The following is a 71,811-nucleotide window of genomic DNA, read 5'->3' as shown; positions in this document are numbered from 1 at the left end:
TCTGACTCTGACCAGAGCTTCTGATCTGACTCTGACCAGAGCAACTGGTTCAAGATGTTGCTGTGTATGTATTAATAATACAATTGCAATGCCTTTTATAGATCCTTTTTGGTTCTGACTTCAGGAATTTAGAGCAAAAAGCCAGACCATCCCATGAACAAAACTGGAGTATAAGATGCCCTCTCGTGCCAGGCAATCCCTCAGGTGCCAATCAAGTATGGCTGAATGCAAGGCAAGAGGTTCAGGCCTCTGGGTTCTATTTCTCACCTGCTTTCAATCAAGAACATGAAGTTTACTGAGGAAAGGATTCTGCAGCCAGTCACTTTCGGTCATCCTTTCACCCCAAGGGAGCAAGGTAAGCACAGTGCTGGTAAAATGCATCCAAAAGAATCAACTCATTCACAATAAATACAACAATGGCTTCAGCAAGACCAAATCATCAACAAAAAAAATGACACTTCTGGGTTTAATCTCTGACTGTCTAACTAGAAGCATAGAATTGGTTCAGTTGGAAACAGAACTTTAAGATCCTCAAGTCCAACCAAGGCTGGTGCTAAACCATGCCCCTTAGTGCCACATCTCTGCATCTTTTAAAGGCCTTCAGGGATGGGGATTCAGCCAACCCCCTGGGGAGCCTGCTCCAGTGTTTAACAACCCTTTCAATGAAGAAGTCTCTTCTAAGATCCAGCCTCAACCTAAACTTCCCCTGGTGCAACTTGAGGCCATTTCCTCTTGTCCTATCATTTGTTACCAGGGAGAAGGACCTCACTACAACCTCATTTTGGGTAGCTGCACAGAGCAATAAGGTCTCCCCTCAGCTGCTTCTTCTCCAGGATAAGCACTCCAGGTCCCTCAGCCATTCTACACAAGACCTGATCTCCAGACCCTTCACCACACTCATTGCCCATCTCTGGACCTGCTCCAGCACCTCAGTGTCTTTCTCTGGACAGTTTTAATATTCCTGTGAGCAGTTACCAAGGCAGAGACATACATGAAAGTCTTGTGCAGAAGGGAACTGAAACTCCAGTTGGCAGGGTTACAATGGGTTAACTGCTATTTTCATTCCTTTTAGTCTGTGTGTGTGGTGGCAAAATGCCTGCAGAACAAATCCTTATACAGAGCCTTTCAGTCAAAAAAATAATGCAGTGACCCACCACAAAGAGCAAACTGTGCTTTCACCCTCGTGAATCATTTCAGGCTGGCACAGGATGTCTTTGCAGCAAGGCTTTGGAGCAGCAGTCACCAGTTACACCCCCCATGGATCACCCCCAGTCTCCTTCAGCAGCTGCTATGTGACCCTCAAGCAGCAGTGCTCATGGACACCAAAAATGGAGAAATCATTGAGGAGCCTAAAAAGGTGATTTTAGGCTGGATGTTAGGAAGAAGTTTTTCCCAGATTGAGAGAAAGAGTGATGGAATAGAATAGACCAGGTTGGAAAAGAACTTCCAGATCACCAAGTCCAACCTACACCCAACACCACCTAAGCAACTAAACCATGGCACCAAGCACCCCATCCAGTCTCTTCCTAAACATCCAGTGATGGTGACTCTACCACCTCCCTGGGCAGCACATCCCAATGGCCAATCTCTCTTTCTATGAAGAACTTCTTCCTAACATCCAGCCTAAACCTCCCCTGGCACAGCTTGAGAGTGAGTCCTCTTGTTCTGGTGCTGGTTGCCTGGGTTGGACTCGATGATCTCATAGGTCTTTTCCAACCTGGTTAATTCTATTCTCTTCTTTTCAGCAACTGAGGGAGTCTTGTTTATTAAGTTTGCACATTTAACAACATCCTTATCCTGGGCTGCACTAAAAGAAGTGTGGTCACCAGGTTGAGTGAGATAGATTCTGCCTCTTTACTCCACTCTGGTAAGACCTCACCTGCAGGGCTGTGTCCAGCACTGGAGTCCTCAGCACAGGAGAGACATGGATCTGTTGGAGTGATTCCAGAGGAGGGCCACAAAGATGGTCAGAGGGCCGAAACATCCCTCCTATGAGGGCAGGCTAAGGAAGTTGGGATTGTTCAGCCTGGAGAAGAGTAATTAGAGCAGACTGCCAGTACTTTAAGGGGTCCTACAGGAAAGCTGGAAAGGAAGTTTTCACAAGGACATATAGTGATAGGATAAGGACTAATGGCTTTAAACGGAAAGAAGGTAGCTTTGGATCAGACACAAGGGGGAAATGCTTCACTAGGAGAGTGTTGACACGCTAGAACAGGTTGTGCAGAGAGACTGCAGAGGCCCCATCCCTGTTTAAGGCCAGGTTAGACAGGTCTTTGAGCAACCTGGTCTAGTAGAAGGTGTCCAGACCAATGGCAGGGATGTTTGAACTCAATAACCTCTATTCCCTTCCAACCCAAACCATTCTGTGATTCTATGAAGCTGACTTTAGCACTGGTGCTCCCAAGGACCGCTCTCCTGCCCAGGTGCTGGCATACTGAGGGCAGCTGGTTCAGGGGAGACACACAGCTGAGAACCACTCACTTGCCTGTTTTCTTCTGGGCTGCTCCTTTGTTTGTTTAATCCCCTGAGCCAGGTCACCTAAGGATCAAAAGCAAAGAGTTAAAACCAAAAGCAGGAGAGCAGGACCAGCATCATCACCTTGAACGGCAGCTGTGTGCTTGCAGAGTTGACAGCGACTGAAAAGCAGCACTTAAAGAACACTAATACACACTCAGAGACCCTTAAAGATGGCCCAAGGCCAGTACAGAAGAGTAAACAGCGATTTCACAGGGGGAGTTAATAGCAAGGAGGAACAAAGCTGTGATGCAAAGAAGCCTTGCTGCCTGCAGTTGATTTCCCTACCACAGGCAATGAGGACTCCAGCAACAGGAGGACTAAATGCCTCATCCAGTCTCTTCTTAAACACCTCCAGTGATGGTGACTCCACCACCTCCCTGGGCAGCACATCCCAATGGCCAATCTCTCTTGCTGGGAAGAATTTCTTCCTAACATCCAGCCTGAACCTCCCCTGGCACAGCTTGAGACTGTGTCCTCTTGTTCTGGTGCTGGTTGCCTGGGACAAGAGACCAACCCCCACCTGGCTACAACCTCCCTTCAGGTAGTTGTAGACAGCAAGAAGGTCTCCCCTGAGCCTCCTCCTCTCCAGGCTAAGCAACCCCAGCTCCCTCAGCCTCTCCTCACAGGGCTGTGCTCCAGACCCCTCCCCAGCTTTGTTGCTGCTCTCTGGACACCTTCCAGCAACTCAACAGCTTTCCTAAACTGAGGGGCCCATTACATCCAACCCTCTTAAATTCTTGCACTGCACAGAGCGAGGCAGGAGCAGCTCATAGGGCATAGTACCTCCTGCTGCTGCCAGGCAACTGTCCTCTGTTGCATTGGGATGAAGCCTCCGGGCTGCAGCTGAATCAAGTGGGCAGCACTGCAGTGGTGAAAGGAACATCCGAGTCAGGACTGGACCTGTTCATCTGGCAGCAGTCACCACCTCCACATCCCTCTGTGAGGCAGAAACAGAGGGAACATGACCTGAGAAAGGCAAAGGCAGCACGTGAGCACTCCGCACCGAACACAGCCTGCTGTGCTGCAGTGCTGCAGAGTCCAATGGAGAGCCACAAGGATGCTTAGGGGACTCGAGCAGCTCTCCTGTGAGGAGAGGCTGAGAGCCCTGGGGCTGTTTGGTGTGGAGAGAGGGCTGAGAGGGGACCTGATCAACGTGTATTACTACCTGAGGAGTGGGTGTCAGGTAGAGGGGCCCAAGCTCTTCTTGGTGTTGTGCAGTGATAGGGAACAATGGATACAAGCTTGAACACAGAAGGTTTCACCTCAGTGTGAGGAGAAACTTCTTTACAGTGAGGGTGGTGGAGCCCTGGAGCAGGCTGCCCAGAGAGGCTGTGGATTCTCCTCTGGACACATTCAAACCCCACCTGGTTGCATTCCTGTGCAGACTGCCCTGGGTGATGCTGCTTTGGCAGGGCAGTTGGACTCAATGATCGCTGGAGGCCCCTTCCAACCTCTAATGTCCTGTGACACTGTGACTGCTCCTCTGAAGGGAACCTACACCTCAGCACCAGAAGCACCATTTCAGAGACCAAGCAGCAGCAGCCATGGCTGCCCCTGCTGCAGCATTTAGAAAGCATCATCTCCATCCAAACTCTGCTGTGCACCGGGGAATGCACAGACTAAATCAGACACCGTGATGGATGAGGGGATGTCAAGACCTGACAGAGACTTCCTCAGGCTTCTAAATGATTTAATGAAGCAAGCAAGCACGAAGAGCCTGCATTTGCAGTCTGTACAGAACCATCTGTGGGGAAGCAGTGCTGGTAGGAAGAGGGACAGGGACTCTGCTCCATGCAAGATCCAAAATCAAGATGAGGGAGAGAAATCACATCTTCCCCATGGGTGAGGACCAGAGGCTTAGCATGACTAACAGGCATCTTTTAGAAGTGAAGTACCCCTCAATATGTGGAAAAGCACCTAGAGTACAAGACATAAGGCAGACTATAAGACATAAGTGGGCTACAAAGTGTCTGACACTGAGCTCTCCTGATTTCAGCAGCACTGCCATACTTGGATGCTTCTTTTTAGAAGCTGAAGTGGAAAGTGAAGTGGCTAAGTATGGCTGAGGTGCAGCAAGATGCAAGTTTCCAAAGTTCCTGTCAGCCTCTCTCTTAAAGTACAAGTTCTTATTAAAACATGGACACAAAAAATGCTGCTCTGTGGTGAAACAAACCTCTGATACAGAATCATAGAATCAGCCAGGATGGAAAAGAGCTTTGAGATCATGGAGTCCAACCTGTCACCCAACACCTCATGACTGCTAAACCATGGCTCCAAGTGCCCCATCCAATCCCCTCTTGAACACTTCCAGGGACAGGGACTCCACCACCTCCCTGGGCAGCACATTCCAATGGCCAATCTCTCTTTCTGGAAACAACTTTCTCCTCACCTCCAGCCTAAACCTCCCCTGGCACAGCTTGAGACTGTGTCCTCTTGTTCTGATGCTGGTTGACTGGGAGAAGAGACTAACCCCCACCTGGCTACAGCCTCCCTTCAGGGAGTTGTAGAGAGCAAGAAGGTCTCCCCTGAGCCTCCTCTTCTGCAGGCTAAGCAACCCCAGCTCCCTCAGCCTCTCCTCACAGGGCTGTGCTCCAGACCCCTCCCCAGCTTTCTTGCCCTTCTCTGGAGATGTTCAAGTGTCTCAATGTCCTGCTTAAACTCAGGGGCCCAGAACTGGACACAGGACTCATGTACTGAAGTATCAGCCAGCCCTTCTTGATGGCTAGACACATTCAACAGTTCTCTGTGCATGCAGATGTCCCCAAGGAGTACCTCTTAGTCTCCTTCAGCAACCAGGCAGACTACTGTAAACTGAGTGGGTTTGATTGCTTCAACTTCCAGGAATTCTCCACCAAGCCTTTCTGACAGCTGTGACTCAGAGTGAAAGGCAGAAGTAGTGACAGGTCTGGATGTCTGGAGAATAAAACCAGAGAGCACACACCTGCACGTGACATCAACTTCATACATAGTGAGTTGACTACCAAAAGGGGAGGGGGGGGAAGTGACAGCAGGCAAAGAAACAAAATCATAGGCTGCAGGAAGCCAACCATCAGGAGCATCACCTAGAGAATAACAGCCTCAAATTGCTGGTAGAAAACTTAAAGGTGTTTCAATTAATTCCTCCCATTCCCAAGAAAGCAATTATGTCGACACTGGAAGTAGCCAAGATCTGGTTTGAAACATCAAGCTGCCAATATTTCCATCCCCCCCCCCCATTACAAAACCATTAAGGAGAATTAAACTGTAACAGCACTAAATGATTGCCAGCACATCAGCCACACCAGAGGGAGAGCAAAGCTGCTGTGACAACAGCAGCCTCGCCTCACCCAGCTGCAGCAGAACGCTGCTTAGGATAAAAAGCCAGCTCCTGAGCACCACTCAAGGAGAGCAGCTCAGAAGGGAATGGTTATGGACAGCTTTAACACAGTCTAAAGGCTCTTCAGAGGGCATCTGGACAGCCAGAAGCACAGGTTGATGAGTGGCTAAAATGAGATTACTTAAACTTCCTGCAGCTGGGTCAGGGCAATCCCAAGCACTGATACAGGCTGGGCAGGGACTGGCTGGAGAGCAGCCCTGGAGAAAAGGACCTGGGGGTGCTGGGGGATGAGAAGCTCAACAGGAGCCAGCAGTGAGCACTTGCAGCCCAGAAAGCCAACCAGACCCAGAGAAGCATAGCCAGCAGGGTGAGGGAGGTGATTCTCCCCCTCTACTCCACTCTGGTGAGACCCCACCTGGAGCACTGTGTCCAGTTCTGGAGCCTCTGTTACAGGAAGGATCTGGAGGTGCTGGAAGGTGTCCAGAGAAGGGCCACGAGGATGAGCAGAGGGCTGGAGCTGCTCTGCTATGAGGACAGACCGAGGGAGTTGGAGCTGTTCAGTCTGGAGAAGAGAAGGCTCCCAGGAGAGCTTATTGTGGCCTTCCAGTATCTGAAGGGGGCTACAAGAAAGCTGGGGAGGGACTTTTGAGGGTGTCAGGGAGTGATAGGACTGGGGGGGATGGAGCAGAACTAGAAATGGGTAGATTCAGATTGGATGTTAGGAAGAAGTTGTTCCCCATGAGGGTGGTGAGAGCCTGGCACAGGTTGCCCAGGGAGGTGGTGGAAGCCTCATCCCTGGAGGTGTTTGCAGCCAGGCTGGATGTGGCTGTGAGCAACCTGCTGCAGTGTGAGGTGTCCCTGCCCATGGCAGGGGAGTTGCAGTGGATGATCCTTGAAGTCCCTTCCAACCCTAACAATTCTCTGATTCTACAAAACCCAGGGGAATTCAGGTCACACTGTGCCTCCTGAGGAAGTGACAAAGATCACCTGCCTGCATTGTCCCCTTCCTTAACTGACCCAACTTGTCCTACCCCTTCTCCTCACAGCATCTGCTTATAGAGATGCATGGAGCAGCCTAAAAACTATACCCCAGGGCTAGGAGGGAAGAAGTTTACCATCTCCATGTCAGAATCATAGAATAATTTGGTTGGAAAAGACCTTTAATATCATCCAGTCCAACCATTCTCCAACTCTACTAAGGCCAGTGCTAAACCATGTCCCTCAGCACCACATCTCTGCCTCTTTGAAACACTTCCAGGGACAGGGATTCAACCACCTCCCTGGGCAGCCTCTTCCAGTGTCTAAGAACCCTTCCAGTGAAGTTTCTTCTAGTGTCCAACCCAAACTCAGAATCATAGAACGAATAAGGTTGGAAAAGGCCTCAGAGATCACCAAGCCCAACCTATCAGCCAACACCTCCTGACTAACTAAACCATGGCTCCAAGTGCCACATCCAATCCTCTTACCCAAACCTGAACCCAAACTACTACTCCAAGCCCCTGGACAGCTGCAACAGAGGCAATGTTTGACAACCAGGTGGAAAACCTCCAGGTTTCACTGCAGGCACACCCAAGTGTTGCACAATGACCAAAGACAAGAACCTCCAAGTGGTGAAGAGCTTCCCTCCCTTCTGCTCCTGGGACTTTTACTCTTCATGGTTCTGAGCACTCTCAGATTGTCAGAGAGTATTGCCCAGGGCTGAGCCAGTTGTTTTCTGGCATTCATCTAACCAAAAGAGGCATTTCTTTGCCACAAATATCACTCTTTTGCTTTAAATTCAGTTTCTCAGCTGCAATTTGATTGATGTAACAGTAAAGTCCCAATGGCTCAGTTAAAAGCAGACAGATATATTGGTGTGTTGGGGTTTCCACCCCCCCTTGGCATATGTAGCCCATGGAAGAAATAAAGAGAATAATTTAATAATGGCCAAAGCATTTGTTTGTATTCAACACCAGAGGAATTCATCAGACTAAAGTAAGCTTTAACTAAGTCAGTCTGAGGATGCAGACCGAAAGCAAGCTAAATTAACTCCAGTGGGAAATAACTTCACATGCAGGATGCTTTTAAAAAGCCAATAAAGCTCTTGAAATGCTTTAAATACAACCACAGAACAGCTGCAAGGTAGCTAGATCAGTTTAAGAGGGGAGGTTTGCTCTGCCCTGGCAATTGCTAATGGGAAGACAAGCACCATTGCAGGGTACAAACTGTAACACCCTCCCTAGCCCAGCACACATGGTGGCTTAGCAGTCCTCCCAACACCAGTACAAACACCTGGAGTACTGTGTCCAGTTGTGGGCACATCAATACAAGAGATGTAGAGGTGCTGGAGCCAGTGCAGAGGAGGGCAAGCATGCTGTGGAGGAAGCTGGCCTGGAGAATAAATCTGATGAAGAGCAACTGAAGGAGCTGGGGATGGTTAGTGTGGAAAAGAGGAGGCTGAGGGGAGACCTCCTGGCTCTCTACAACTACCTGAAAGGAGGTTGTGGAGAGGTTGGTGCTGGTCTCTTCTCACAGGTAATTAGTGATAGAACAAGAGGGAATGGCCTCAAGCTGCCACTGGGGAGGTTTAGACTAGACATTAGGAAACACTTTTTCCCAGCAAGAGTGGTCAGGGATTGGAATGTGCTGCCCAGGGAGGTGGTGGAGTCCCCAAGCCTGGATGTGTTTAAAAGCCATCTAGATCTGGTGCTCGGGGACTTGGTGGAATGACAGACCTGGTGGAGTGGTGAAATGGCTGGGCTGCATGATCTCAGAGGTCCTCTCAGGCCTGGATGATTCTGTGATTCAATGTTGGGAAATTATTAGAAAGAACAAAATGTTACTGTGGCAAACCAGGAGTGTGTGCAGCCCAATTCAGAACACATCCCTGCAGGGACACATGACATGGGAACATGCATGGAGGACTCCATTTCACTCCATGGGTCTCTCTCTCCTGCATATCTGCACTCAGTATCTCTGACATTCTCTTAAGTAGAAGATTGGAGCCCTAACTGGAGAGCATATTATCACTTGAACATGCTTTCAGAAGTTGCAACTGAGGGAACAAACAAGATAATGAGATTATTTAGCTCACAAGTAGATAATCACCAGGTATGATGCATCTCTGTATTTCAAGGGAAATGGTTCTATAGCTCAGATGAAATTCTGCCTCAGATTCATCCCAACAAATTGAAACATCCAAACCCTGTACTCTGAGCAGCTCAGGCTAACCAGGCAACTGGGAGCAGCTCAATAAAGACATGATACAAAAGTCTATCATAAAACTGAACACAGCCCTCTGTTCCTTCTGCTCTTGCACAGGTAGAGCAGGTCCTGTCTGCCTAGTTCTGCTTCCAGCTCCTTAGATGAGGTGCCATAGAATAGAATAGAATAGAATAGACCAGACCAGGTTGGAAGAGACCTTCAAGATCATCCAGTCCAACCTATCACCCAACACCATCTAATCAACTAAACCATGGCACCAAGTGCCTCATCCAGTCCCCTCCTAAACCCCTCCAGTGATGGTGACTCCACCACCTCCCTGGGCAGCACATTCCAATGGCCAATCTCTCTTTCTGGGAAGAACTTCTTCCTAACATCCAGCCTGAACCTCCCCTGGAGGTGGCCCAGGTCCTCTCACAAACTGCAGCAGGTTTTCTCAAGGAACCATGAATTGGAAAGCACTAACAAAAGGCAATAAGGGCTATTGCTAAACTCATCCTGTTGTCATCATTAGGGGAGTCAACTTTCCTGTTCTGTGCTAATTACATTAATTAGAAGCTCAGAAATAGGAACATTAACCAAAGTGTATCAGCAGCATCCAAGGGAGAGATGGAGACAGCCAGAAGGGATTTCTGACTATTCATTGCCTATGAATCACAGAACCACAGAATTATTGAGGCTGGAAGAGACCTCTGAGTTCATCAAGCCCAGCCTATGACCCAACACCACCACATGGACCAGACCATGGCACTAAGTGCCACATCCAACCTTTCCTTAAACACCTCCAGGGATGGGGATTTCATCACCTCCCTGGGCAGCACATCCCAGTGTCTAGTTGCCCTTTCCATGAGGAACTGCTTCCTAACATCCAACCTAATCCTCCCCTGGTGCAGCTTCAGGCCTTGCCCTCTGGTCTTGTCACAAGTTGCCTGGAAGAGCCTGACCCCCACCTGACTACAACTTCCCTTCAGGCAGTGGTAGAATGTGACAAGGTCCCCCCTGAGTCTCCTCTTCTCCAGGCTGAACACCCCCAGCTCCCTCAGCCTCTCCCCATCAGACTCCCTCCAGTCCCTTCCCCAGTCTGGTTGCTCTCCTCTGGACTGCTCAAGCACCTCAAGATCTTTCTTGCAATGAGGGGCCAGAGCTGCACACAGTGCTTGAGGTGAGGCCTCACCAGTGCCCAGTACAGGGCAGGACATCCCTGGCGCTGTTGGCCACACTATTCCTGATACCAGCCAAGATGCCACTGGCCTTCCGTGCCCCCTGGGCACACTGCTGGCTCATACTCAGCCAGCTGTCACCCAGCTGTTATTTTGGAACCCCTTAGAGCAGTCCTTCAAGTTAGGCCAAGACATACAGGTTTAATCCTTTTGCTCCCTCTAGCAAGGTACAAAGAACTTTGTCCAGCAGCTCTCCACTGAGGCCAAACCAGCAAGTTTGTCCTGTTCTGCTACTGCAGCAACGTTGATCTTCTGCAGCTCCTGGCAGAAGACAAGGCTCACACAGCTCTGCTCCCCATCCAAAGCCAGGATATTCAGTGCTGATGAAGATGAAATTTACATTCTCTGACCTGGTTCTGTTCACAGGTGCTACAGGCATAAATGTGTCTTGTTCAGCCAGGATCACACCAATTTATGCCACAGTAAGTGATGTCCCCTGGGACAAAACAACTTCCTCTGACCTGCAATTACCACAATGACACCTGCCAGAGTAAGCCCACCCCTGGTTGATGCCTTCCATGATAACCAGCACTGGATATTTGTAAGCCTACCAAAAAGGTCCTTGTTTATCCTAGATGAAATCCAGAATCCAAGTCTGGCAGTGCTGTAGGCACAGTGCACTCAATATGATTTGACTGGCTTGCACCACGTTGCCTTGGAGACCAGCAGACAAAAATGAAAGACAAACCACCCACAGCCCTTCTCCTTGGAGGAAAGATCCCCCTCCTCTACCAGCCAGAGTATTCCCCAAGCCAGCTCCACAAGGAAAGATCAGACTCTACCTGAAAATTCTGCTGTCTTACCTGGAAATAAAAGATTGATTGGACCGAGACCTCCATTGCCTTTCACAACAGCTATGGACTGAGATCAGACTGCACCCAGAAGGTGCATGATGGGGCATAATTATGTGCTGCAGTGCTAACATGCATCCATGCATGCATGCATTCATCCATCCATCAAACCAACAGCACCACAGGGCTCTACTCTCCCCTGCTCCCACCCAGCTAAAAGGACAGCACAGAGAAGGCTGCACCTTGTAGAACAGAACAGGTTGGGAAAAACCTTCCAGATCATCAAGTCCAACCTATCATGCAACACCATGCAAAGGACCTCAGAGATCATCAAGCCCAACCTATTACCTCTTACCTCCTGACAACTAACCATGGCTTCAAGTGCCACATCCAAACCTTTCTTGAACACCTCCAGTGATGACGACTCCACCACCTCCCTGGGCAGCACATTCCAGTGGCCAATTACTCTTTCTGGGAAGAACTTTCTCCTCACCTCCAGCCTAAACTTCTCCTGGTGCAGCTTGAGACTGTGTCCTCTTGTTCTGGTGCTGTTGTACTTCTACCAGACAACAGGAGTCAGAAGCTTTTGCTTCAAAGTACTCATTCACAAACACTTTGTCAACAACCAGAGAAAGGCTTCAAGGAGATGCAGCTGTAGAAGGGTACTTACCTGGCTAGACTCCCTCCTTCATCACCCATCTGGACCATGCATTAATTACCCACTGCTACAGTAGCCAGCAGGATGAAAAGAATCATTTCAACTTCCCAAGTCAAGGAATCAAGTTGATCTAAAAATATTTTAATGGAGCAAGTTTGGCTGCAGAACCAGTGCAACATAAAGAGGACACCCGTTGGATAACCGACTTTACTGCTTGGTCTTAAACAGAGTTAAGCTACAGATGCAACGGATTCACCACAAGTCGTTTGGTTAAGTTGAATACTGCGGGTAGGATCATGCTGTGGGCAGTGGTGGCTGTACAGTACCACTGCTCAAGGTGGCTGAGTTAGTTCTGCTGCTAAGTAGAATGCAAGTTTACAGAGGAACAAAACCATTTAGCACAGGCTGCTGTATTCTGCTTCATGCTCAGGCAGAGCGCTGACGTCTTCGACAGAGGAACAGTACTTTAGCATTATGTTAATAATGCCTCAACAGAACAGGAACTTCAGTGCCAGGTTTACGTCGTGACACGGTGCTTAACAAACAGCTTTCTCTGCTGTGGGGGCAGGGTGAGACTGCTACACAGGACCCAGAAGCATCCAAGCGCTGCTCAGTGCGTACCGAGCCAACCGCGCCGACAGGAATGTTTTACCTTCCGCTGGAATTGTTGTCCTAGAAGTTTGTGTCCCAAACATCGTGCAATGTGAAAAAAAACCCCAAACAAGGATGTTGAACCCTTGCCTTGAAGGTGAAGCTAAAGCCCTGCATGTTATTTACAAACTTGAACCAGCAAAACCACTCCAGGAACAGAAACCGAATCGTGACGTGAGCACTTGTGACCCGAGGAAGACGAGACAGCTTGGTTACTGCACTGATGTGAACCAGAATGGTAAGGGAGCTGTAAACAAACCTGAACCAAATTAGGTTAATGCATCTATTCTTCACTCCAGGATATTTCAGCAAACAGTGATTTTTTGTTTAAAGCTAAGGACACTATCAGAGGTTTTGTTTAAAGCCAAACCTGATGAAAATCTGGAAGCCAGCGAATCGTCTCTGTTCCTTAATAGCTTTCATGAACTTCGCTGCACACCGCAGCAACACCTCCACAACCTCCTGTTTTACCTAACCCTGCTGCAACTTTAACCAGCTGGTGGCAAAGTTGAAGCAAAAGCCATCAACACTTGAAAAATCCCTGCTCAGAGTGGTTTGACTTTCCCGGTGCTGGGGCTGTGCTAGGCTGCTGGCACTGCTCTACGCAGAACACAGCGCACCGAAGCATTCGTCTTTGATTTCGTTACGAAGAACTTCCTGCACGTGCAAGAGGCTTTGCAAACAGGCAGAGAAGTATCTGCAGGCAAATCAGCTTTGAATCTGTCAGTCACAGCACTGCCCTCCTCATTCTTCCTCCCTCCAATCCTGCAAACTAACAGCACTGCCCAAGTGGCTGACGTGAAACTGGTAACATTAACTTAACTTACATGGAGCCTGGCTCTACAACAACAACAAAGGAACTCTGTCCCTGCCACATCCTTTTTGCCTTTTACTCTTTAACCTTTCCCCTGCCTTTTGTGACAAACTCATACAAGCATCAAGGGAGCTGTGTTGCTTTCTTCTGCTGTATTTTTTAACAGGCTTAGTAAGAGTTGCACAAGACAACACTGAACAAAGCTTTGTTTCACTTCAGGAAGATTTTATGTTACCAACTCATTTCATTAGCTAAAGGTGATAAAAAATAAATCCAGAGTAACACACACACACACAAAATACCCCCAAACCCTCAACCCTGTAGTTCAACTGCTTTTTCAAGTATGTTTCTCCCCTCATGAAAGAGCTGCATTAGCCATAGCACTGATTAAAGCCCATCTCACAATCATTAGTATTTAGACCCGAGGTCCAGAGCTCCTGGAGTTGGGCTCAGCTGGATCTCCAGCTGAGTTGACACCAGGCTGGAAGCAGGAAGCCGATGGGTCCACAGGCGTGCATTACGCTCCTCAACTCCCTGATTCTGACTACATCCTGCTGTCAGGCTCCCACCACATCCTCAGAACAGGGGAAATGGCACAGGAGCCACAAAGTGATCTTGGACAAGTACCACTGTTGACTGATGGCCCAGGTGCAAATCTGGTTGGTGCTGACAGAGATGCGCTTTGCAGACTGGAGAATCTTGCCCGCATCGTTTCTATGCTGCACAGCATAAAATCCACCTCAGTATTTCAATCAGTCTGGAAGTCACATCTTGAGCTATTGCAATTATGGAAGCCAATGAAAAGTCAATGAGAGGTGTTCCACAAGAGTTGGTCCCAGCATTAAACACTAATACACATGAAAAAGAAAAGGGGACAAACTTCCAAGTCGCTCTTAGTGGCGGTGAAAGGCCAAACTTTTCTTCCTTCCTCCTATAAATTCACCTCCCATTAACGCAAGAGGAAAAGTGCAGCTTTGCAGCATTGTTTGTTCACATCAAGTTTCTCCTCCAGGACACATTTTGCAGCTGACAACACATGGTCTATAAAGTTGCAAAGTGCACAAGCTGAAGGCACGAGAGTACAAAACACGTAGGAAAACAGATCCCAAGATACCGAGTAACAAAGGAAACCAAAACCAAACAAAAAGAGAGGAAAGGAAAGGAAAGGAAAACCAAACATCTGGAATTCAAAACTCCCTGACAGAAGGTACATTTACATGGGACCAACTCTTAAGAGGTGACCATTTTTGCCACTAACAAAGAAATACTGCAAAATAAGGAAACTTTATTCTTATTCTTTTAAGGTAAAGGCTCCAGAAAATACCTCCAAGTTTAAAAACTACTACACCAAGGTGTGTTAAACTAGTCTTAAGAATGTCCTTAATATTAAGAAAAAAGAGTGCAAAAAGGATTCTTCCATTCTAATGCTTTTGGAAGCTGCTGATTTGGGCTGCCCCTTCTTCCCACTGTGAAAGGATCGCTTGTCAAGGTGCATTCCTCACACGCACGCGCGCACACACACACAACAAATCACAGAGCATTTTTAACTTGATAGGCTAGACCAAGGAGTCACTGTCTTTCAAAGTCATCCCAACTGTAGCAGCAACTGACATTAGAGAAAAGAAGAAAAGTCCACAACTCTTCTTTGAGGCAGAGTTCGTGTCAGAGCTTCAGTATCAGCAGTTGCCAAAGGAGGCTCCGGATACTGCCTGTGCTCCTCCAGTGTCTGTTCTGGCTAGAAATCAAAGCTGATCCAGCATGTTCACTATCTGTAACCCCTGGAGCTTGCACAAGCTGATGAGCCATCTGAAATCACAGAAAAAAAGCCCAAAGTTCACCAAAATTCTCTCACATTAAACTTTCACCTTTGCCCCCTCCCCTTCTCCCAAGCACCCACTGGTAGTTTGAGGCTGTGCCTAGAAAAAACTTACACAGATCTTGAACAGAAAGTGGTAGAATGTAAACACTGATTGAGCCAGCTTGGAAAAGACCTCAGAGATCATTGAGTCCAACCCATCACCCAACACTATCTAATCAACTAAACCATGGCTCCAAGTGCCACATCCAATCCCTTTTAGAACACCTCCAGTGATGGTGACTCCACCACCTCCCTGGGCAGCACATCCCAATGGCCAATCTCTCTTTCTGGGAAGAATTTCTTCCTAACATCCAGCCCAAACCTCCCCTGGCACAGCTTGAGATTGAGTCCTCTTGTTGTGGTGCTGGTTGCCTGGGAGAAGAGACCAACCTCCACCTGGCTACAACCTCCCTTCAGGGAGTTGGAGAGAGCAAGAAGGTCTCCCCTGAGCCTCCTCTTCTCCAGGCTAAGCAACCCCAGCTCCCTCAGCCTCTCCTCACAGGGCTGTGCTCCAGACCCCTCCCCAGCTTTCTTGCCCTTCTCTGAACACCTTCCAGCAGCTCAGCATCTTTCTTGAATTGAGGGGCCCAGAACTGTGGCCTAACCAGTGCTGAGAACAGGAGCAGAAATAAATCACTGTTGGATGTAAAAGGGCAAATAATGCTAAGGTCTAAGTAATCCCTTTGGCCTGGGGTTGTACATAGTTAGCTGTGTACATGAACTTTCTCTCTTTTCACTTCCTTCACTCTGGCAGATCCTAGCTGGCTTTTGCTTGGCTGTGGCTGACCTTGGCTGAGATGCTTTGTTTGTACTAACAAACCACTCTCTGTTCTTTCTCTTGTCCTGTGTACAGAGGGAAGGGAGGGAGCAGGGAGGTGGAAGCTCTTGGTAGCCCCCTGGTTTTTGTTCAGGGGGGGTTCTTGTGTTTATTAATTGCACATATATGTAAATATTGTATATTTGATATGTATTTATTGCATTTAGACTGTAGTTTTGCTTGTAAATACACCTTCATTTGCTTTCCCACTGAGCTGGTCTGGCAATTTTATGTTGGGGGGAATTTCAACCCACCACACCCCCAAAGCCCAGCATTGCCTGCAGGAGCTGATACACCATGGAAGTGTCCATCACTTCCCCTCAAGGTGTTCACCATAAACCAGTGTGACAGATTATGGCAGCAAATAAAGCAGACACCCTAGTGGAAAGCAGAGGAGGGAATTTGGTGGGAAGAATGCAATAAGATGAAGTGAAGTCAATAACAGAACCAGAACAGGTACCATTCCCCTGTCACCGAGGATATTTGATGACAATCAGGACCTTGCACCTCAATCCTAACCTGGAATGCATGGGATGAGATTCTCTCCCAGCCAAATAATTGTTCAGCACAGAAGATGGGACCTGGGAGTGAGTGTACCTGAAGTAGGGCTGTCTGAAGGAGAGCAAACAACTGCCAACAGAGATATCACTCCTGTCACTTTCCCCCAGCTCCCTAACAGACACTGGGGGAAATGATGGGAGTAAAGAGCCTCATACTTGAACATGCAGCAAAAGACTTCACCCCAAATGAAGAGAACTTCCCTGCTGCATGACTCACAGTTGTAGACAAATACAGCTCCACACAGGTGGATCCCAGGTTGTGCTAGAGAGGTAATTGCAGGTTCCAAGATGAAAAGCAAGTCCCCTTCAAACTCTCTGTTCTGCCAACAGACAGAAACATGCCTCACCAGCAGGTGATTTGTATCCGAGGTGGAATGGGTCATCATTTCACTAACTGCCCTCTTATGGGCAGTAAGAAAGACCTGGATGTGCTGGAAGGTATCCCAAGAAGGGCCATGAGGATGGTCAGAGGGCTGGAGACAGACTGGGAGAGTTGGGGTTGGTCAGTCTGAAGAAGACTCCAAGGAGACCTTACTGTGGCCTTCCAGTATCTGAAGGGAGCTACAATAAAGCTGGGGAGGGACTCTTTAGGGTATCAGGGAGTGATAGGACAGGGGGGAATGGGAAAAAACACTAGAAATGGGTAGATTCAGATTGGATGTAAGGAAGAAGTTGTTCCCCATGAGGGTGGTGAGAGACTGGCACAGGTTGCCCAGGGAGGTGGTGGAAGCCTCATCCCTGGAGGCTTTTAAGGCCAGGCTGGATGTGGCTGTGAGCAACCTGCTGTAGTGTGAGGTGTCCCTGCCCATGGCAGGGGGGGTGGAACTGGATGATCCTTGAGGTGGCTTCCAGTCCTGACAATTCTATGATTCTATAATACTGACCAAGCAGCAACTTGGGACTACATTCTTTTTCCTGGACCTTAGCTTCCACTTAGACCAAGGGGAAGTATCCTGCCCTTGGTACGTGGGGTATCTTGCTGTCTTACAGTTACAGCCAGGCTCTAGATGCAGGAAGTCTGTACTATTTACAATAGAATAAACCAGGTTGGAAGAGACCTTCAAGATCATCGTGTCCAACCTATCATCCAACACCACCTAATCAACTAAACCATGCAACCAAGCACCCTACCAAGTCTCCTCCTGAACATCTCCAGTGATGGTGACTCCACCACCTCCCCAGGCAGCCCATTCCAATGGGCAATCACTCTCTCTGTGTAAAACTTCCTCCTAACCTCCAGCCTAAACCTCCCCTAGCACAGCCTGAGACTGTGTCCTCTGGTGCTGGTTTTTTGGTTATTTGTTTGAATAGGAAGGGTTACACTGGCAGCCAGTTAGCTCTGTGTGGAGATGCACCACAGCATCCCTGAGAAGCCAGAAGCCCAGCCTGACCCACCCAGGATGGGATGGGTTAGATGCATACTTACTGTATGTTAACTCTTCTCCAGCTCTCTTGCGTGACTGGTCACCTCTGGGGGGGGAAATAGAAGATAAAAGAGATTGTCATGATTCTCTGAACTAGTTTAAGATGCTCCTGCTCATCACAGGAAGGTTAAACTAGATGAGCTTTAAACCAACCCAAAATATTCTAGGATTCTTTTCCCTTTAAATGAAAACCAACAGTGAAATATCATAGCAGCAGCAGCAGCTTCCCACAGGCTTCAGGAACCAAATGCAAGCCTGCTAGCAATAACACACGACTGCAGGAGGCTTAATTTGATAAAGGAGAGATGGCAGCTGTATTTTATAGGTGGAATTAGCTCATCCTTTTGTCAAACACACCAGCTTTAATCTCACAGGATCATTTTTTGCACAAAATTAAGATGAGGAAAACTCTTCCTGTGCAGTGGGGCCTTCAGTCATGCATAAAATGGTTTTCTTTAATCCAAGCTCCTCAACCAAACTTTAGCTCAACAGATCCAGTTCCATAACAAAAGGTATTTCTCATTACATGATAAAGCAGGCTCCAAGCAAGCTTGAGCTGACAGAGTACAGAAGTTATATGAACTGGTGTTCATACAGCTCCAGCTGTTTAAATCTTGAGGATTTAAAGCTCAAGATTTAAATAGCTGAAGTTATATGAACGCCAGCTGACATCACTGATCCTGACAGCTCACAATCAAATCCCCACCAATCTGGATCCATTCCTCCCCTACCCCTACACCCCCCTTTTATTCTTACAGAATACACAATTAACCAGGTTGGAAAAGACCTTTGAGATCATCCAGTCCAACCCATCACCCAACACCACCTAACCAACTCAACCAGGGCACCAAGTGCCTCATCCAGGCTCATTTATTTATTTAGAGGGATGTAGGGGAGCTGCATTAGAGCATTCTGGAGTGCAGTTACACACCCAGGGATGGAAGTGCAGCTGGGCTGACATGTTCCTCCACTATTCCCCTCTCCACCCTAACCCTCTCATACAGGGCTCTGTGTCCAGCCCAACTCCTCCAGTGTTTCCTACTATGGTCTTTCTGCCTGAGTTTCTAGTGGTCACATAGCTACACATAGCCATATACACCTAAGGACAAAGTGTTGCTTGCTACTGAAGCAAAACTTTTCTTCCCTTCCATAATTTTCCTCTCCCACAGCAGCAAGAGAGAAGAGGATGGAGAATGCAGCAATGACTGGGACCTTGCAAAAACACAAGCCCAAAGAGGTTTCTAAAGCCAAAGCATCTGTGGCATAAGAAACCCTCAAGGCTATCAGCACCTCCACCACTTTATCAGAACTTGAAGCTCTTATCTTGACCAAGCACATTTTTCAACCAGGGCATTCACCAGGTGCCCAAAGGGAACAGACTTCATGTTGACTTTTCTTGTGCACACAAACCCTCACACCTGGAGAATGTGGCTGCCTCACCAAAGTTTCTGGTGATGATAGATGTGTGTCCTGGTTAGAGGCAGAGCAGAACCAATCCTGTTCAGTGATTTCAAGTTTTCAGCTGAGTGCCTGCTGTGTGACAGCATTTTCTGAAGTCAGCAGGATGCTGTCACAGGCAGCATCTGCTTCCTGCAGCAACAATGCTGCTGTGCATGGTTACTGCAAAGGGCTGGGGTGCAGAAAGGCTCCTGCTCATATTTGCTGCTATGAACATCTTGTGTGACATCTTTGGGGTGCAGAAAGTAAAAAGAAAGGCACAGGACAAGGGACACTAAAGTGACCAATGAGGGATTCCATCCCCTGGACATCACATTCAGTATAAAGCTGAGGGATTGTGAGGAACAAGCTTCTGCTTCATTGGCCAGTGTCTGAGGAGGACTCTCAATTCTGCCTTCAATCCCTATCCATCTACTCCTGAAGAATCCAGTTCCAGAATCCAGCTCCTGAATCCATTTCCCATCTGCTGCAGGTGACAGGGACATCACTGCCATCAAGGGCACTGGGTTGGAGATTGGGTTTGTATCCATCTGTATGTATTTTATCATTATTCTCATAAACAGTGTTCTAGCTTTCTTTTCCAGCACAAGTCTCTCTTGCTTACTCCCTTTCTCTTCCCCTTTGTGTAGGGAGATAGGTTAATGGAGAGCAGCTCTCCTTTGTCTAGTGGCCAGCCCAGCCCTAGCCCTTGACAATATGCTATTCATACTGCTAGATAAGGAAGAGAGATTGCAGTCTGTTGTGAGTACAGTAGGTATAATTTCACATTTATCTGCTGGAAGGTGGGAGAAATTGGAGGTTTTTTCCCTCCTATTCATATAAAGTGTTCCTCCCTGAAACCACTCTTCAGTTGATGGACCCACTGTGTATGCCTTGATTAAGGTCTTTCACAAGTGAAATACTGCCAGGCAAGCGGCTTGTGTTCCCCTCTTCTGCAACAACTACATTTAATAGTGTTGAGAAGCTATTTCAACTAGAATCTGGCATGTCATCAATGCTGCTGAAGACACCTGACTGGGCTGTGCTCCTCAAGGCTGTTGTTGGAGAAAATGCAGCAGCTGAGCCATCACCATTTCCTGGCACAATTAGAGGACAGACACTTCATACTAACCCAGAAGAGAACAGACTGGACACACTGCTTGCTAAGAGGGAAAAACAACCCTCTTGTACATACAAATCTACACATCTGTGTGCAGGAATATACCCTCAGAACAATCCTGATTACTTGTAAGTAAATATAAGCTATGTTTATAGCAGATTAGATCTTGAACTACATTTCCAGGCAAGATGCATTGCAGATACCCACTGCAAAATGCCACGGAGCAAACAGATTGCCTGCACTTTGGCTTCCTTTTACCTCTGTCCTTTTACACAGTGACAGACTTAACACTTTATGTAACCTCCATGTTTACCAGCCTGCACTCACTCCTCAACAGCACAGACCTATAAAATATGCTGTGCAAAACACATTCATCAGACACTGAATATCAACAGTGAGTTGCTCCACTGCAAAGCTTTGCTCTGCATTTTTATTTGGGAAACTGAAGGAAAGCTAAATGGAAACAGCAGCTGCACAACAGCACAGGCTAGGGTGGACCTGTTTTCTAAACCCACAAGGCACACAAACACTCCTCACATGTCCAGAGCATCCCATGCTGCAGAAAGCTTCAAAAGGAAGAGGAACTCTTAGAAATTAGCCTCTGCAAGCACTACATGACACTGAAACCTTCACCTGGTTCTTCCTTGTATGACTCTCCTCAAGCTCTAAATCTTTTGTTTTCACAGAGAACAGAAACAATTTCCCATGCATCTGCATTGTTCCAGTGCTAGAGGATTACTTTTCTGCCTCGTTTCTAAAATACTGAGCATCCCAACAAGTCTCTCTTGTTAGAGAGCACCACAGAAGCATCCAGCAGCCTTAGCATCAGTCAGTATCCTGCCTACTACCCTCCCTAGCCTTTTAGAGAGTTTCCTTCTCACAGGACCAGCCAGAGCCTGTCTGATGTGCAGTTACTTAAGGGACAATCTTTTGGAAACCCATTGTGTTTGTGGCTGTGGTCTGTTACTACTTGAAGCTTCAGGTTTAATTCTCTGTGCAGTGGAAAGCCAGTGAACTGCAGCTGTAAGCAGAACTGTTACAAGCCACCTACAGCACTGGTGGGTTGGAAGCTAGGCAAAATTAAAGTGTTCCTATTGTGTTGTTGTTTTGCTCTGTGCACCTGACAGCATTACAAACCTACTCAGTTTGAAAGTGAACTGAAAAAAAATTAATGTATCTGTTATGGCTTTGGTTTTGATGCCTTCAAACTCATGCAAACTTCTGTTCCTCACAGAAATCCTTGCAAGGAGTGAGCCTGGAACACCATTTGCATTTGGGTCAGTAGTAGAGACTCACAGCTTGCTAGCTTACCAGGCTTTGAAGAGAGGTTATCACCTTCAAGGAAAACTACTTGAGTGTGCAATCCAGGAGCACATCTAACACTAAACATACACACATCCAGTCAGTGTTCAGACTACAGGACCAGATTCTCATTGTTGCACAGGTAACAAGAAAGATGAAAACCTATCCTCCTTTTGTAGAAAGAAACCTGCCAAGATGAGAGCTTTCCCAGTCTGACCCTGGTTTGTCAGACTGGTGCAAAAGCAGTGGTGAAAGTACCATGCCTCTGTCTAGGCAGTTAAAGAGAAGGGCAGAGAACAGGCACAGCCCAGGTTGAGCAATACAGGCTATGAGCATTTTCCACTGCCTCTCTTGCTGCTTTTTCCCCCTGCCCCAAACCCTCGGAAGAGAACTGCCTACTTTAAAATAAATATCTTGCCTGTCTCTGGAAGTGGCATAAGGAGAAGTTATCAACTGACACTTCCAAAAAGCATCATGAAAAAGGGGCAGCTTATAGAAGATAAATGGCCAAACTCAAGGCTGAATAAAAACATGATCCTGCCTTTGAAGTACTACCAAAAGAGAGGGAGGCAGGTGCTGGGAGCAACTTCTGCCACCAAAATAGTCCAAGATTCTGATCATTGACTCCTTGGTCCCATCTGCAGGGTTGGTGATGTGCAAAACAGGGAGAGAATAAGGCCATGTTTCAAGGACACTGAGTTGGGAAGGTGCTTTATTAACTCTTAAATGAGTTCTTCAATGTTTGCAGGTGCATCCATTTTTACCATTTCAGTAGTGTCCAGCACAATTACAGCTGAAGGCTAATAATGATTACCTAGTAAATCCATTCTGCATAAGCTCTCTTTGAAGTTTCTGATCTTGAGCAGCATATTCCTGAAGCTCAGACTCCACAGCAGGGGGTAGAATATTTGGGATGAATTTAGAAAATAAAGCTGGTGCCATCTGTACCCATTCTGTAGGAAAAGGGAAATCAATCAATGAAGCTCATGGAAGAGATGTTTTGGGAACATTTTACTCCCAGACAAATGTCACTTTTCTCTATTTTAAATACATTTCAGGATCTTGATTTTACTTTTCTTTTTAATAACCCCTAAAACCTGCCCACAAAACAAGCCCCCAAGCCCCACAGAAACCAAGTAGGACAAATAATCAGAGTGTTAACATCAGAGATTTGTCAGGGTTGGAAGGGACCTGCAGGATCACCTAGCTCCAACCCCTCTGCCCTGGGCAGGGACACCTCACAGTAGGTCAGGTTGCTCAGAGCCAAATCAGATGTTTGCAGGTTGATAATGGAATTGCTATTTCTTTTTTGGTCAACCATCTCATCCCTGAATTGAAATTCAGTTCTTGCTGCATCTCACAGGGCCTGCTGAGTCAGAATTAAGATTAGAATTAACCAGGTTGGCAAAGAACTTTGAGATCATTGAGACCAACCTATCACCCAACACCATCTAATCAACTAAATCATGGCACCAAGTGCCTCAGCCAGGCTCTTCTTAAACACCTCCAGGGATGGTGACTCCACCACCTCCCTGGGCAGCACACCCCAATGGCCAATCTCTCTTTCTGGGAAGAATTTCTTCCTAACATCCAGCCTAAACCTCCCCTGGTGCAGCCTGAGACTGTGTCCTCTTGTTCTGGTGCTGGTTGCCTGGGAGAAGAGACCAACCCCCACCTGGCTACAACCTCCCTTCAGGTAGTTGTGGACAGCAATAAGGTCCCTCCTGAGGCTCCTCTTCTCCAGGCTAAGCAAGGCCAGGACTGGGCCAGGCACTTGGTGCCATGGTTTAGTTGATTAAATGGTGTTGGCTGATAGGTGACTCGAAGAGACACAGAACCACTTAGGTTGGAAAAGACCTTTAAGATCAACTCTAACTTTAACCCAACACTGCCAAGCATATCAGTACATCATGTCCACATCTACAAGTCCTTTAAATAACTCCAGAGATGGTAACTCCACCACCTCCTTTGGCAGCCTGTTCCAATGCTTGACAACCCTTTCAGTGAAGAAATTCTTTCCTACTGTCTGCCTCTGGCACAATTTGAGGCTGTTTCTTCTAGCCCTACCACATTTTACTTGGGAGAAGACACTGACACTTTCCTACAGCCTCCTTACAGGAGCAGTAATTTAACTAAGCTCTTCCCCTTGTCTCCAGAGTAGAGGGCAGGGTTGGATTCATTTGTGGAGGTTTGGTTGGTTTATTTTGGTTGGTTTTCTTCTCTCTGTTTAGTTTTCACAGTATCACAGTATAACTAAGGTTGGAAGAGACCCCAAGGATCATCAAGTCCAACCTGTCCCAACAGACCTCACAACTAGACCATGGCACCAAGTGCCACGTCCAATCTCCCCTTGAACACCTCCAGGGATGGCGACTCCACCACCTCCCTGGGCAGCACATCCCAATGACGAATGACTCGCTCAGTGAAGAACTTTTTCCTCACCTCGAGTCTAAACCTCCCCTGGCACAGCTTGAGACTGTGTCCCCTTGTTCTGGTGCTGGTTGCCTGGGAGAAGAGACCAACCCCTTCCTGGCTACAACCACCTTTCAGGTAGTTGTAGAGAGCAAGGAGGTCTCCCCTGATCCTTCTCTTCTCCAGGCTAAACAATCCCAGCTCCCTCAGCCTCTCCTCCCAGGGCTGTGCTCAAGGCCTCTCCCCAGCCTTGTTGCCCTTCTCTGGACACCTTCAAGTATCTCAATGTCCTTCTTAAACTGAGGGGCCCAGAACTGGACACAGTACTCAAGGTGTGGCCTAACCAATGCAGAGTCCAGGGGCACAATGACCTCCCTGCTCCTGCTGGCCACACTATTCCTAATGCAGGCCAGGATGCCATTGGCCCTCTTGGCCACCTGGGCACACTGCTGGCTCATGCTTAGGCGGCTGTCAATCAGCAGCCCCAGGTCCCTCTCTTTTTTTGGTGGTTTTGGGCTTTCCTTTGGTTGCTTGGTTGTTGGATTGTTTTTTTGGATGGAGCATTTTTTGGGGGTGGTTGGTGGCTTTTGGTTGGGGCTTTTTTGGGGGGGGGGGGGTTGTTGGGGTTTTTCAGATGGATCTTTTTATTGGGGAGGGGGATGAGGGTTTTGTGCTTGTTTGGTTGGGGAGTTTTGTTTGGGTTTTTGGGAGGGGTTGGGGGGTTTTTTGTTGTTTGGTTGGTGGGGTTTTTCATTGGTTTGGGGTTTTTTATTTGGTGTTTTTTTTGGTTGGTTGGGTTTGGGATTTTTTGTGGGTGTGTGGCTTTGCTTTGGTTTGGTTGGGGTTTTTTGTGGTGGTTTTTCTTGTTTGTTGGGTTTTTTGTGGGGGTGGGTTTGGTTTGGCTGGGGTTTCTTGTGGTTGTGTTTGGGGCTATGTTTCTGTGAGTGGTTTTGGTTTGGTTGGGGTTTCTTGTGGTGGTTTTGTTTGTTTGGGGGGGGTTGTGTGTGGTTTTGGTTTGGTTGGGTTTTTTGTGGTGGATGTGTTTGGGGCTATTTTTGTGTGGGTGGGGTTGGTTGGGGATTTTTGTTTTGGGGGGAGTTGTGTGGGGTTGGGTTTTGGTTTGGGGTGGCTTTTGGTTGGGTTTTGGGGGGTGTTGTGTGGGTAGTTCGTTTTGGGGTAGGTTTGGTTTTTGGGGGGTTTGTGTGTGTGGTTTTGTTTTGGGGTGGGTTTGGTTTGGTTTTTGGGGGGTTTGTGTGTGTGGTTTTGTTTTGGGGTGGGTTTGGTTTGGTTTTTGGGGGGTTTGTGTGGGTGGTTTTGTTTTGGGGTGGGTTTGGTTTGGTTTTTGGGGGGTGTTGTGTGGGTGGTTTTGGTTTGTGTGTTTTTTTTAGTGGTGGTGTTTTCTTTTGTTTGAACAGATTTGGCATTCACATGGCACCTTGGGCAAGCCAGAGAAATGGGCGACAAGAAGAATGAGAGCTTCTGCCTAGCAGAACTAAGCCATTATGATTTGTTTGTCAAACATGCATTAGACAGACACTAAGGGCACAGGCACTGAGGAAAACTTAGCACATGAGAGCACCCCAGAAAGCTTTTTCTGTCTTACCTGGTCGTAGTGTATAGAGGCCTTTCACAATATTTGCCATGGTTGAAGGAGTTATTTGAAACGGCGTTGACTGAGCTTCCAAAAGTAAAGCTGGAATGAAAGGCAGAGCATTAGCTATTGCCCTAAGCAAGCAATACAGGCTCTTACACATTTTTGCATCAAGGAAGTACAGTAGTTGTGCTTTTTGTTGTTGCTGTTGTTATCTGAAGTCCTCATAAAGGAAACAGCCAGCTACGTGCTTGCAACTTAATTCCCAGGAGGAATACAGCATCACCTTCAAACAGAAGTGTTCTGCTCAACTGATGAATAATGGAAAGGTGAAGTGACTTGCTTTGCATCCATTCTCAGACAGGCAGCAGGAGCTCTAAGGAAAAACCAAACAAGCAATGGCTCTATGCATTCAGATGCAGAACTGAAGCAAACAATGTATTTTAAGAACCACTCTCATACTGTGTGTGCTCCACATCTGGAGACGCAATCATAGAATGGCCTGGCTTAGAAGGGACCTCCAAAGGTCATCCAATCCAACCCCCTCTGAAGTCAGCAGAGGCATCCTCAACTAGATCAGGTTGCCCAGTGTCCTGTCAAGCCTCACCTTCAATATCTCCAGGAATTCCACCTCCCTGGCAACCTGTTCCAGTGTTCCACTACCCTCATGCTAAAGAACTTGTTCCTAACATCCAACCTAAATCTGCTCTGCTCTAGTTTGAAGCCATTGCCCCTTGTCTTGTCACTGCAGGCCTTTGCAAACAGTCTCTCTCCATCCTTCCTGTAGCCCCCTTCAGGTTCTGGAAGGCTGCTATGAGGTCTCCCTGAAGCCTCCTCTTCTCCAGGCTGAACACCCCCAGCTCCCTCAGCCTGTCCTTGTAGCAGAGGTGCTCCAACCCCCGATCATTCTTGTGGCCCTCCTCTGGACCTGCTCCATCAGATCCTGTAGCATTGCTGTCCATAAAACTAAGACCAGGTCCAAAGGCTATGGATTAAGGACCAAGTAGTGTAAAAACCAAAAACATCCAAACAACTAAAGAGAGTAGACAGCAAATAGAAGTGGTCTGTTCTTTTCAACACAAGTCAGCCTTTCAGTTTTAGTCTCTGCCATGATCAACACATTGCAGTGACTGCATCTTCCTCTTGTGGAAAAACCTGGCAACAGCAGAATTACTGCTGAGATTACAACAGCCAGGCCTTGAGCCTGCCTTCCACATACTTGGGGTTTGTGCACCCACCTGAACAACAGAAACAAGCAAACAGAAAACCAACTGCTGCTTTTCAGCTTTCATGCCTCTACAAAGAAGCTGAGCAGCGCACACACACATCCCCCCCTTTCAGTACCCATTATGTGGAGGAGACAAGTCTCCCTACAGGGTGGATCTCTGGTGCTTGCATTTTAGAGGCTCTGGTTTTTGCTTCTCCAGTTCTGCCTTCAGCATCTGCCACTTCAGTACTGACCATGAGATGAAAACATCTTTGGGTGCATGCTCTCCTCTCTGTGGAACTGTTGAAGGGGCTCATGTGGAGGACAGACTGAAGGAGTTGGGGATGTTCAGTCTGGAGAAGAGAAGGCTCCGAGGTGACCTAATTGTGGCCTTCCAGTATCTGAAGGGGGCTACAAGAAGGCTGGGGAGGGACTTCTCAGGAAATCAGGCAGTGATAGGACTAGGGGGAATGGAATGAAGCTGGAGGTGGGGAGATTCAGGCTGGAGGTGAGGAGGAAGTTCTTCCCCATGAGAGTGGTGAAGCCCTGGAATGGGTTGTCCAGGGAGGTGGTTGGGGCCCCATCCCTGGAGGTGTTTAAGCCCAGGCTGGATGAGGCTCTGGCCAGCCTGATCTAGTGTGGGGTGTCCCTGCCCATGGCAGGGGGGTTGGAACTTGTGGTCCCTTCCAACCCTGACTGATACTATGATACTATTTTCCCTAAGCTTTGTGCAATCAAACAGTATTGAACAGCATTTGACTCTTACAGATTAATTTCTTTTACAAAACCAAATAACAATCTTGGAAGTGCTTGCTCCTTTCAGCTGAAGCCCTGAGGAGGTGAGAGTGATTTGTTTTGTAATGACATTATTTACAGCCTCTTTCCTGAGGATTTTTTTTCAAAGAGCCTCTTGGCAGCCAGGAAAGCTGCAAACAGTAGAAAGGGGAGAATGCCTTACAAAAGAAGATATGCAGGCAACAAAGCACAATCCATCCAGTGTGGGCATGAATTAGCATCATAGAATTGTTAAGGTTGGAAGGGACCTCAAGGATCAGCCAGTTCCAACCCCCCTGCCAAGGACAGGGACACCTCACACTATAGCAGGTTGCTCACAGCCACATCCAGCCTGGCTGCAAAAACCTCCACAGTATCACAGTATAACTAAGGTTGGAAGAGACCCCAAGGATCATCAAGTCCAACCTGTCTCCACAGACCTCATGACTAGGCCTCCAGGGAATCCTCATCCCTCCAGGGATCCCCTCCAGGGATGAGGATTCTACCACCTCCTTGGGCAACCTGTGCCAGTCTCTCACCACCCTCATGGACAAACTTTTTCCTAACATCCAATCTGAATCTACCCACTTCCAGGTTTTTTTCATCCCCCCCAGTCCTATCCCTCCCTGACACCCTCAAAAGTCCCTCCCCAGATTTCTTGTAGCCCCCTTCAGATCCTGGAAGGCCACAGTTAGGTCTCCTGGGAGCCTTCTCTTCTCCAGACTGAACAGCCCCAACTCCCTCAGTCTGTCCTCATAGCAGAGCAGCTCCAGCCCTCTGCTCATCCTTGTGGCCCTTCTCTGGACACCTTCCAGCATCTCCAGATCCTTCTTCTAATAAGGGCTCCAGAACACAGTACCAGAGGTGGGATCTCAGAGTGGAATGGAGTTCAGATTGCAGCTACTTCAGCACAACCTTTACCAAGAGATTTGTAGGATCCTGGGAATTCTAAACTTGATCCCCATATGTAGACACCAACTTCTATTCCAGTGCTATGTATAGCACATTATTTAAACCAGAATAAGCCTAAAAATGAACACTGACTTAAAGATGACAAAGTCCAGAGTGAAAAAACTACCTGGGCATTTTAATGGATGCTAAGAAGTATTTCATAACACAGCTTCTTGATTTTACTCCTGATAAGCTGAAAACAGGGTTAGCCAGTAGAACCCAAGTTATAACTAGCAAAAGCAATTAAAAAATATCTCAGCAGCTACTTCATATAATGCAAGAAGCAAAATGAGCAGCCACTTGCTGCTGTGGATTATTAACCATCATTAGAAAGGGATTTTGAGTAAAGTCAGTGGAAGAATTTGCCTGGAGATTAATCCTACAGAAATACCTTCTTCAGCACTTGATTGCAGCTTCAGAAAGCACATTTACCCCCTTTGATGTCTGCAAGTATTCACACCACATGCTATAATGCAAGTTTCTATCAGTTCTGACTGCCAGTAAATATATGCACAAAGGTACTGCATTCAACAACAACATAACTAACACAGGTTTGTTTCCTGTGTCTCAAAGGAAACTAACAGAACAGAGTCAGAACTCTCAGAACAGAGTCAGAACTCTCCAGGTTGGAAGAGACCTTTGAGATCGAGTCCAACCTATCACCCAACACCATCTAATAACAACCATGGCACCAAGTGCCTCATCCAGTCATGGGGACTCCACCACCTCCCTGGTGAATAATGAATACATTATTTATTGAGAATAATGCCCAGAGAAGGGCCAAGAGGCTCATGAAGGGCCTGGAGCACATGCCCTGCAAGCAGCATCTGAGGGAGCTGGGGGTGTTCAGCCTGGAGGAGGCTGCTCTCTACAACTACCTGAAGGGAGGTTGGAGGGAGAAGGGGCCTGGCCTCCTCTCCTTGATGACAAGCAACAGGACCAGAGGGAATGGTTACAAGCTGCACCAGGGGACATTCAGGCTGGATATCAGGAAATATTTCTTCACTGAAAGGGTTCTCAAACGTTGGAAAGGTCTGTCCAGGGCACTGGTGGAGTCACCATCCCTGGGGATGTTTAAGCAGCATGTGGACCTGGTGCTTGAGGGGAATGGTTTAGTGTTGACTCTTCAGTGCTGGGTCAAAGGTTGGACTGGATGAGCTTGGAAGTCTCTTCCAACCAGACATATTCTGTGATTCTTCATTAAATTATGCTGTATGAAGTAATCCAGTCTACACCTCTTCCAAAAGCTAGCTACTGGCACCTGAAGAACAATGAGTACTGCTGGGAGAGGTGGATTTGGAGAATGCTTTCTGTAAGAGTGAGCAAAGCTCTTTGGGTAGATCCAGACAAATCTCAAGGCAGGTTTACAGACAAAGATGTCAACACTGATGATGTAAAACTTCACACACAAATTTATCTCCAGGTTTGCAATGAAACCTACTACTAAGAGTTACTTAAGAAACAGAAGTATCTGCCAGACACATTGAAGTGACTTCTGTTGTCATTTTAGAATCATATAAAAAGCCTCCAAATAGTAAGGCTCCTTCATTTTTAGCTTAATGAATGGAGACACTACAACACAGATGTTGCACAGGCTCCTGCCTCCTCCCAGAAGCTCCACCTGTGGCATTTCCAAAGACAGAGCAGGGTGAGGCAGAATAAAACCAGCTCTCAGATGAATGACACAGGGGTGATGACACTACAATACTACCTGACCACCTCCACAGCGTTGATGAACTTACACTGCCTTTTACAGACTCAGTAACCAATATGCAAAGAGCTTAATTTAACCTGAAAAGAGTCCTGAAAATAACTCAGGGCAGAATCAAAGAGCTGTGTGGGTTCCTAGGATTAAATGCTTTAATTGCAGGGAAAGGCAGAATGCTTTGAAATATTGTTGAACCAAGGTAAAACAATTCCCAAAAGAGCCTGAGGATTATTCTGAGGAACAGGGGATGAACCACCTTGGAGTAAGTGATGCAAGGACCTGCAGCACTTTGGGTAGCTGAGTTCCATTACTGCACAGTAACACAGTCCCTCAGTGAAGGTTTAACCTACTTTGCAATTACAGCAAATATCACAGAACCACAGAATGTCAGGGGCTGGAAGGGACCTCAAAAGCTCATCCAGCCCAACCCCCCCTGCCAGAGCAGGAACACCTACACCAGATCACACAGGCACACATCCAGGCAGGTCTTTAATACCTCAGAGGGGACTCCACAACCCCCCTGGGCAGCCTGTTCCAGTGCGCTCTCACCCCCAGAAAAAGTTTTTCCTCCTGTTTCCATGGAGCTTCCTCTGCCTCAGCTTCCACCACTGCCCCTTGTGCTGTCACTGGGCATCACCCAGCAGAGCCTGGCTCCAGCCTCTGGGCACTCACCCTGCACATCTTTATAAACAAGAATGAGGTCACCTCTCAGGCTCCTCCTCTCCAAGCTACAGAGCCCTCAGCTCCCTCAGTCTCTCCTCCTAAGGAAGATGTTCCACTCCATCATCTTTGTGGCTCTGCACTGGACTCTTTCAAGCAGTTCCCTGAGGTCCTTCCTGAACTGAGGGGCCCAGACCTGGACACAATATTCCAGATGCAGCCTCACCAGGGCAGAGTAGAGGGGGAGGAGAACCTCTCTGGACCTACTAACCATACTCCCCATAAACCACCCCAGGATGGCATTGGCCTTCTTGGCCACAAGAGCACACCGCTGCCTCATGGTCAACCTCCCATCTGCTAGGACCCCCAGGTCCTTTTCCCCTTCACTGCTCTCCAAGAGGTCAGTCCCCAGCCTATGCTGATCCATGGGGTTGTTCTTTCCCAGGGGCAAGGGGCAAGTCCTTGGGGCAAGGTCCAGGACACCAGCAGTTTCAGGAGCAGCAGCTGGTAACTCACAAGTTCAAACTTACTCATAACTTGAGATCACTTGCAAAAAAAGAGGAGCTAGCTATTCTAAAGATTATTTTCCCCCCTATCCTTCAACATTCCTCTCAAAATAGATTTCTTTTGCTTGGCAATGATGACATTTCTCTGGCAGAAGAGTGAAACTTTTAGGTGTTAACACAAAGATTGTTTTCTCCCTTTGAGGTAATTTAACAGAACTTCAAAGTACAGTATTTTAACAAACCATACCTAAGTATGGCTCAGGCAGATGCAGTCACAGCTGTCATTATTCAACAATGCACTCAGAAAATTAAAGTGCATTCACATTACAAACAATTCCAACAGCTTCCACAGTCAGTCAGCTGTTGGTCTCCAGTCTTCAACAGTAGCAGCACTGATGCTCACTCAGTGGAAGTACAAAGTAAACCAAACGTGGTCTGGAGATCTTTATCCCACTGTCCAAACTCTGCTCTTTAGTACTCAGCTCCAAGATGTATGCACCAGTAATTTTATTCAGCAGACTAAGAGCTTTGAGAAGAGAACTGGATTGCTTACACAACTGGGAGAAAGAGGGATGGCACAGCAGTAAGGATGGAGCTACCACCAGTGCATGGCCCAAACAAACCTCAACAGCATGAGCTCATGCAGCAGCTCTGCCCTTTAGGAATACCATCAGTTCTCATGCACTCAAACCTGTTCTTTAATAAATTACCTTTCTCTCAGCTCAATTCTACCAGCTCCATCTGACCACACGTAGAATTGTCAGGGCTGGAAGGGACCTCAAGAGCATTCAGTTCCAACCCCCCTGCCATGGGCAGGAACACTCTCCACTAGACCAGGCTGCCCAGAGCCACATCCAGCCTGGCCTTAAAAACCTCTAAGGATGAGGCTCCCACCACCTTCCTAGGCAAACTGTTGCAGTGTCTCACCACTCTCATGGGGAAGAACTTCTTCCTAATGTCTAATCTAAATCTCCTCTCTTCTAGCTTGGACCCATTCCCCCCAGTCCTATCACTACCTGACCCCCTAAAAAGTCTCTCACCAGCTTTCTTGTAAGCCCCCTTCAGACACTGGAAGGCCACAACAGGGATGGGGCAGCAACCACCTTTCTGGGCAACCTGTGCCAGTATTTAACCAGCCTCATTATAAAACCCCAAGACTTCTTCCTTCTATCTAGTCTAAATCTCCCCTCTTACAGTTTCAAACCATTTTAACAAGAACATTAAAAGCAAAAAGAAATCAATCCCTGCAAAGCTGGATCTGACCCAGCTGCATGGAGTGCCAGTTCTGGAGCACAGAAGATGCATCCCCAAATGGAAGGGCATGGTGCCCCAGGGCTGATGCTGGTGTTACCACATCATGTCAGTTCAGTACTTTGAAGGAGGAGGATCATCCTGCAACAGCAGAGCCCCAGCACACTCCCCACATGATGGAAAAGCAATGGAACACACTGCTGCTGCCTTTCACTTATCAGCTAGCTTTGTCTGCATATTTGCAATGAACACAGGGGAGAAGGAAAAAGCTTCTTCTTTAAATGTTAGAATGGGGAATCTGAAGAGCAGGTAATGGGATTAAACTGATTTGCCTATGCAGAATAAGCCAGAAACTGATTAAGCCCTGAACAGATTCACAATTTTGTGGATGCACAAAGAAAATCTCTTTTAAAACCCCACTTTTAACAAAGGACTTGATCATAAATGCATTCCTTCCCCATATCTCAAAAGGCACCCATTATGCTACAGAACCCTCCTGGCCCTCAAACATCTGCTGTCCAAAGCTTGAATTTCAACAGCTTCATAACTGGGGAGAAAAGTAAGTTTTTAAATAAGACATTTACAACAGAAAAATTAACCCCAGGCCATTTTAGCCTGGTACAAACACAGTGGAGTGAATCAGTGTTTCCTCCTAGTGCCCTGCCACTTTGCTTCATTTTTGAGGCCCTCAAGAAAGAATCTTCTAGTCTCATTTGACCTATGCAGACATGTAAGGCTGATGCTAAAGACAGAGTATGGTCCCTCCACAGGCAAGTAATTTAGTAGGGTTTGTGAAGTGAGAAACATAACTTTCTGAAGATGACAGGGTAAAGCTGTGCAGGTTTTCTTCTCACACTCATTTTGCACCCCATAAAGGTAAGAAAGTAAGCAACGTCCAATAAAGTACAGGAGAAAATGGCCTCAGGAATCAAATGAGGCATTTTAACAACACTGCCTCTGCTCTCAAGAGTGATGATGAGGAAAGGGAAGAACAAATAGTGATTCCAAATGCCATATTAATGCTTTAGTTCAGATTAGAACTGTGCTTTCGAAGCAGATTCACTGATCATCCCCACTTACTGCTCCTTGATTCACGTGACAGAGCTGCCTTGGAGCACATTAACTGCACTCCTTTTGGGCATGATTAAACCAGATGTGCTCAAGCTACCAACTGGCATTCTGTCCACAGGTCTGAGGGCTGGAATACCTCTGCTACAAGGACAGGCTGAGGGAGACGGGGTTGCTCAGCCTGGAGAAAAGAAGGCTTCAGGGAGAGCTAACAGCAGCTTGAAGGGGGCCTACAAGAAGGCTGGAGTGGCACTGTTTACAAAGGCCTGCAGTGGCAGGACAAGGGGCAGTGGTTTGAAATTAAAGAAGAAAAGATTTAGATTGGATGTTAGGAACAAGTTCTTCACCATGAGGTGGCAGAACACTGGAACAGGTTGCCCAGGGAGGGAAGTTGAGGCCCCACTCTTAGAGATATTCAAGGTCAGGCCCAACAAAGCTCTGAGCAACCTGATCTAGTGGAGGATCTCCCTGCTCACCCCAGGGGGGTTGGACTAGCTGACCTTTGGATGTTCCTTCCAACCCAAACCATTCTATGATTCTGTATCACCAGTTTAAGTTATTGCTACTTTTCTCTCCAGTACTGAGATGTAGGAAACATCATCAACCCCCCCAGAGAAGGACTCCAGCCTAGCACTCACCTTCCTTTCTTCAGCTTCTGGGAAGAGAAGGGGGATAATTGCAAAGTCCAAGGTGGACCAAATTGCTAGGTGGAAACAAAGTAGTCTGTCCACCAAGAAGAAACAAGGGTGAATAGCTTTTCTCTCTGGTTGGATTCAAAAGCAAGCTTGTTTGGGGCACCAAACTGCCAATATCCAAAGAGAGAAGAGCAGACTTAATTGCAAATGCTCTACCATTGAACTCTGCCTACTGCAATTACCACAAGTAGAGTGTTTCAGAAGCTGCTATTTGCTTTCAGCACTGAAGACAGTGAATATTTGCAGTAATTGCCACTTTCCTAGACACAGCAACAGGCAGGCAGGATGTTTCCAGGGCACTGAGACTACAGCCCAGGAAACCCAGTTCTAACCAACTGGAAAGGACAGTGGCTGCCTCAAAAGGGAAAATGCATAGTGATGAATTTTACTGCTTAAAGTTGTCTCATGCAGGACTCCAGCAGGAACAAAGACAACATTCTCCACCATCCTTCCCTGCTCACAAGGGGATATTATCTGCATCCTCCCTCCCCACCCTACTTCTGAAGCTTCTTGTAAATAAGATGTTGTATCTCTGCTTGTTACACTCAGTTAAGTAGTTCTGCACATAGCATCTTCTCCCAAGCCACTTCATATAGCTCTCTTATCAGCCAGAGCCAGCTCTGGCTTTGAAAAGACAAAGAGAAATCAGGTTCTATTCACTTAGTTCAAATGGATCCACTTTAAATGGAAGAACACTGACTTGAAGGATGTGTGAGTGGAAGAGTGTTTCACAAACACAACTGTGCTCATGGACCTCTGCATTACAGGATTTTTTTCATCTATTTAACTGCTCCAAAGTGCTCTAGAGACAGTAGAGCTTTAGTGTTGAAAGAACCTTATCCATCAGGAAAAATAAAATGGTGTTTGTGCAACACTTATCCAAGTAAAGTTCAGTTGGGTGATACTGCTGCTCAAGAGAATTGAATTCACAGCTTAATCACTACTTTCTGCAATGCCATTTACTAGGGGTTCATTTTGCATCCCCTAATCATCCTCATGGCTCTCCCTTGGACTCTCTCCAGCAGGTCTCTGTCTCTCTTAACCTGGGGAGCCCAAAACTGGACACAGTATTCCAGGTGTGGTCTCAGCAGGGCAGAGTAGAGGGACAGAAGAACTTCTCTAGCCCTGCTGGCCACTCTTTTCTTGATGCACCCCAGGATCCCATTGGCTCTCTTGGCCACAAGGGCGCAATGCTGTCCCATGCAGAACTTGCTGTCCACCAGGACTGCAAGGTGCTTCTGCATGGAGCTGCCATCCAGCAGGGCAACCCCTACCATGCATTAGCTGCCCAAACTCCTGAGGAGTACCATAACTCCACACAAAGTTATATTTCTGACAAAAACAAGTTGAAGTGTGTCACTAATCATTTGCCACGTCCTGCCTGTTTGCTGTGGGTTTTTGCAACCTCTGCCAGCCCTGCCCCCAGGGTCAGAAGAACTCAGCAGGTTTTACTTACGCATTAGGTTGTAAATGTGCTTTTCTGCAACGTGCTCCGTAAACAGCTTTATAAGGTCATCTTTTAAGTCTCTGTTAAGCTTGGTTTCTATGTAAAATTTATTCTGGAAAATAAGACAGAAGTTTCAGTTTGTTTCCCACAACAGCAAATAAAGAATACACCATCCCCCCCCTGCCCCAAATTACAGACTAGTCCAAAACGTTAAAGCTGCAGACTACTTGGTCTGTAAACTACTTCTTTGTGACTCCATGTATACCAAATAGAACCCTCCTGTACAACAAGTAAATATGTACTTAAAATTAAGAATGAATTTAGCACCATTCACAGGCTCACAGGATGTCAGGGGTTGGAAGGGACCCAAAGAGATCAGTGAGTCCAACCCCCCCTGCCAGAGCAGGACCATACAATCTAGCTCAGGCCACACAGGAACACATCCAGACAGGCCTTGAAGGTCTCCAGAGAAGGAGACTCCACAACCTCTCTGGGCAGCCTGTTCCAGTGCTCTGTGAGCCTTACAGTAAAGAAGTTCTCCCTTGTGTTGAGGTGGAACCTCCTGTGCTGCAGCCTACATCCATTGCCCCTTGTCCTATCCCAGGGAGCAAGTGAGCAGAGCCTGGCCCCTCCCTCCTGACCCCCAGCCCTCAGATATTTATAAACATTTATTCAATCCTCTCTCAATCTTCTCTTCTCCAGACTAAACAGCCCCAGGTCCCTCAGCCTTTCCTCACCAGGCAGTGCTCCAGTCCCCTAATCATCCTTGCAGCCCTCTGCTGGACTCTCTCCCGCAGATCCCAGTCCCTCTTGAACTGGGGAGCCCAAAACTGAATTCAGTACTCACTGCTAGCAAAGTTCTTTACATACAGACATGTTGTTTGGGTTGGTTTGGGGTTTTTTAACTGTATTTACAGCTATATCTCCATACTGATCCAGACTGGGGAGTTGGGAAAAAATAAAATAAAATACCAAACCAAAAGACTTCACTTGAGAACCTCCTATAAATGCTCCAACACCAAAGTAGGGCTGGACATCATCATTAGACAAAGAGACCATTTCCCCCAACATTTAAAAGTGATCAAGGGAGGCAATTCTCCTCCTATACTCCACTCTGGTGAGACCCCACCTGGAGCACTGTGTCCAGTTCTGGAACCTCTGTTACAGGAAGGATCTGGAGATGCTGGAAGGTGTCCAGAGAAGGGCCACGAGGATGAGCAGAGGGCTGGAGCTGCTCTGCTGTGAGGGTAGACTGAGGGAGTTGGGGCTATCTAGTCTGGGGAAAAGAAGGCTCTGAGGAGACCTAATTGTGGCCTTCCAGGATCTGAAGGGGGCTACAAGAAAGCTGGGGAGGGACTTTTGAGGGTGTCAGGGAGGGATAGGACTGGGGGGAATGGAACAGAACTAGAAATGGGTAGATTCAGATTGGATGTGAGGCAGAAGTTCTTCCCCAGGTGGGTGGAGAGAGACTGGCACAGGTTGCCCAGGGAGGTGGTGGAAGCCTCATCCCTGGAGGTTTTGAAGGCCAGGCTGGATGTGGCTGTGAGCAACCTGCTGTAGTGTGAGGTGCCCCTGGCCATGGCAGGGGGGTTGGAACTGGCTGATCCTTGAGGTCCCTTCCAACCCTGACAATTCTATGATTAAGCCATTAAAATAGGTATGCTACAACAGTAATTGATCAGTGCAGCTGCCCACATCTGTGGCTCACCAGTGATCTCAGAGGGGAACTACCCAGAATTAATCAGCTGGGGAAGTGCTGTACACAGATCTATACAAACCTGAACTACCTTGACATTTTGGGGATTCAATTATCTTGACCCACTCAGCATTAGTAATAAATTCACCTCTTTAGCCCTCAAAGGAAATCCTATTTATGAGTTCCTTAAGGGCTTCTATACCTAATGCACTATTTAGTGTTATTCCTCAATTCACAGCCTGAAAGATTTCCTGCCAGTATTTTATTCATAGGTGGGTTTTAAGTGCTGGGGGACAACAAAGGAAAGTAGTAACTGCCTCAAAATCACTCTCTTGTTGCAACACTAATATGGAACTGGAACCACCTGGACAGCTTGTGCAAAAGACTTCAACAGGTACTGTGACAGAAAATGCATTTAGTCAAAACCAACCAACTGGAACACTCATCTGAGAGATGTACTACAGGAAGGGATAGCTTAAGGGATACCTTCCACATTTGAAATCAAGTTGTTCTCCTGTATGTTAAAGCATTGAAGGTAACTGGAATAACCTGTCAGAGCATTGTTAATCATTAAGTGTTGTTGTGAAACCCATTCTCCTGGCCCTTTCCAAAACTATACCCATACCATAATGAACTGGCCATGCAGAGACCATCTCAGTTTGCAAGACAAGCATTCAGCAGCACCTATTTATCTTCAATGAGAACTGAACCTGTCAGAATGCAAGCTGAACACATGCCCCTATTAAAGCCTGGCTTCACTGAAGTTACTTCCTACAGCTGGCTGCCTCCCTGGAGCTTTCCTGCCTGTGGAGGTTTTATCAAGGACTATTACTCAGTTGTTTCCCCCCCCACCCCTGTGATTCCATGAAATACCTGAAAGAGAAAAACACTAGTATGTAAGAGTATTTATCATCTCATCCACAGGTACATACTCATATGTATTTATTTGTGTACACAAACAGACCAAATGCCCTCTAGCTGATAAACCAAATGCAATATTACCCCCCATGAAGAACAGAGATCTTTACAGAGGCAATCCTAAACTAACAGTGCTCACAAATGTTAAACTCATATCATGCCACAAGATAGAGATATAGCTGAAAACCTCTTAAGTATAATCAACACTAGAGAATCTATTAAAGAACAACAAAAGCATAGCATCTAAATGCTTATCTTAATTTTTAATCCTGTGTGCAGCATGCTGTGGTGCAACCTGCAAGCACCCAGGAGAACCTCATTTAGATTTCCAAAGCAAGCCATTATTCACAAAGAATAATTCTTAGAGATAAAGCACTGTGTGCTAAGCTGCCTCCCAGTTTAATTTACCCTGGGACTTCTGAGGGAGCTTAAACCCACAGTTTTGGAGGGACAAAAGTGCTTTGGGTCTCCTTCTTTTCTTGAAAAGGCTGGGAAAAAAAAATCCAACACCACATGAAAAAGAAAACCAGCAGTGCTCCTAGCAAAAGAAGGACAAAGAGAAACCTCCTCACAATTGCAGTCAGCCCTCTCAACCATCACCCAAGAGATGCTTTGAAACACACCTTAGCCACTACATGCAAGAAGGGTAGGACCACACATTCCCTCCACTTGCACATAAGAATATTCATAGAATCAATAAGGTTGGAGGAGACCTCAGAGGTCATCATATCCAACCTGTCACCCAACACCTCATGACTAACAAAACCATGGCTTCAGGTGCCACATCCAATCCCCTCTTGAACACCTCCAGGGATGGTGACTCTACCACCTCCCTGGGCAGCACATTCCAATGGCCATCTGGGAAGAACTTTCTCCTCCCCTCCAGCCTAAACTTCCCCTGGCACAGCTTGAAACTGTGTCCTCTTGTTCTGTTTGATATACATCAAGAGAAGGAAGAAAAGTGCCACTGTTGACATCAAAACACACCCCTCCTGGCAACTGAAGGGAAAATCCACATTCTAGTTGTATAAAACCTCTCTGGGTTTTCCTTGGCTTCAAAGGTATTTAAACATCAGAAGTCTTCCTAAGCAGCAATATCAGAACAAAGGTCATCAGTGCAACTTAAAGCTTTGAGGACTCCCAATTAAAGCAATCACATTACTAGCAAAGCAGGAAAGCTTTGCTATCTCTGACAAACAGGCAGAATTCAACAACTCACTTAAAAACACACTGGAAGTATCTACTACAGGAACTGCAGAGCTCTAATTTGTACTGTGGAATGATTTGGGCTTCACCTCTTGTAATTGTTTTTTGATTGCATTTTCATCTTTAAACAAAGGAAACTGCTTCTGCTGTACAAGAGAAAACTTGATTAGATGCTACAATGTCGAATTATAGGAGTGGCTCTATGTAAAAGGACTTCCAAATGCATACAGAACAAAACTAAGAGAGAAAACACAGGATGAGAAATGACTTCTCTGGAGGTATTTTCCACAGCATGCACAGCACTGATGAATAAATTATTGTAGAGCAAAAGTAGGAAACTTAATGTGGCATTAGCCTTCAAAACCAGGCAGAGAGCTGAGCCAAATCAGCACTGTGTTTGGCAGCAAGGGGAACTAACACATAAGCCACTAACTCTCAGGCCTAACTTGAATGAAGCCACTTAGATCAGAAAGGTTTTTGCAGGAGCAGTTTACTGCCTGTACAAATCACAAGGCATTCAGGAGGGGGAAGCTGCTGCTTTAGAACCACAGAATCCACCAGGTTGGAAAAGAACTCAGAGATCATTGAGTCCAACCTATTACTTAACACCTCCTGACAACTAAACCATGGCTCCAAGTGCCATGTCCAATCCTTTCTTGAACACCTCCAGGGACAGTGACTCCACCACCTCCCTGGGCAGCACATCCTAATGACCAATTACTCTTTCTAGGAAGAACTTTCTCCTCACCTCAAGCCTAAACTTCCCCTTGCACAGCTTGAGACTGTGTCCTCTTGTTCTGGTGCTGGTTGCCTGGCAGGAGCCCAACCCCCATCTGGCTACAACCTCCCTTCAGGTAGTTGCAGAGAGCAAGAAGGTCTCCCCTGAGCCTCCTCTTCTCCAGGCTAAGCAACCCCAGCTCCCTCAGCCTCTCCTCACAGGGCTGTGCTCCAGACTTGTCCCCTCACTGCCCTTCTCTGGACACATTCTAATATCTCAATGTCCTTCTTCCATTGAGGAGCCCAGAACTGGACACAGGACTCAAGGTGTGGCCTAACCAGTGCTGAGCACAGGGCAGAATGACCTCCCTGCTCCAGCTGGCCACACTATTCCTGATCCAGGCCAGGATGCCACTGGCCTTCTTGGCCACCTGGGCACACTGCTGGTTCATGTTCAGCTTACTGTCAACCAGGAACCCCCAGGTCCCCTTCTGCCTGGCTGCTCTCCAGCTACTCTGTTCCCAGCCAGAATTAAGGAGTACTTTCACTTTTCTTTATTCTCAGAAGGAACCAAAACAAACAACAAAACCCCAAAACAGACAACACACACAAAAAAAACCCCAAACCCTGCCAAAAAAACCCCACCAAACAATCAAAGGAAGAAAACACAGCAAAACCAAACACCATCACCCCCCACCCACCCATAGAACTAGTTATTTTTGCAGGTCTTTTTATTGCTCATTAACCATTAACTATGTTCAACTAAGAGCTAGACTCCAACTCTAAAAAGAAATGGTGGGATCCAGAGCACTCTTCATGACAGCTGTGTACAAAGGAAAATATTAGGTAATAGGTTAGGCTTGATGATCTCTGAGGTCTTTTCCAATCTGGGTGATTCTGTGAAATTATAGTTGGTCAAGAGGACAAAGCTTAGAATTGTAAGACCACTTTGGTTTTATGTACATCAAGAACACTTTTTTCCCATGTTAGTTACTGCAGTCTTAATTCTTCAGGATAGATTTAGACCTGTGTGCTGTGACTGAGCCTTCACCAGCAGTGCACCCCCAAACAGCTTACCTCCATTTGTAAATGGCTATTAAATGAGGAGATTGCTTAAACACCTGCCTGCAATAACCAAGTTAAGCACACAGAGGGGGAAAAAAATGGCTGCTTTATACAATGTCTGAATACAATAGGAGGGTAAAAAAAAAGTCTTTTTCTAGTTCTTCCCCAGCATTTCCCAACAACTAGGAGAGAAATACAGCAATGAGCACCAGGAGTGCAGCCCTTAGCTTACAAGGGAAGATGGTGCAACTGGATTTCATTCTGTATTAAACTACATGAAAGAACAGATTAGAAGACACCCAGTTCAAAGGCAAATCCCACTTACAACACAAGCAGTCTGTAAGGTAATAGGATGCCAAAAAACTGTAGCAAGTGACCTGGTCTGGTACAGAATGATAAGGGTAGGAAGGGAACCTCCATAAGGATCTAGTCCAACCTCCCTCCTGAAGCTGGAGAGAATGGCACAGATGTGTTCATGGAAACTAAGAGATCCTCCAAACAGATACTACTTCCCAAACTCTGGGAAGCTACCAGTGAAAATAATTTTAAAGGGGTTGAGATTTGTTTAATCTAAATCAATTTAAGTGTTTGGTGTTTTTTTTTTTTCCCCCTGTAAAAAACCCAACAAGTTTCTTTCCCAACAAATTCTTTCATCATCCTTTCTAAGCTATGCCAAGGCCAGTTTCTGGGAGAGCAGCAAACTTCAAGCTTAAAGTTATTCATTATCACAAACCCCCAAAAACTACACCACCAAAGCAATGGAAGCCTTGGCACTTTGACAGAAACAGTGCCAATTGTGAACTTCTTCAGAGGTGTGGAAATCAGAAATTACAAAACCAGCACCACACTTACAGCCAATGGTTTCTGAACCTCTGCAAACGTGCCTGACAGTGCTGAGGACATAGTTTGTCTTCACCTACTCAGTGCTCTAAATTGCTTTATCAACAGGCACAGACATTTCCAAGGGACCCTCCTCTGTCTGGTCCAAAGCTGTGCCATTGAAAGAGCAAGAAACAATCATCTTTGCAGCCAGCTCAAACTACCAAGTAAATAAACAAAGGCAAAGCCAATAGACTACCTCTGTTCAGAGAGATATAAATAAGCTCCTAACTATTTGGGAAGGCTTTTTTTATAGTCAGTGTGGTGAGTTTAGGTTAATGCTGGGGGGGGCGGGAGGGGGGGAACTTCAACCCACCACAATCAAAGAGAGAAAAAAAACATCACCACTCAAACCATTCCCCCCGCTCCCAGGAACAAAATATTAAGGGCAGAACTCTGTGTTTAACAGTACAGATTCCCCTCCCCACATGACTTTGATCAGTGCTGTAATGCAAGCAGCAAACCCAGGCATCAATTTTAAGTTCTACAAATTAAAAGTCATAGCTGAATGTCTTTTTTTTTCTCCTCTATCCCCCCCACTTTTCTCCTTGTCAGCATCTCCTGTATGGATACACTTGATTTGAAAAGAGTTTGCTAAAACTTACCATATATATGAAAAGAGGCACAATGCTCTGCAATGCTCCCATATACTGTCCAAGAGCTACGTTAAATCTTTCAATATAGAGATCTGGAGGGCTGGCCTGCAAGAAACCGCAAAAGTCAGGTTGGAATTGGCACAAGAGAAAGATCTGGAACAGCATGGGCTATGCTTTCATAGCAAGCTCAGAAAACTACAAAGCATTTGGTACACTAAATCCACACAAAGCAAAAGCCCCACATCATTCCAGAGTTTCTGCTCTAACTCCCTCCAGCACAAACAGTTTCCTTGAGAAACTGCTTTGTGCCTAGGACTACAGGCTGGTGACTGGCCAAAGGCAATGCGGCGTGCCTGTAACAAACTAGCATTTAGTATGTGCAAACAGAACCTCAGGAGACCAGACCTTTGCTCTGAAAGAGCTACCTGTCATGCCTAGAATCCACCACCAAATTCCAACAAGTGCTGTGTGCTCCTGTAGGCTTTTACTCCAAGACAGCAGGGTGGCAGGAAGCTGTTTGCTTTGCGTCCCAGCTGGCAAGCGCCACATCCTGACACCTTGATAGCACCAGAACAAGGGGACACAGTCTCAAGCTGCACCAGGGGAAGTTTAGGCTTGAGGTGAGGAGAAAGTTCTTCACAAAGAGTTGTTGGCCATTGGAATGTGCTGCCCAGGGAGGTGGTGGAGTCACCGTCCCTGGAGGTGTTCAAGAGGGGATTGGACGTGGCACTTGGAGCCATGGTTTAGTTAGCCATGAGGTGTTGGGTGACAGGTTGGACTTGATGACCTCGGAGTCTTTTCCAATCTTATTGACTGTACGATCCCCCAGCTCCAGGAAGCATTTATCCTTCACAGAAACATCTTTTAACTTTTTGCTGGGTCACCTAAGGTAAGCAAAGCATTCAGGGTGGGGAGTTGGAGGGACTGTGAAGCAATGTCTTCAGGCAGGGTGTCCTGCACTCCAGATCAGGCCCACAAAAAACGTACTGCAGCGCTCCAACGTGCAGTGTCACCCTGCAGCCCTAGGCAAACATCTGCTGCAGAAAACCTGAACATGGCCATTTTATGACAGGCTCAGAGCCCACAGTGACATCACTGCTGTCTGTGTACACCATCTTTCCCAAAGAAGGAAACAAGGCAGCTAAAAAGACCTGTACCACTGTAAGCTAAGTTAAATTGTAAAGGGAGGCAGGAGGGGAGAAAAAGGGGACAACCAACCACCAGTTATTTTATGTATTAGTATACAGAATTAACCAGGTTGGAAAAGACCTTTCAGATCATCCAGTCCAACCCATTACCCAACACCACCTAACCAACTCAACCAGGGCACCAAGTGCCTCATCCAGGCTCTTTTATTTCTTTAGAGGGATGCAGGGGAGCTGCATTAGAGCATTCTGGAGTGCAGTTACACACCCAGGGATGGAAGGGGAGCTGGGATGACATGTTCCTCCACTACTCCCCTCCCCACCCTAATCCTCTCATACAGGGCTCTGTGTCCAGCCCAACTCCTCCTGTGTTTCCTACTATGGTCTTTCTGCCTGAGTTTCTAATGGTCACATAGCTACACATAGCCATATACACCTAAGGACAAAGTGTTGCTTGCTACTGAAGCAAAACTTTTCTTCCCTTCCATAATTTTCCTCTCCCACAGCAGCAAGAGAGAAGAGGATGGAGAATGCAGCAATGACTGGGACCTTGCAAAAACACAAGCCCAAAGAGGTTTCTAAAGCCAAAGCATCTGTGGCATAAGAAACCCTCAAGGCTATCAGCACCTCCACCACTTTATCAGAACTTGAAGCTCTTATCTTGACCAAGCACATTTTTCAACCAGGGCATTCACCAGGTGCCCAAAGGGAACAGACTTCATGTTGACTTTTTCTAAACTCTTTAGAATAGCTGACAGAGCAAAAGTGGCCTCTTTTGCTTTAAACCATCTTCTTCTGCCTCCCTCCTTAATATTCTCAATGGACACGTGGGCAATTTTCACAACAAAAAAAACCACCCCAATACAGAGCAGACATTTCAGAAAGGAAAGCAAAGCTGGCAAAGGAATAAAGAAGTGTTATTCCACATGCTGTTGCCAAAGGTTATATTTGGTTATTCCTCATTTTGATCCCAAGCTTTTAATCTTATTAAAGATGCAGTTCTCCAGGGTGGCCAAACGAATTTTGGTTCAAAATGCCAACAGCATACAAAGTGGCTCTGAATGCCAAGGAGTCCCTTTCATATACAGTTACATACATAATTTGTTGCAAATAACATGCAATGGAATCTGCATTTCTAAGCAGGATCTGCTCCTGTTCCCCTCTTTTTTAACCTCAGCTTTAAATATGGTTATAGCCTCCCATTTGTAAAGACTCGGTGTACAGCCTCTAAGATTAAAGAAAAAGACGACAATTCTGCTTCAAAGAACATGTCAGACAAAAGGAGAGCACAGCCCGACACAGGGCACCCCTCCTCTCACCCACAGCTTGCACTTTGCATTATGAAAAACCCCAAACAAATCAGAAAAAAACCCTTAACTGAGAGAGAAGTTGTCTGGACAGGGAGATTGAATCCCATGAACAGACTCTAGGCTCCGGTATACAGCTAGTCTGCCACCCTTTTTACAGGGGACAGCAAGGATTGATACCCTTTTCCTCCACTGAAGATGAAAACTCTGCTGGCTCTACCCACAAAGCTTAAGTCATACTGGGAGAGAGATTTTAAGAGGGAACAACTGCACACCCAGAGCTGCCTCCTGAGAGCACCCTCAAGAGTCTTATAACAGAAGGAACGATACCGGCTGATCACCACTGCCCTGCAATCAAGGGCAAAACAACTGCTCTCAGAGTGCTGACAGCTTCAAAGGAAGCACTCACTAGTGTCAGGCAAGTATCAAGCCTCGTCTTGACCTCTGGGATGCAGAATCATGGTGTTAACTGCCTTATCAGCATGAGATCATAGCATGGTTAGGGTTGAAAGGGGCCTTAAAGGTCATCTAGTTCCAAATCCCATGCCATGGGCAAGGGACACCTTCCACTACACCAAGTTGCTCAAGGCTTCATCCAACCTGGCCTTGAACACCTCCAAGGAAGGGGGGATCCACAACCTCCTTAGGCATCCTGTTCCAGTCTCACCACCCTCACTGTGAAGAATTTCTTCCTAATACCCAGTCAAAATCTACCCTCCTCATGGTTCTATCCATTCCCCATCATCCTATCACTCCAAGCCTTTATAGAAAATCCCTTCCCAGCTTTCTCATAGGGCCCCTTCAGGTACTGGAAAGCTCCCTGGAGCCACCTCCAGGCTGAAGAGCCTCAACTGTCTTCACACTGTTCCCATAAGGGAGGTGCTCCAGCCCTCTGACCACCTTTGTGGCCCTCCTCTGGACCCACTTCAGCAGCTCAATGTCCTTTCAGTTTTATCCTCCTGCTGTGCTTCACATCTGACCTCAACAAAGGCACTAAGAGGAAAGCACATACTACCCGAGTCTGCTTGGCTCCAAAGAAAACTCCCCTCAATTATTGCCTGACCTGTAAACTAACAGAAAACACCACCCCAAGCCAAGAAGCCAGTAACAGCATTTTCACAGCTAACCTATAAATTATTGTAATCTGTGTCAGGCAGACAGAAAAGCCTGGTTTCTGTTCATTAAGGCATTACTACATGGCTGCACAAAACTCCTAGTCTGAAATTGATTACTTGTTTGAGCATTGGAACCTCCTTCACACCTCTAGAATCACATTAGCAAGACACTAAACCCAGTGGGACTAGCTGTGTAGAAATCACATCAACTCTGTAAACTAAAAAGGCAGTGCTTGGCACCAAATCCATGAGTAAAGAGAGGTGGCTAAGACATTTCTATTTAATGGGTAGCAGTGGAGTAGAACTTGCATTTAATAAACAAATCTGTATTTATTCAGCTAAAGCTATCACTGAAATACAAAGAAACTGCTTAGGCTGACAGTTCTCACTCTCACTCCTAATCCAGGAAAGATAACACAGACATTCAGCTGTTTTAACCATGGGGCAAGGAGTGGAATTAAGCATGGCACTTCCTTCTTACAAGTAAATACTGAAAGAAAATGCTAAGTCCCTAAATCCCCTCCTGTCTTACCTGAGGGATGCATCCCAGAAGCTGTTCAAAGAAAACTATACTGCTAGCCTAAGGTGCTCCAGGAGAGGAGAGGATCCTGGACTCCTTCACTCTCCCAACCTGAATCCTACAAAACTGTCAATTCAGTTTGGTTTTGGGAGAAAGAGTAAATCCTGGCCTACATTTTCTCTCATCTTCCACCCAGAGTTAAGAACAGCTTTCCAGTAGCAACTACACAGCTTGCCTGGTCACAGCAGCGCTGAACCTTCAGCCAGGTTGCTCAAATTGCGATGCAGCTGCATTTGCATTACATCTTCAGCTAGGTTTTGAGCCAGCTACTTCTTAGCGTAAAGTACTATAGCAGCAGCTTTTAATAGCAGCCAAAGACATCATTTAATCTCCTTCCACACCACAGTGGACATCTCAGCACCAAGAGAAACAAGCAGTAACAGGGAAACACATTTGAGAGAGAATGATGTGCAAGACAGATAGCTTCAAGCAAAACAAGCCATCAGAGACTCAGTATACTAAACTACCCTTCCCTTATTTGAAACCTAGCACCCAGGCATTTCAATGAACTTGTGGGCAAGAAACTGCATGCATGAAAGAGATGTGGGTTTGGGGTTTCTTTTATTGTAAGTTTGGAAACTAGTTTGAATATCCTTAACTGAACACACAAAAGAAACCTGAAGCCTTGAGCCGCTGGCTCAAGGCAACTCAGAAACGGCTCACAAGAAAGCAACAGTGATGTGTGCAGGGAAGGGCAACAAAGCTGGGGAGGGGTCTGGAGCACAGCCCTGTCAGGAGAGGCTGAGGGAGCTGGGGTTGCTTAGCCTGGAGAAGAGGCTCAGGGGAGACCTTATTGCTGTACACAAATACCTGAAGGGAGGTTGTAGCCAGGTGGGGGTTGTTCTCTTCTCCCAGGCAACCAGCACCAGAACAAGAGGACACAGTCTCAAGCTGCACCAGGGAAGGTTTAGGCTGGAAGTTAGGAAGAAATTCTTCCCAGAAAGAGAGATTGGCCATTGGAATGTGTGCCCAGGGAGGTGGTGGAGTCACCATTACTGGAAGAGTTTAAGAAGAGCCTGGCTGAAGCACTTGGTGCCATGGTTTAGTTGATTAGATGGTGTTGGGTGATGGGTTGGACTCAAGGACCTCAGAGGTCTTTTCCAGCCTGTTAATTTTGTATTCTGTAAACAAGAGTCCTTTGCTTGAGGAACACAAAGTTCATCTGTTTCTGAACAGTTGTCTGGCACAACCAGCAATACATTTGGTAATGCTTCCATTCCCATGTTAAATGGGCAGCTCCATTTCCCCTGGGAATATGCTCACTGCCAAAACACCAGCACGCATGCTGCAGCATCCCTCCCACGCCTGCCAAGTGAAGAGGGAGAACAGCTATGACTACACCAACTAACCTACTACTCGTGTAAGAGAACAACAACTGGCTTAAAAGATTTAGATCCTTCAAAGGGAAGAAAAAAAGTGATTTATTTACTTTGCCTTGCAGACAATTTACATAATGCCCAGGTCTGCCTCACTAGGCAAGGGTGCTATTAAAGCATTTGACAAAAGACAGACACCAAGCCAAAGTGCAATTCACTCAAAGACTTCCAGCTCCTGTCTGCTCCCAAAACCCATTCAAAGCTGTACAGCTTCGTGACACTCTTATAGAATTGTCTTAAAGCAGGGCAGCAGATGCAGTCATGCTTCCATTTCCATTCTACATGGCTGTGAAACAAAACAGCATTGCCTGCATCCAATGACCATCAGCACACTGTTTCAGAGTAAGGAATCCTCAGAACCTCTTCCATCTAGTGAATACATACTCATCTGTGCTGCATTTATCTTTCTGCAATTATAGCAGGGTCTGCAGCATCCATTGTGGGGTGGCAAGGAAATGACTGAAGGCATCCAGCCCTGTTCAAGAAGCTGCAGGCAAGGATCATAGAATCAATAAAGTTGGAAAAGACCTCAGAGATCATCAAGTCCAACCTATCACCCACCACCTCATCGCAACTAAACCATGGCTCCAAGTGCCACATTCAAGCCTTTTTTGAACACCTCCCGGGATGGTGACTCCACCACCTCCCTGGGCAGCACATCCCAATGGCTAATCTCTTTCTGGGAAGAACTTTCTCCTCACCTCAAGCCTAAACTTCCCCTGGTGCAGCTTGAGACTGTGTCCTCTTCTTCTGGTGCTGGTTCTGGATGCTCTTCTCAGGTTAGCTTGCCCAGGACAATGTCATTTTTAGTTGAAGTTTTGGCAGTATGGTGACCCCCCTAAAGCCTACTCCAACTCTAAAGGCAGCTTTAAGATAGCCACACATGAAGATCCACATTTCTAACAGGAAGGGTTTCTGCCAGCTGAGTTCTAACACTGATCATTCATTCGACTCCGTGGGATTCACAGCACTAAAAGCTTCTTTCACACCCAATTAAGCAATGTTACCTTAGCAAAACTGATGAATAAATACCTGTGGCACTGGGTGTTTGGTAGGTTTTTTTTCCCCTTTTAAACACTCTGGACCAGAAGAATGGCTAGTCTGAGTCTCCCCTGTTTAAAGCAGATGTCAGCAGTAACAAATCACGCAGCTGACCCAAATGAACGTTACTGGTGACTGAACGTGAAAGGAGGTAGGCTATGCAAGTTCTCAGATTCCATTTTCCACCTCTATTTATGATCTTGCTGCTAGAACATAGAGGAAGCAGATTTATTTTCTATATGGAAATTGTCCCAGGGAATCAAGTAATTTCAAGTTAACAAAAGCTAATTTGAGAGTTCTTTCTATGCTACAAGAGATGACCTGGTTAGCAAGTCAGGCACTGCCCACAACAGTGAAATAAGAAGGGGCTTCTTCACATGGCTGGAGCATATAACCTGGCCTCACATATGTACATTAAAGTCTAACCATCACTTCAGTTAACAATCTGATTTACTACATGTACACAAAACTCAAGCACAGATAATGTTGTCAAAAGTTCTATTTTACAGAATAGAATTAACCAGGTTGGAAAAGACCTTTGAGATCGAGTCCAACCTAGCACCCAACAACATCTAATCAACTAAATCATGGCAACAAGTGCCTCATCCAGGCTCTTCTTAAACACATCCAGGGATGGTGACTCCACCACCTCCCTGGGCAGCACATTCCAATGGCCAATTTCTCTTTCTATGAAGGGCTGCTTCCTAACATCCAGCCTAAACCTCCCCTGGCACAGCTTGAGACTGTGTCCTCTTGTTCTGGTACTGGTTGTCTGGGAGACGAGACCAACCCCCACCTTGCTACAACCTCCCCTCAGACTGGCACAACTGTTCAATTACAGCATTGCACTATATAGAGCTGATGTGCTCATCAGTGTACCTCAGAAGGAAAGCAAAATATACCTAGGAAAAAAAACTATTTAGGGTGAAATGACCTTAAAGTACAAATATCAAGAACTTCTCTGAGGTAGTACTGTGCACACAGTCAGAAGTTCATTTTCACCAGTCCCTCAAAGCATGACTTGGATGCATTTTTAAACCTGTCTACATGCAAAGCTTGCAAGGTAAGCATGACAAGCCCACTTAAGCTTCATGCTTTTACTCCTGTAATCAGGAGAAATACTGAAGTTACACAACTGATTCCAAAAGGCAAATAAGGAAGTTGAGAACCTAGTCTGAAGTTTGGAGTAAGGCATCTGTATTAATCAGATTAATATTTCAGTAAGAGTTGGGGCAGGAAGCGACAAGCTCCTCACTGCTGGATGGCCAAATCCTCTATAATCACAGGACACAAAGGCAAGCTAAACATGAGACAGAGAAGAAGAAAGGAAAAGGCAAGGAAGAAGCAGGTTCTCCACAGTATGTTGCTGACATCTTTAAGAACAGATGGCAACCAACAGTGATGCAATACAAGGCACTCAGTTCCCAGAGTCCTGGCAGTCCTTAAAAGAGCAGAATGGCTTCTCCAGCAAGTGTCTCCAAAGCACATTCTTGCAAAGAAACAAGAACAGGTGAGAAGATTTTCATACACTTCTAGTGACTGGTTTGAGGGCTGACAAGACAGAAGACTGAGGAGTTGTAAGGATTAATATGAAGCAGGAAAAGCAAAAGCCCTAAATCTGCAGGTTGTGGGGGCCATGCAGCAGCCATGCTAGCTACCTACCAATGCTAATTACCTGCTCGCTTCAGTCATGTCCACTATAAAAATATATATGTAGTGATCATAGTTAAGAAAATAAATACACATTCATGCACATCTCAAGGCAGAGGGGAAAAACTCCAAGCCCTCTAGAGCATTCAAAAGCCAAAAGGATGCTGTCAGCTGTGGGCTCCGAATTTAATGCAATGCCTTTGAGACAGAGGAAATTGAAAGAAGAAATTGCAGTTGTTTAGCTCTACCACTTCTGCTCCAGTTGAAATAGAAACACCACAAGCAAGACAGTGTTTATTTACTCAGAGAAAGAGTCGTTCTCATTGAACTTCAAACAAACAAGGCAATTCAAGTGCTTCTGCTCAAAAGAAAACCGAAGCAACAAACCTAACCAGACCCTTTTTTTTCCTCCTCTTTACTCTAAAGAGGATGCAACATCACTAACATCTACTTTTCAGCCCTCAGTCATTTCCTAAATCAATTAGTGAGACTATTCTAAGTAAAGCTAAAACATTCCACTGCCTTTGTCACGGGCCAGCTCAATGACCCAGTGCATTTTGATTGGCAATGCTTAAAACGAGTTTCCAGAGCCCTGTGCTGCAGGGATGCATAACAGGCAGAGCACTTGATTTTAAATTGCTTTATCAGAGTGCATAAGAGTAGGGGAAGGCAGGAAAAACACCAGTGCCCAATGCAAATGTAGTTGTATTTGCTGTGAAAAGAGAGCTACTTCATTTGAAAGCATATGGCTGTGGATGCACTCTGCATCCACTCTCTCTCACACATCTGAGTGACTCAGCACTTAGCCACCAAACCAGCTGTCATTATTTTCAGCCACAACATAATAGGCCACGGCCATTACCAATGAACTGTTTCCAAATAAAGCACCTTGGAAACATCATTTGTACACTGCAGGCTTTACAGACCTCAAGAGGACAGGAAACAATGCTCAGTTGTGGTTTGGTTTGGGTTTGTGTTGGGCTTGTCTGGGGGGGTGTTGTTTGGGTTTGGTTTGTTAGTTGCTGGTTTTGGCTTGGGGTTTTTTAAGCACCAAAAAAAAATGCCAACATTCTGATCAACTGCATAAGTAGGGAAATTTAATTCCCAACTACCAGAAGCTCTACCTGGCAAAGCTTCACCTTACTAATGCAGAGAAACTGGTCAGACACCAGTGGCAAGAAAGGAAGGCAGTCTTTCATTCAGTCTCTCCATAACTCAAACAGCCTTAAGAGACAAACATTTACTTACACACAGAGTCAGGAGTGAGGTAGAAATGTCTTGGGATATAGGAGGCCCCAAAGCAAATTGCTAATGGTCTGATAACAAGCAATTAAAGTCATCTAAGTGTACCACTACTCAGCAGGCAATGTTCACTGCTTTTCACCCAAGGTCTAGCGTGCAGAGAACAAAAACACCAACCCAGCCACAAGTTCATGATGCCTTTGCCACCACTGCAATTCACTAGGTTCAGATGGGGGAAAAAATCATACACCTGTGAAGCTGACCTTCAGGCAGGCAAGTGGCAACAAACACCACCACCATACAAGGAGTCTTGCAGTCTGGAAGATGAAAAATCACACAGAGGATGACCAGGGAGCATGGGTATGCCCCTGTGTGACCATGGGGGCACACCACAGGTGCCTGGGACACCCGAGCACCACTCTGCTGCAGACTTCAGCTGAAGCCAGCTGGCCAGGCAAGCTGAGGGCTAAGCACAGGGGCAAGGGGGTGCAAAACCAGAAGTTTCTGCAATGAATGTCACAGAAAAAAAACAAAGATAACTCTAATCAGGCTAGGGCCATGCAGGGGTAAATCATAGAATTGTTAGGGTTGGAAGGGACCTCAAGGACCATCCAGTTCCAACCCCCCTGCCATGGACAGGGACACCTCACACTACAGCAGGCTGCTCACAGCCATATCCAGCCTTGCCTTCAAAACCTCCAGGGATGAGGCTCTCACCACCCTCATGGGGAACAACTTCTTCCTAACATCCAATCTCAATCTACCTATTTCTAGTTTATTTTCCATCCCCCCCAATCCTATCACTCCCTGACACCCTCAAAAGTCCCTCCCCAGCTTCTTGTAGCCCACTTCAGATACTGGAAGGGCACAAGAAGGTCTCCCTGGAGCCTTCTCTTCTCCAGACTGAACAGCCCCAACTCCCTCAGCTCCAGCTCTCTGCTTATCCTCATGGCCCTTCTCTGGACACTTTCCAGCACCTCCAGATCCTTCCTGTAATAGTACACAGTACTCCAGGTGGAGTCTCACCAGAGTAGAGGGGGAGAATCACCTCCCTGGCCCTGCTGGCTAGGATTTTCTTGCTGCAGCCCAGGCTCTGCTTGGCTTTCTGGGCTGCAAGTGCTGACTGCTGGCTCCTGTTGAGCTTCTCATCCACCAGTACCCCCAGGTCCTTTTCTTCAGGGCTGCTCTCAAGCCAGTCCCTGCCCAGCCTGTATCAGTGACATCTGACCCATCCTCTGGGATGCTCCCACTTCTGCTATTTGGTACCTGACAGTTTTACTGCTTTTGATGCTGCTGAGTGGTTCTTGTAGAAAACAGCTTGCCCTGGCTTGTTGGATACATGCAGGTATTCTGCAATCCACTCACCATTAAACTGTTGCACTTCCATGCAAAGAAGTTTCTTGGCTTGTCCAGCATAGGACACTGCATTTGCCTGCCATTCCATTTTTCATGATCATCTGCTTTTTCTCACAGAAAGCAACACCCTTGCTTATATTGGGCTCCATTTGCACCTCTGCATGTAAAACCAAAACCAAACACCCACAAAACAAAACTATCTTGCATCTCAAGTCGCACTTTGCCAATTAAACAGAACTGTGCATTAGATCAGGATCGCTGGCAGGTGGAATGAGTCTGTCAGAGAAAGCAAAGCACCATATATAGTGCATTAAAAGGATCTGCACATATATGGGGGTGGTTTTTTGTTTGCCTGTGTGAACAAGAAGCTTCCAAGTGACTAACAGTTGCAAAGTCATTTGCTGTTGTTGCTAGGGTAAAGATCTAGCCCCACGCTTTCAACAGAAAACTTTGGTGGCTGTCACCAAAATGTATTAAGATCAAATAAGCATGAGGCTAATCAAATCTACTGCACTAAAGTCATTTCCAGGAGTAAATTTTACAACTCACAGTTAGAACAGCTTCTTCTGAAGGACAGTTTTCTGGGGCACATGAGCTTCACTTTAAGCAGCTCGAGAAAACGGCTTCACCGTCCAAAATCTGAAGTCATGCCGGTGTCAGACCAAGCTCACGCAACGCACTCAAAGATGGTATCATGCTGCGTTACAAAGCTCTTGCCACCTGCCACAAGGTGTGCCCAGCCTACATAAAGCAGCTTTTGCAAGACAAGGATTGCATGAAACAGCTGCTTTGATTATTCTCTCAAAAGCTAATGCTCAGAAGCCAGCCCTGCTTTCAGACAGGAGCGTTAAATGCACGCGCGTGCTAAAGCAAGCTCGAAAAGCAGCTGCCCCACTTTGGAAACTTTAGAGGGAAGAATCAAAGACTGCCACAGAGTAAATAATTGGGGGGTATTCCCAAATTCAAAGCACAGTAATGCAGTAAACCACCACGGGATGTATCAGAAGAACTGGCCAAACCTGTCCAGCTGCAGTGATTCGTAGTTCTCACGAGCAGAAGAAAACCGTCCAGGCTGCACCAGCTCAGCAGCACCCAGAGGTGGTTTGATTGTCAATACCCTGGCCAGCTACTCTAACCAACTCTTACAGAGCAATAAGGAATAGAGAAATGGTAAAAACAAAACGAAAAGAAGCAAAAGAACCTAGCTCAAGACAGCCTAGATAGTTAAATGCAAGGTGGTTATTTTTCTTTATAAGAAAAACCACAGACTGACAGACAGACTGAGGGAGTTGGGGCTGTTCAGTCTGGAGAAGAGAAGGCTCCAAGGAGACCTTAGTGTGGCCTTCCAGTATCTGAAGGAGACCTACAAGAAAGCTGGGGAAGGACTTTTTAGGGTGTCAGGGAGTGATAGGACTGGGGGGAATGGAGCAAAACTAGAAATGGGTGCATTCAGATTGGATGTTAGGAAGAAGTTCTTCCCCATGAGGGTGGTGAGAGCCTGGCACAGGTTGCCCAGGGAGGTGGTGGAAGCCTCATCCCTGGAGGTTTTGAAGGCCAGGCTGGATGTGGCTGTGAGCAACCTGCTGTAGTGTGAGGTGTCCCTGTCCATGGCAGGGGGGTTGGAACTGGCTGATCCTTGAGGTCCCTTCCAACCCTAACAATTCTATGATTGCCTAGATATTTTATAGTCAAAGACTGCCCCAAAGACTAAGCCCATTAAATGCAAGGTGGTTCTTTTTCTTCATAAGGAAAGCAACAAGAGGAAAAAGGAGCACAGCAAGAAGGACAGAGTGATAACAGTGCTATATATTTTATGGAAGTTCACACCTAGCCAGAAGTACCTGATGGGAGTTAAAATCAGAAAGACTGTTTATGTCTGATAAAATTAGTTATCAATGATTAGAAGCACTGCTGTAGTTCAGGGTTTCTTGGTATCTGGTGTCTCCACCTGATGCACTGCAAGTCAGTACAGAACTCAAGCATCAGTGGCAGAAGTGGCAAAAGCTGCAGAGTAATAAAAACAGTGCTGCTGCTACAGCAGTGACAACTTCAAGAACATGCCTGGAGATTCTAGCCTGAAAGAAACTTTCAACAAGGAACACACATGAAAACAAACATGGATGCACAAATGAGATGCAGAGGATAGAGATACACAAACTGGCCTGGGACTGCTGTAAACCACTGACATCTAGAGATAGGCCAGAAAAATGCAGAATCAACTGTCACACAAAACATTCCTATGCAGCAATCCCTGCTTCATACTTCACGATATTCAACTGAGTTCTTCCCTTTTGCACAGCTTGTGATGCACAAGGACCATGAACATTTCATATAGATTAAGACAGCAATGACAGACATCAGTCGTGAGCTTAGATCATGTTTGACTGAAGCATTTACATCCCAGATTCTACTGCAGGTTTCCCACTCTAGCCTTTGATCCTATGTCACATACTCAAATTTAGCCACTGCTCCCCACAGGGATCGGATCTCTAAGGCTAGGCAGTGCCATGCAATTGGATCCAGCAGTTGGCATTCTGGCTGACAGCCAGTTAGACCCCACCTGGAGTACTGTGTCCAGTTCTGTAGCCTCTATTACAGGAAGGATCTGGAGGTACTGGAAGGTGTCCAGAGAAGTGCCATGAGGATGAGCAGAGGGCTGGAGCACCTCTCCTATGAGGACAGACTGAGGCAGTTGGGGCTGTTGAGTCTGGAGAAGAGAAGGCTCTGATGAGACCTTCTCGTGGCCTTCCAGTATCTGAAGGGGGCTACAAGAAAGCTGGGGAGGGACTTTTGAGGGTGTCAGGGAGTGATAGGACTGGGGGGGATGGAAAAAAAATAGAAATGGGTTGATTCAGATTGGCTGTGAGGAAGAAGTTCTTCCCTATGAGGGTAGCGAGACACTGGAACAGGTTGGCCAAAGATGTGGTAGAAGCCTCATCCCTGGAAGTTTTTATGGCCAGGCTGGATGTGGCTGTGAGCAACCTGCTGTAGTGCGAGGTGTCCCTGCCCATGGCAGTGGGATTGGAACTGGATGATCCTTGAGGTCCCTTCCAACCCTAACAATGCTATGATTCTATGAATCAGCCCACAATTTAGTAAGCTAACATAAACCAGTCTCAATGGCAATCCCCTCTGTGGGCCAAATACATGCTGCTCTGATAGAAAAGCAGATCCCAGGAAAGACAGAATTAGATTGTGCAGCTTCTTACCTGCAGCTCCTTTGAGACTCTCTCTAAGTGGTTAGTTATCTTTTTTATTAGGTCACTATACATCTGTTCCGAATGCTGCTGGCATACACACTTATACACACAACTGCAGAAACAAATATAGGAACAAACAATGAACTTACAACAGTTTGCAATGATGGGTAACAGACTTCAAAACATTTTGTTCAAGTCTCAATTTAAAGGCTAAAAGAATCAACTTAATGACTGCTGAACTTTTCAATACAGCCCTAAGCTCGGCATGAGCTCTAGCAGCCTCCCCTGGACGACTCAGTGTGTCTGTCCCATTGCCTCTCCCCAGCCTCACTAACTTACAAGTTCCCTTAACAGTGCACTTAACAGCCAAGATAATTCTGTGAAAAGCAGGCTCCTCATTCTGGCTTTTGTCTCTCCTGTGTGAAGGCTCCAGCAAAATCATCATATCTAATGGCTACTTGCATATTCTAGGGCAAAACCCTTTCTAAAAGGGGATGAGACTGACAAGCAGCCATAGAAGTTGCACCACAACTGTGCTGGTGCTCTACACAAAACCAGCAAGAGTTCTAAAATTATAGACCCCAGCATGTAACACCATCCTTTAGCTGAATTCTTAGAAAGCCCTTCATTTTCACAGTAAACAAAGATAAAGAAGGGGAAGAAAGCATTCATTTCTAGATTCCAAGGCCTGGCTGTATCAACTCTGGTCTTCAGTCTTCCTTTTGTGTTTTTAAGAGCATTTCATTGCTCTCACAATGCAATATAACATATCTGCAACAAAAAAGGGCTGTGCACTGAAAACAAATTTACCACAGTTGACAACAAATACATCTTTTACTTTCAGCAAGAAGTTACATTAAGGTAGTTATCATCAGGACTAACACCAACATAATCTGTACCAGGCAGCTTGTAATTCTCTTGAGTGTTTTCATTCATTGGAAGTCAGCAGTGTGAAAGCTAGCTGCCAAAATTCAAGAGGCACAAGGAAGACTTTGCAGGTACCTTGGCTATGCCAAACGTCTTCCTCATGCCTCTGCTCTGTTTCCCTTCTCCTTCCGCCTCTCTGCACAGATTACTTGTGACAATGAGTAATTTAGGCCAGAGACTGCTCCCCAGGACATGCACAGAACTATTTCCAGCAAGGTCCAGGTCCCAGACTTGAATTCTGCAGGCATCAAACAGCCCTGGAAAGCCTAAAGCTATGGCACAGCAACACAGTGATCACTGTTGGGGAATTATGACATAGAGGTGTTCAAAAAGAGATTGGACTTGAAGCCATGGTTTAGTTAGTCATGAGGTGCTGGGTGATAGGTTGGACTTGATCTCTGAGGTCTTTTCCAACCTTACTGATTCTCTGATGATTCCAGTTCCCTATGGAGGTGGTGGTACACTGAGAAACAAACTGCAAAAATAGGATTCCAACACCTGCAGACTGTAGGCTATTGGAACTTTCTAATGCAAGTGAGAAGCCAGGCACCAACTGCAAGCCTTCAGGGGCCAAGACAGCACTCAATAAATGCCACCCTCCAAGTCTTCTGAAGGAAGGTTTTGCAGTGAGTTTTCACTAATTTTAGTAAGTTTATATTTATTCCCTTTGACAACTTAAAAACCCCCTCCAAAACCACAAAGTGTGCTTGTTTGGCAGCCCATGCTATTTCCCCAAACCAAGATGCCCTACAACTCTCCCACTATTGTATTTTTTCCCAGTAGTGGAGTATTTGCAGTTTGACATGCTTTAAGTAGCATTCAGAGTCATCCTGTTTCTTTCACAATAGCAGATCCTGGTTTGGAACAAGCCAAGACATTTTGGATTGATGCAGTGATAGCAAAAAAAAAAACCCCACACCTATCTATTTAATTTGGATCAAAGGGAGAGAACCAGCGACAAGAGAAGCCAGAGTGATTGTTGGGATCCCTTCCAAAGCAGCCTGCTGGGTATCAACAGCAAACAGCCACCTGTGTGTCTGCTCCCTAACTCTGCAGCACACAGCAACTTCCACAAGCTGATGGCTTCATTTGCAACGATGTAACTAAGCTGCATTCTAAAGCACACCTCTGCTCAGTGCTACTCCGCCTCCTGCTGCAACACATTCTGGAGTCAAACACCAGCCATGATAGGAAGGTGCAGAGTGTGTTTACATTTTATTTGAACACTTCTACTTAGAGGTTCCTTCCCCATTTTCAGATCCTGTTTTCAGTTCCTTCACTGTGGGCTCTCTCTGTGAGCCATCCTTGCCTTGTTACTGACCAAAAGACGACACCAGCTTGGGAGGCCTTCAGCATAACCCAACACCTTAGGAAGAGACCCAAGCAGGACACTAGAAGGTTAAGCATTTAGTGAGAGGGATGAGAATCTGAGATCTGGAAGCTGTTTTGAGGAACAGTGATTTAATCACATTGTACCCTGGAGGCAGTTGTAATGTTGCCAGTAGTAACATTTGCCTTATCTCACAGCCCTCAGTGAAGATATTTCACCTTTTTAATAGGAAGTGACTATGCACAGGCAGGCTTTGGACTCGAGGATGAAAACAGTCACTAACCACACAATGATACCTCAAGGGCCAACTGTTCCATAGCAAATATCTGCATACACATCTTTGAAGTCATCTCTCAGCTTTCACTGCTGTAGAGCAGAGACCTACAGTTACCACTCATCACTTCAAATATAGTAGTTTGGGTATCTAATAATACATTTTGAGCTGGAATTAAGGAAGCCTTCATTCCTTCAGTCAGCAAAAAGAGGATCAAAAAGAACACTACTGTCAGCTCAGTAACAAAACCAAAAGGTATGTAACTGTTTGAACCACTTCAAAACTATCCCACTGTCAGACTGAAAAACCAGCCTAGGGAAGCAGAGAGGACCTAAACCTCAAGTCTGCTACAGACTTCCTGCAGTACCTCCTAGCAAGCATCATTAAAACAGAAAAGAAGTTTGCCTTCCATCCTAACTTTATATAATCCAGATGACAACTCAGAAAGAGGAACACCCCCTAAAATAAAACAAAAGCCACTGCTCTGGTTGGAAGGGGCTGTGTCAGGGCAATTTACATCCACAGGCAATTTAGTGTTACTGATAAACCTGGTGTCAGGTTTTAAACTAGAGGCATTCTTTTATCTTCCTAAATACATGCAATAGACATCTGCATCATTACAATGCTGCATCAAGTGTCATATAGGGGTTATCTATGAGAAACTTCAAACCCATTATTCCTCTGACAAAAACAACTTACCAGGAGTAAAGAGATAGCCAAGATAAACTACAGTTGTCTGAAAGTGTTAACTCCATGCATTGAAGCAGTCATTTTGCACACCTACTCTTGACTAGAGGTGATAACAGGCCTGAGCTGTTGGCTTAACTCCTACTGACAGCTGTTTGCACTTTGGGGATTTCAAGCTATGGAAAGGATTTTGACTACTTACACTAAAGCTGTAAAAGGTCTCTCAGGTCAAATTTACCATCTCAATTACTGAGCACATGCTGATGTCTCAGAGTGCTGACAACAGCAGCTGCCCAAGCTTGGAGAGGAAAGAGAATAATTATTAAAGGGGAGGTTTAGGTTGGATGTTAGGAAGAAGTTCTTCACAGAAAGAGTGGCTGGGCATTGCAATGTGCTGCCCAGGGAGCTGGTGGAGTCCCCATCCCTGGAGGTGTTTAGGAAGAGCCTGGCTGAGGCACTTGGTGCCATGGTTTAGTTGATTAGATGATGTTGGGTGATAGGTTGGACTTGATGATCTTTTCCAACATTAATTCTATTCTAAAGTTTCAGCTGAAGTTTTAAGAGGCAAGACTGAACATCTGCTGCTCATGGATCTGGTTCCCTAATACAAAGTTTCAAACTGGAGGGAAAGTGCCTAAGAGCAAGTGGGCAGGAGACAGAGGTGAAAACATCTAAAAACTGCCATCAGTGCCTGAGCTGCCAGTGTTATGTCATAGAGTGCAACACCAGGGCAAATAAAATCAAGAGAGCAGAGCTGCTAGCTGTGTTGCTGACAAGGGCCAGTAGTTTTAACACCATCTTGGCCAGTAAATGCAGCAGCAGCTACTCAGTTTCCATCCTATTTCCCAAAACCCTTGAATACATGCCACCCATGGATAAAATGGAGATTTTTGTTCTATCACTTCAGAAACTGACATGTCTCTAATGCCCTTCTCATTTTGGTTTGGAGCAGGGTTTGGAAGTAAATTCCCCACTGTCACCACTACTGTGCACTAGCAGGGCAGGGCAGCACTGGTGTGTGACTCTTAAAGCAAAGCAAGCTGCAGCTCCAGGACAGATACAAATCTCTAGACAAGAATGGAGATTTATTCAACCTCGTGTTAGCCCTTCAGACAGCCTCCAACTGCACATGCAGCAAGATGGCTTGGCAGGGGGATAAACTATCAGTCCAAATCTACCTCATAGAAAACACACAAATGACAGCTTGGATGGATGGACTTTGGCAACCAGTTGCTCACATTTAATCCTGGACCCCCACTGCACCAAATTTGTTCCAATTAGACATGACAATGAAGCCTTTTAAAGTATTAAGTCAAATACCTCCCATGCCAGACTGATCTTCCCCTTTGAGGCAAGGGACATTGAGGCTTTGATACATCTCTTTATACACTATACTAAGCAACTGTGGTAGAGCTTAGTGTTAATGTTTTCAGCACTTTTGCATTTCAATTCTTTACCATTTATCCCTGTTAACCTGGGGTATCTATTATTCACTCATTCCAACCACTTCACATAGTACTGCTCCCTTTCCTCCTCACAAATAGAACATATGACACATGCACAGGCTGAAAGAGAAAACAAGCATCTAACCTGAAAGAAAAAGTAATGTTCCTTACCTGTATATTTGTTCATAGGAGATAGGGATGTAGTCACCAGGACTCTGAGTCAAAAGTTGATCTATGGCACTGTCCAGCTTTGGCCAATATGTGCTCTTATAGTCTTCAATTGTTATAACATTCATTACTACAAGACAAAAGATACAAAACTCCATTTAGTGAGTTCAGCTAAAAGCTTAGAAGTGAATGAACATTCAACAATTCCAGGTCACACCAACAGGCTGGCCAAAGAACACCACAACAGTTGACTTCCCTTAAGATAACCTCATCTGAAACTAAAGCCCAGGCTTGACTTTGGATCTTTCTAAATTACAGAAAACAAAATCAGAACACCTGCCAATTTCTGAGGAGCAGAGAGAAAACCAAATTCACTCCTGGGAGTTCTAGCATGACAATAACTAAACTATTACCAATTACTATTAACTGTGATTAACAAATAATCCATAAACATATTCAGTAGACAGTTCAAATTACTAAATGGCACAGCTCTGTGGAAGGCCAGAAACAAACAGCAGTGGCTGCTCACATGCTATGGGCACGACTGGTAGGGTTTTGGAACACTCTTCCCCAGCAATATGTAGTTTAACAGGACTCAGAGGGGACCAGCAGCTTCCTTGGCCCTTATACATTGATGCAATTCCCTCTCCCTTCAACTGCAGTTAAGCTCCTGGGCAACTTTTTTGGATCATATTACAGATTTCCTCCCCCCCCAGCACACACAGTAACACTCCTCTTCCAGGTAAGAGCTGACAAAGGGCAGGATAGGAGGCATTCTAATTAGCACTCCCCACCACTCCCTGCTTTTCCTCCTGAGCTTCCCAGCTGCACTCTTGCTCAAGCCACTCACAGACGCACAGAAGCTTTAAGCTTGCTCCTTTTTACAGGGAGGATTTCTGCACTAATCACACCTGGCTCAGTTCCAAGAGAAGCCACAGTAGAAGGGTTAGCACCTAACTCACAGGACTCCCTTGGCTGGCTTGTCACACCACCTCAGCTCCACAGTACCCGCTCAAAACAAAGCCACCAGTGGCTCAAGGGAGACCTTATTGCTCTCTACAACTACCTGAAGGGAGGTTGTAGCCAGGTGGGGGTTGGTCTCTTCTCCCAGGCAACCAGCACCAGAACAAGAGGACACAGTCTCAAGCTGTGCCAGAACAGGGAGGTGGTGGGGTCACCATCACTGGGAGTGGTTAAAACCAGACTGGCTGAGGCACTTGGTGCCATGGTTTAGTCGATTAGATGGTGTTGGGTGATAGGCTGGACTCAAAGGTCTTTTCCAACCTGGTGAATTCTGCACTAAAAAGAAGTATTTTGACTAGGGTTGCATTCTAAATACATCTGTAAATGTCAAGTCACTGCTGGGCTTGAGGAGCAAGACCTCTGAAATACTGTTTTCAGAACCAGAGAATCATCAGGGTTGGAAGGCACCTCAAGGATCATCTAGTTCCAACCCCCCTGCCATGGGCAGGGACCCCTCAGTGAAAAGGAGATGGGTAAGTCACTTTTGGCAGCATTATGCAGAACAATTCTAGGGAAATACAGGCAGAATGCTGAACAGTGATCAGGAGAAGAGCAAGAGTATAAAGAGAACACAATCAAGTGCCAGAGCAGAGTGTCTGAATGGCCTCCACAAAAGCAGCTATTATAGAGTTCTGCTGTGTGGCTTTCATTAGGTTATTTCAGCCAGAAACCTTGCTGAGTGAGGACTGAGTGCAGCAGCCTCCTCTTCACCCAACTAGCCCTGTGGTTCACTGCTTTGTATCTGTCACAGAAACAGATCTGGCTAACCAAGTAAGCCTCCAATAAGCAAACAGGTCACTACTACCATCCCAACACTCCAGCAGTACTGTTTGCTAACAAGCTGATAAAGGTTACAAGGTCCAGGTACACAAGTGCCAGGACCTAAGTGAACAAGTCCAGCAAGTCAGCTCCATGAGGTAAAAGCATCCATGCAATAAGGAACAGCACACCACCTGCTTGACAGCAAATTTACCCCTTATTCATCTGTCTTGCAAGGACTTGCTTTTCCCATCCCTTACAGCATCCAGGCTCCAAGCAGATGTTCTCAGGAGCAGCTCCCATGGAGTAGCTTTACTATTTATTCCTAAAGTCAGCAACAAAATTGGAGCATTTCATTTCACCCATCAGAAAGGTGGATCTCCACAAAAGCACCCCACAGAAAACATTACACTAAAAAAGTCAGCAAAAATATCAGACCAAGTCTTGATTGTGGATTTCAATGTATAATCACACCCACAACTGGTTTAACATATTTAATGAGCTCTATTCATTTGAAAGAAAAGAGTCAAGAGAGAACCACTGCAAAGCAATGCTTCAACAGGCTGCTGAGATGCCAATTTATGACTCTTTTTATTATATATAATATGGGAAAAGTAAGCAGCAGCAGAGAGGAAGGGTTGCCCATTGCAAGTGCTGCACAGGTGAAGGACAAAATGCTTTCAGGACAGCCCTGGGAGACCTGCACAGTAAACACTGATGAGTTCAAAGTAACATTCCAGAATAGCCACATTTTTATTCCAAGGGCTCTTACAAGTAGTATTTCATTTGATTTCCACACTTCAGTTCTGAAACTAAGCCAACCATAATATTTATACAGTTAAGAGTCCAAAGATTACAAACTGAACAGTCACTATTTCTATTCTTTTCATGCAGAAAACAAATTGCTTTCAAATTGTAATAAGGACCTTTTTGTCTGGCAGTGCTTGCACACACACACACAAAAAAAGCAAAGGACAACTTAAAGCAGCACCCTCCAGGCCCAAACTCTGCAAGAGCCTCAAGACCAGGAATACACCTTTTAGATCATTGAGTCCAACCTATCACCCAACAACATCTAATCAACTAAACCATGGCACCAAGTGCCTCAGCCAGGCTCTTAAAACATCTCCAGTGATGGGGACTCCACCACCTCCCTGGGCAGCACATCCCAATGGCCAATCTCTCTTTCTATAAAGAACTTCTTCCTGACATCCAGCCTAAACCTCCCCTGGCACAGCTTGAGACTGTGTCCTCTTGTTCTGGTGCTGGCTGCCTGGAGAAGAGACCAACCCCCACCTGGCTACAACTTTCCTTCAGACAATTGTAGAGAGCAAGAAGGTCTCCCCTGAGCCTCCTCTTCTCCAGGCTAAGCAACCCCAGCTCCCTCAGCCTCTCCTCACAGGGCTGTGCTCCAGACCCCTCCCCAGCTTTGTTGCCCTTCTCTGGACACCTTCCAGCAACTCAACATCTTTCCTAAACTGAAGGGTAAGGAAGGGAAGGAGCCACACCAATGCTCAGAAAGAAAAGACAAATTTCTCTTTTAGGAACCCCTTTAACTTCTTCCTTTTTCATCCTCCTTAAGAACTCAAATGTTTCTCCCTCCATTAAGTATTCAGGATGTTTAAGGACTTGTTCAACAGGCTCCATTTCCAAATCATGAGGGAAGAGTCATTCTAAATGGTAACTTTCATTTCATTGAAATGGATTAAGTTTCTGGGAAGCAACACAGCCATTCTGTGAAAAAGCAGGCTAGAATGCATGATTTCATCCAACTGCAGCCAGCTCAGGGTGGAGCTGGGAGACAAATGAGTCTGATCAAATGCAAAGCAAGCCAGTATTTTCTAGTGAATTATTAAATATTTCACAAGTAAAGCTTCAGAAGCAACTGCTGCTTTTCTATATACAGAAAGGTTAAGAAAGACTCTTTAAAGCCAAATCATAGAACCATAAGATTCTTAGGGTTGGAAGGGACCTCAAGGATCATCCACTCCCAACTCCCCTGCCATGGCCAGGGACACCTCACACTACAGCAGGTTGCTCACAGCCACATCCAGCCTGGCTGCAAAAACCTCCAGGGATGAGGCTGCCACCACCTCCCTGGGCAACCTGTGCCAGTCTCTCACCACCCTCATGGGGAACAACTTCTTCCTCACATCCAATCTGAAGCTACCCATTTCTAGTTTTGTTCCATTCCCCCCAGTCCTATCACTCCCTGACAACCTCAGAAGTCCCTCCCCAGCTTTCTTATAGCCCCCTTCAGACACTGGAAGGATACAATGAGGTCTCCTTGGAGCCTTCTCTTCTCCAGACTGAACAGCCCCAACTCCCTCAGTCTGTCCTCAGAGCAAGGCAGCTCCAGCCCTCTGCTCATCCTCGTGGCCCTTCTCTGGACACACTCCAGTGTCTCCAGATCCTTCCATTTCTAGTTTTGCTCCAAATGCAGCAGTGAGAACATTTCAGGGAAAAAGAGTATGTATGAGCTTCATACCATAACCCAGATACTTCAGCATCATGGCCATAACTGAAATAGAGCCTGCTCCAAGCTACCAAATTCTTTGATATCCATTTCAATCAAAAGAATGGCAAAAAAAACCCCACTAAGATTTTGGGGCTGTTGCTGTAAAAAAACCAAACAAAAACCCCAAGTCCAAGAGCAGGTATACATCCCCCAGGAAACTGGTAAGAACTTAGAAACACAGCTCAGTAACAAAACCATCTTGGAATAGCAACAGGCTCAAAATGTGCAGAAAAATAAATTCATTGATAACCTATTGTTATTGAGATGAGGCAACTTGGATGTTTTGAGTGGCTTTTCACATGTTCACATAGCAGAAACAGCCTTCTTTTTAAATTACAGCTAAAAAAGCTGGAGACAGAGCAGGGCAAGTAATTGAATCTACTGCCATGGAAGCAGTCAGACCAATGCCTGACACTAAAAATCACAGAAAGCAGCTGGGCATCTTTCAGGAGCTTTGTTTCAGCTCACAAAGTGACACATATGAAGCTTTACTGCTTCAACAGCACCCAGCAACCCCAAAATATTTTGTCCTAGTGCACACAGCGTACACACTCTCCAAGCTGATGCCTAATGTACAGACTTGCAGCTATCGCTGGGGCTCGGTGCTTTCCTTTCCCAGCATGTTTACAGCACAGATTTTGCTCTGTCCCCTGCCTGACACATCCCAGCATACATTAGCAACTTGATGAGCCTGCCCTGCAGTTGCTTTTGGCTCTCTTCTATTTTTATGACATGTTTCTTAGTCTATGTTAAGGCTGGTTTAGTGAAAGTAACGTTGCACTTTTTCCTCCCCAAACAACCTGCCTACGCAGCAGAGCGCACACGTGGCACCAGAACACCTTAGGAGACAGGGCAGGCAAGAGATTCAATGGCCATGCCAACACTGGCAGCCACGTGCCCATGCTAAATGGCACTGGGATTGAATACATTTATGACCATTCTTGCTTGAAAAGCATGAAAAGCACAAGAAGGAAAGCTCAAGGCTTCACCACAACTGAGTTACGCTGCAGCTGTGACCGTGGAGGAGTTTTGCTTGAAGCATTCTTGTACCTGATTATAGCTCTTGGCATCACCAAATCTCAAGGAAGGAGAATTGGATTTTAGAGGCTTCATTTAACCTATTTATTCTATTGTTCTGCCAGCTTAATTAGACCAAAATGGCCCAAACAGCTTCAGCCTGCAACTACAAACATGAACAGAGCTAATAGGCTGCAAGTAATTATGCACTGGAACATAGGCACTGGACTTCTTGTGACTTTGAGGAAAGAGTCAAGGGGGAGAGCCCCATCTGAATGCCAGAGGCACTCTGATTTATCATGAGATCATTAGAAACTGTACCTCACCCACATTTTTTTAAGGTCACCTGCAGGATAACATGTCTAAGACTAAGCCTCTGCATCATAAAGCAAGGCAAGCATGAGTCCTTGCTGACTCAACTGCAAATTCTTCAAGCAGCCAAGACGACAACACTCCTGCCAAGCTTAGGACACAGAATTAATTAGCTTCTCTGCTATTGCAAAGGCAGAGCAGGTAGGAGGGGATCTAGCACACACTCTTCCTTGTCATTGCACATTTAGGTGGAAAGTGACCTTTCTCCTTTTCTACACACTGAAGTTTAATAGGGGAATTAAGAGATTCTCTGCCATAGATGGGAGTAGAATGGGCAGGATCCCAACTCAGTTCCTGTGCTTTCTCAGTCCATGCTACCTCGCTGGAGTTGTTCTGTTCATATACATGTACCATCAAAAACCACCCACCACACAAAGCTGTTGAAAATGTCTAGTAGAGTGAACTCAAGGAAACCTTGTCTTTTACAGGAACTTCGATCTTCTTTAAAACAAGACTTAACATCAGTAAGACAGACACTGTGCTGCGATACCAACGCTGCAGAAGTGAAAGCAAGAGCTCCAAAACCACACCCTCAGCAAAATCATGCACAGTTGCTTCTTCTCCCCCTCAGACAGAAATCTCCCACTAGCTGGAAAGTCAGCTTCCCCTGTGGGGAAGATCTAGCTTGAAAATCATTTTACTCCTGAAATGGAATGAAAAAACTAAGAGACTCCATTTCTGGATTAAGAATTCAAAAGCTCAGTTTAGAGCAAGGCCAAAAGACATTTTGTTTCAACTGCCTCAGGTATTTACAAGCCACCTCAAGGTGCCTGGAGCCCTGACATACAAGAAAGGCACAGTCAGAGATCTCATGGAGGCTGGGAGCCTCAACTTCAAAGCAGTCAGCCTTGGCAATGTGCCTAGAGCAACGAAAGTCCTGCTACCTGAGAAGAAGGGAGCTGCACAGATGAGTTAAACACTGGGGAAAAGAGGGAAATAAAGCAAAGACAGATGTGTTTCCCATGAACATTTTAGCATGGCAGTTGGATGGTTACACTCCCAGGAAAACTTTTAACTAGCCAAATCCAGGTTCTCCGACAGCCACTAGAGAAATGGACATATTCTGCCCAGGGGTGTGACTCCTGGGAATCAAAACAGCATCAAAGTGAAGAGCAGGAAACCTTTCCCCAGCAAAACAACATAAAAACAAAAATGCAAAATGCAAAAGATGTTCTGGAACAATTTTTTTTAGGGGGTAAAGCCATCTTCAGTTGTTCTCCCCAGGCCTTCACAGACATAGATCTCTCCCAGGACAGCACACCCTCTCCAGGGGCTCCACACAAGTTGTGATCACACAAACTGATTTCAGACCCATTTGGGGGTTTTTCAGACATTAAGAAAGACTCTAAGTAAAACACTACCCAAGCTAAAAGCTTCATGAACAGCAACAGTGCCTCTCTGTATCTCGAAGTCCTGTGTACACACACGCTCACAGTTCTACGGCCAAATCTACCACGTCACCTTGCCATGACTGCAAAGCAGCAGCAGCAGAAGTTGAGGCCTGTGCACGAATGGTTTCTTTCCAAAGGCACCTTAACCCATTTGATTTCGCTTCGAGAAGCTTCATAGGCCAAGACCTACGCAAGGCACCTGCTTTAGGAACGAGTTAAGCCTAGTCACAGGCACAGGAGAAGCAAGCAGGGGGCATAGGAAGCTGGAAGGGAGTGCAGCATGAGGAAAGAACAGGTGTCAGAGCTGCGGAGCCGCCCAGGGGCAAAGACCCGGGCGGCAAAGACCCCCATGAGCCTGAAGCCCCCCGAGAAGGAGGGCAAGGCGGTCACTCACGGAACTTAGAGGTCGAGGCGTTAATGTTGATGGCGGCGGCGATAGCTCCTGCTCCCCCTTTGCCGGCGGCGCCCCCCGGCTCACACCCTCGCAGCACACCGTTGGCCTCGGGCACCATAGGGAGCTCCGGTTCACACGAAGGCCCAGCGGCAGGGCTACGCAGGAGACGGTCACCGAGCGGCGCCGCGGCAGGGCCCAGCAGGTGCCGCCCGTAGCCGCCGGCGCCCCAGTTGTTGTGGTTCTGATCGTCCATCATGGCCTCGCAGCCACCGCCGCCCTCTTCCTCCATGCTCTCCTCCTCCATGGCGGCTGTCGGCGCAGAGAGGGGGACGAGGCGAGGTGGGGCAAGGCTGGGGATCACCGCCCGCCACCCATGGAGGCCGCTCTCTGCCCCGCGGGGCTCGCCGCGGCACGGCTCCGGGCAACGGCCCGCGGCCGCCAGCCCAAGCTCCAGCGGCACAGCGCGACACTTTGCGACAGGCGGAACACGGCAGGCAAGCCCGGAAACGCCTAGACCGCGGGGCATGCCGGGGAGTGTAGTCGGGCGCGGGGAGCAGCGATTGGCTGGAGCGCGGGAGAAGGGCGGAATGCGCGCCGGCGGCCCTCCCGCTGTGCATTGTGGGGCGGCACCTGCGCAGAGTGGGCTTGGGGCTTTCCCAGCCTCGGGTCTGGAGGCTTCAGCGGGTTTCGGGCTTGGCTGCTGCCCGCGCTGAGGCCAGAGCGGTGGAATTCATCGCCGACTCTGGGGACTGTGCTGACTCTTGGGCCCTTTGGCTACACCCCCCTCTAGTGGGGGGCCCGAGCGGGCAGACACGTGCTGCCGCGGCAGAATCCCCATTGATAGGTACTTAGGTGTGGCTGTAGGGGCTCTACCGCCTGTCCCACTCTTACTTGGTGAGCTGTAAAGTTTCTGGACAGTAGCCGCAGTTAAACCCTGCGAAAACAGTGTATAAAATGGTTTGTCATGTCAATGAACAGTGTGCCTAGTTGCCTGCAAGTATACTTAACGTGTACACGCACAGAATTGTTAGGGTTGGAAGGGACTTGAAGCATCATCCAGTTCCAACCCCCCCTGCCATGGGCAGGGACACCTCACACTACAGCAGGTTGCTCACAGCCACATCCAGCCTGGCCCCCAGGCTTCCACCACTTCCCTGGGCAACCTGTGCCAGTGCCTCACCAACCTCATGGGGAAGAACTTCTTAACATCCAATCTCAATCTACCCACTTCTGGTTTTGCTCCAGTCCTATCACTCCCTGACATTCTAATATAAAGTCCCTCCCCAGCTTTCTTGTAGCCCCTTTCAGATACTGGAAGGCTACAAAAAGGTCTCTTCAGAGCCTTCTCCAGACTGAACAGCCCCAGCTCTCTCAGTCTGTCTCCATAGGAGAGGAGCTCCAGCCCTGTCCTTCTCTGGACGCTTTCCTGCACCTCCAGATAGATCCTTCCTGTAAGAGGGGCTCCAGAATTGGACACAATGCTCCAGGTGGGATCTCACCAGAGCAGAGTAGAGGGGGAGAATCACCTCCCTCGACCTGCTGGCTATGCTGCTGTTGTTGCAGCCCAGGCTCTGCTTGGCTTTGAGGGCTGCAAGTGCACACTGGTGGCTCATGTTGAGGTTTTCCTCCATCAGCAGCCCCAAGCCCTTCAGGGCTGCTCTCAAGCCAGTCCCTGCACAGCCTGTATCAGTGCTTGGGATTGCCTTGTTATACAGCAGCAAGTCACAGCTGGTCTCAGAGACCCAAAGCTGATCTGGCACATCACACACAGATCCTAGATCACGGATTCAGCACATTCACACACCTGCTTTGACTGTTGATTTATTTCTATCTACACCTTAACCACAGCTGGAAATGGGACAGAAAGAGTGTTTCTGTTTACCTCTGCTGCATCTTTGCATTTACTGAGTGGGATGTGCAATATAATGCAAATAACAGTAACCTCATGGATATTAATGGATATTAAACATGGAAAGCTAAAGCAGCAAAACCATTTTTGCCTTTGGTAAAAGTGCTGCCCTTTCCTGGTACTCACTCACAAAGAAAGGTAAATGCAGTTGGCATATCTTCACCGCTCCAAGAAAGATGTGTTTGTGCTCTCAACCTGCAGAGCCGCTCCGTCATCCCCTCCTACTCACCTGCTCCCACTGATCTCAGCAGGAGCTCTCAGATTGTTTGCCAGTATTTAAAAACACCATGACCTGAGGAGAAATCAGGAACTTACCAGCAAAGCTTTATCTTTCTCTCATTAATTTTGAGGTGCTTATGTTAACAGCAGTGGGGGGAAAAATAAGACAAAGCCAGCATTTTTCACTTCTAGGAGTTAAGTTCTGTTTCATCCTTTCTTTTTATGTACACACCTATTTTTGTAACCATCTCTGTAATCCACTTACCAGCTGGGGTCTTTGGGGTTGGTTGGGTGTGGTGGGTTGAAAATCCCACCCCACCACCACCCCCAACA

At 46.5% G+C, this 71,811-nt stretch overlaps 1 protein-coding gene across 2 annotated transcripts; it reads right to left on the bottom strand.

The window, feature by feature from the left end:
- Positions 1-13,178: 13,178 nt before the first annotated feature.
- CACUL1 (CDK2 associated cullin domain 1) lies at positions 13,179-69,809 on the bottom strand. Of its 2 annotated transcripts, XM_009909425.2 has the most exons (9): positions 69,351-69,809; positions 61,880-62,006; positions 57,055-57,157; positions 43,043-43,138; positions 35,966-36,068; positions 25,702-25,791; positions 22,501-22,639; positions 17,830-17,873; positions 13,179-14,974 (listed from the first exon to the last, which is right to left on the bottom strand). In XM_009909425.2, the coding sequence occupies exons 1-9, from the start codon at positions 69,652-69,654 to the stop codon at positions 14,934-14,936; spliced, it is 1,047 nt and encodes a 348-aa protein (XP_009907727.2). In that variant the 5' UTR covers positions 69,655-69,809; the 3' UTR covers positions 13,179-14,933. The 2 variants fall into 2 exon arrangements, with proteins under 2 accessions (XP_009907727.2, XP_054019809.1); XM_054163834.1 differs by lacking the exon at positions 43,043-43,138.
- Positions 69,810-71,811: the final 2,002 nt, after the last annotated feature.

This window comes from Dryobates pubescens, chromosome 8 (assembly GCF_014839835.1).
Source record: "Dryobates pubescens isolate bDryPub1 chromosome 8, bDryPub1.pri, whole genome shotgun sequence".
In the NCBI taxonomy this organism is placed as follows: domain Eukaryota; kingdom Metazoa; phylum Chordata; class Aves; order Piciformes; family Picidae; genus Dryobates; species Dryobates pubescens.
The sequence above is the reverse complement of the archived record's forward strand: the minus strand, read 5'-3'. Positions and strand labels throughout refer to the sequence as shown.

Coding starts and splice junctions, on each gene's coding strand:
- CACUL1 (XM_009909425.2), bottom strand. CDS start 69,654: ATGGAGGAGGAGAGCATGGAGGAAGAGGGCGGCGGTGGCTGCGAGGCC. Junction 62,007..69,350: donor CGCCTCGACCTCTAAGTTCC/GTGAGTGACCGC, acceptor TTTGTCTTGTAG/TAATGAATGTTATAACAATT. Junction 43,139..57,054: donor GAGTCTCAAAGGAGCTGCAG/GTAAGAAGCTGC, acceptor GGTTTCTTGCAG/GCCAGCCCTCCAGATCTCTA.